Consider the following 72089-nt stretch of genomic DNA (forward strand, 5'->3'; position numbering starts at 1 on the left):
ATTAACTGTGTACAAAACTTTAAATTTTTAAAATATTAAGGCTTTTCTACCTCAGATTTAGATTACCTTAGCTGTATTTGGCAAAACTTTTAGGAATTTTTGGTCCTCAATGCTCTTCAACTTTGTACTTTATTTGGCCTTTTTAACTTTTTTTATTCGAGCGTCACTGATAAGTCTTTTGTAGACGAAACGCGCGTGTGGCGAAAATATAGAATTTCAATCCTGGTATCTATGATGAGTTTATTTATCTTAAGTTTTAGAAAAGACGTTTTGAAATTTGACAATATTTATATCTTGACAAACACGAATCATTTGTCGACAGACGGGGGTAAATTATGTAACTTTTTTCGAATATAAGTGCGTATGTAATGTACTCCAACGTTATCTTAAGTAAGTATCATGTACTCTATATTCATATCGAAGAAATTGAAATTTTTTATATTTCTTAGTTGCATAATAATAATGTCACATTTTTTACTTATGTCTTGTAACAATGTATATATATGTTACATGCATTTTCTAAATTTAGGCATTTTGTGAAATGACTGAATTTCAGGCAATTTATGAAGTACCTAAACTTATATGAAATGACATCCACTGAATTATTTACAATTTCCATAAGCATTGAACTAGACAATCATTTGTTATTTCGTAAATTGTTTGGATGCCATGTTCTGCTTCTCATTTGTCCTACTTTTTTTGGAAAATACATTTTACATTGTTTGGTCTTCGCACTTCAACCACATTTGGTGAAACCCGGACCATGACAAATTCAGCTCTGTCAATACGTTGTACGTTGTCTGATACAACACTTACTATTAAACAAAATATGTAATTTTGTAAACAGCACACACATGAACTTTTTTGTTGTGTGTTCCTATAAGATTCAAAGTATCAATAAAAGAGATTTTCGTGAATCTAAAAATAAAAAAAAAATAATGCAAAAATGCACATTTAAAGAACGAATCAATTGATACTTTAATGTGTTTCAACCACATTGGGAATGCTTGAATGCCATGGACCATGTTAAACTCAATTAACAATTTTAAACAAATCGTCAGGTTAACCGTAAGAAATGAATAAAAGAATGATAATACATAGGTGAAAGGAAATAGATCAAGTTCTATCTTTAACTCAGATATTCGACGCTTTAAGATTGATTTTTTATGTCTTTTTTATCATTTTTAAATGGCCTAAATCTGACTTCAAAAGTCTGACAATTCTGAGTATTGAGGACACGCACTTGTCTCTAACAAATATATAATGTCATGTAAACCGTTAATTAATAGAGTAAAATTGTTATTGCCCAAAGGTTACATAATGTCAAGGAATGAAACCAAAATAACAGGCAAATTCCCGTATGTCACATAATAAGAAAATCCCCTTGTTTGTCAATAATCAAAATTTATTTCATATTTAACAGGCTTGTCTGTCCCAAATCAGGAGCCTGTAATTTAGTGGTTGCCGTTTGTTGCTGTGTAAGATATTTGTTTTTCGTTCATTATTTTGTACATAAATTAGGCCGTTAGTTTTCTCGTTTGATTTGTTTTACATTTGTCATTTCGGGGCCTTTTATAGTTAACTGTGCGTTATGGGCTTTGCTCATTGTTGAAGGCCGTATGGTGACCTATAGTTGTTAATTTCTGTGTCATTTGGTCTCTTGTGGTGAGTTGTTTCATTGGCAATCATACCACATCTTCTTGTTTATATTGTCTCTTTTCCCTATAACACAAGTCTAAAAGTGTATAAGTTATATTTCCATTTCATTGAAAAAGTCAAAGTAAACTGACACGAGAAAACTACATAACATGTGTCACATATATACACCAACATTCTATGTTTTTATCAAGAAAATGGACCGTATATTTTTCAATCGTCACTAATGTTAAATAAATTGGCTATGCTAAGAAAAAATAAAGTAACACATTTTGAAATGTAAACATATTTAAACAATGTGTGTCAAGCTCCGATGAAAACATTGAATCATCTCTGTTCGATCTTCAGATGGACTCCATTTAGTGGTCTGGTGATGAAACCTTTTTGAAGAGGCATTGGTATCTGTAAATAAAAATAAAAATAAAGAGAGCACTGCAATTGTTTTCCTTTATTTATCAGTTTTTATTAATTTTACTGATTATTCAAAAAATTGTTATTGCCATTAGGTAGAATATAAGTATTCTAAACCCTATGGTTGTGTGAAGTTTAAAGATTCTTCCATCTCAGGCTACTCCGATTATCTATGAAACATTTGAACATTTTTGAAAGTTTACAAAATTAAAATTTTAAATGCTAAAATTTGATAAATATCATATAACTGGTATACAACTATAAACATATATTTACTTTCATCAATTTCTTTATAAATAAGAACTTGATGAGTATAAAATCATTAATGAGTGTGTAAAAGGAGATATTTAAAACTTTTGCAACAATATAAAGTACAAAACAGCTTTTGATCACTCCCGGTTTTTGGTGGGGCTCGTGTTGCTCAGTCTTTACTTTTCTATGTTATGTGTGGTATACTGTTGTTTGTCTTTTGGTAGTTTTTTCCATTGAATTGTTAGTTCTTTTTCGACTTAGGAATTTGATAGCCCTTTCATATCTTTCGCATCACTTTTAGGGGAAAGAATATAGAAATTTGGACTTAATGAAATATGGACTGAGATTTTAGGTCATCAGATGACTCGAAACCGTTTTTTCCCCTAAAAGATCAATTTGCTAAAATGTTTATTTTATTGTCCATGTGACTGTTAAATTTGAATATTAATCAGATGTCGTTGTATATTTTTCTTACTTAGTTATCTCAATGTTCTTCTATAATATTTACCTGAAAAAACCTCGTGGTTGTATATGATAATGTAAGTTTTAAGATTAAAATTAAATATAGAAAATATGAATCGGTTGGTGTCAATTGGCTCAGTAGTTTCAAAGTAGCAGATTTTTGTAAATGTTAACGGACACCAATGGACGACGACGACGAACGCCGGACGACAAGTTATGAGAAAAACTCACTTGGCCCTTTTGGCCAGATGAGCTAAAATAGAACAAGAAAAAACGGTTTTAGAACAGGCAAGGAATGACAACGATAACTGCATGTAAGTGTGCAAATCACAGACAAAGTCTTCATCTCACTTTAGGCGACCTTTTGATTTGGCATTCAAACTGTTTTGATTCGAACGCTCCTGCTGATTCTTGTTTAGACGCAAAGCTCGTCTGGCGTATCACTTTTGTAAACCTTATATCGTTTACCGACCTTGACATTTAACATTTTAACCTCATTACCAGATGTGACACCTGTACAATAGGTCGACCACTTGATTTTCTCGGGGTAGGCAGGTGGATTTTAAAAATGAATAAAAAATGCCTTGTTGGAACTTTGCACAAGACAGGATGAAAATGAATATTCTGCAACACAAAATGCAGGAAACAAATGTGTACAAAAGTGAAAATAAAAATAAGTATGTGTAGCAATAGATAAAAATAAATAATTTTTTTTTTTTTACTTTTAATTCCATAATTATTTGAAATGGACTTTGATTAATGTGTATTAGCCTCGTACCGATCTATGAGTTAAGCCAATTGCAACTGGTTTTTACAGTTTGTTCTTATTTTGTGCTGTAACACCACTATTCCAAGTAGGACTCACAAACGTATTTTACCCCGCCACATTCTTTAAGTGCCTCTCCCAAGTCAGGAGCGTGCAGTGCAATGGTTGTCGTTGGTTCATGTCTGTCATATTTGTTTTTTGTTATAAATTAGGCCGTTATTTTTCTCAATTAAATTGTATCACATTTTCATGTCAGAACATTTATAGCCGACTATACGTTGTGGGTTTTTCTAGTTTTCTCATTAGCAATCATCCCACATCTCCTTATGTGTATACTAATGTTTCCACCTACCTCTGTTTTGGAACAGACTACAAACTTAAACTTCTGCACCGTTGAAATGAGAGCATACTTGGTTTCAATCAAAGCAAGTCTCATACCGATACAAACACGTGGTCCAAGGCCAAAAGGAAGGAAACTGTACATAGGTCTTGTAGCCTTATTCTCATCTGTAAACCTAGGCAAATATGAATGCATATATATTGAAACGAGATAAATATCAAAAGATAGGTGTATCAGAATAAAAGAGTTGTTGCAAGAGTTCTTACGTGCAGAAAGCGTGACACTCTCCCTACACGAGGCATCGGATTTGACGTCCCTATTCTGTACACACGTGGCTACGTACTTCTACATCCAGCACAGCCAACTGAAACTTTGGCGAGGGTTTTTACACTCTCACCACACTGCAAGTTTAAGACGGCCCCTGGCACCGGCTTGAGCGGAATGCATGCACTATTTTTAAGATGAAATAAACCAATATAAAAATTCTTGTATTTTTTACCACAAATTGAATGAATTTTTAGATATTTTGATCACTCAACTAAACGGTTAACCACAAATAAAAAAAGACACGATCTTAATTTACGAACAAAACATTAAGTCCCATAAAAGCAGAATCTAGGTAGCATGCAAATTAAGCAATTATTGGTAATTTATAGACTAGCTAGGAATCCGCCTCTGCAGAAACTGAACCTATTCAATCGAAACTTGTTGCCAAAATATCGAATGAAATGACACTGTTGTCATTAAGTGCAACAATTATGACGCAGTGTATCTACAGTGATATCACGAGAAATCACGAGACCTGATTTGTCCAACACTGATACAGTTGAAGGATTTTCTGTTTTGCCTCAATTGCAATTTGGTTATTCATGGTCGTTAAACCTTTTTATTACATGAAGCTTACTGCTGTCTTTAATTGAAGATTGCATGTCAAATGAGTCTGTAATTGCATAGCAACCGAAGTACGCTTAATATGTCAGTTGACATGGGTTTACTTCTATATGGAGTTCATGTGACTTTTAATATTGTTTCACAGCATAGCAACCGAAGTACGGTTAATATGTCAGTTGACATGGGTTTATTTCTATATGGAGTTCATGTGACTTTTAATATTGTTTCACGTATGTTCGTATGTCTGTCTGTAAGTGTGTAAAATTGTAAAAGATTTTGGATATATGTGTAGCTTGTAATAAGCATATTACCTTTCTGGATCAAATTTTTCTGGATCAGGCCAGTATTTGGGATTCCTGTGCAGTGCAGATATTGGTATTGTTACATCGGTGTCCTTTGGTATAAACATACCATTGACTGTGATATCATTTTTGGCGCGTCTGTTAATCCTGTGTAAAATAAAATGTACTAATTAATATATATACATTGCATTTACATATCACAATAAAACGGACCAGTGACCACTTATGTTGAGAAAAATTTGACCTCTGACTCACTGCTTGACTAGAAAACGTTCAGGAAACATAGTTTTCCCATACATTGCAGTCAGGTTAGCAAATGTGGAGCCAATGTTTGGAATATAAATTTGTTAATAATAAATACTTAACACGTGTTTGTTTCATGTTGACCTCTTTTGACATAAGTAAAAGAATTGAACAAAACAACACAATAAATGACACCTTACTGGTTCTTTCCCAGCTATTCGTGCATATTTTAGGTAAATATTTGAAGATACTTGCTTAACTAGCATTTTGCTTAATATCATATAAGAGGGTCTAGAAAGGGGTCTCCCAAATCTTTATTCCTTAATTTTTTAATCCATTTATCAATACTCTTTATAAATCTAACACATTATTATGAGACTATTTTTTATAGTTAAGTACCTCACTTTTCACTATTCTCTATTGTTTTCGGCCTACTTTCTCTATTTTGTATTTTCTGGCCCATTTCACTGTGGTATTGGCCCATAATCCTCTAATATGTAAACCCCATCCAGACTTTCATATGAGTTTCATACTACTTCACAAACTTTAAATTTAAAAACGGTGTATTGTCTAATACAACCTAATACTTTGTGCCCGTTTCATTTTTGCATTAATGCAACGGATTTTCATGTATTAGGCGATCGAAACCCACAAAATAGAGACTTTTTTTGGTTAATTTTTTTTTCTTTTTACTTAAGTTTCGTATCGAAATCTGTTATATGATAAACCAATACAAATTTGAAGGTTGTCATTAAACAAAAAACCTCGTTACAAAATATTATATTTTTGAAAGGAAATTATGAATTAGAGTAAATATTTTCTTTGTGAACTTAGTCTTTGCCAGGTGTAAATCAATGATTAACGATCTTCTTCTAAATAAGGAGGTGCCAATTCATTTACAGATTTGAATACCAGCATAGCTTTCTAATATTTAATGAAAATAAAATTATAATTTTCGTGCGACCAAAGTGCTGTATTTTTCTTCATTAAGATCTCTCAAATCCATAAATTTGAATCATAGAGTTTTTCAAAAACGTGTATATTATTTCCTTTGCCTCGTTTTTCAAAAACGTGTATATTATTTCCTTTGCCTCAAAGGATCATATGACTTTACGTAACGTAAAGGCGCAAATTTTGAAGACTATGAACACACACTTCATTCTGTTATTGTAGGAGAAGAAGGTTTGTATTTAAAGTAACCCAGTTTGACAAGGTTTCGTAAAATCAGACAAGAATGATGTCTTAAACGCGGCATATTAGCCAGTTTGAGTTGAGTTTTTAACATGATTAGCTTTTTAATTGTGCTTCGATTTTTTTCTTGTAAAAAAGCACATTTGTTGTATAAATTTACCTTGGAATAATTGCATACAGACGCAGAACCTCATTTAGGAACATCTCTAGATACTGCATGTTGGGAAGAGAATCATAGGTAGGAGGTCTCTGGAAAAGAAAGATTCAGAAGTTACCAAGGGGACATTCTAAACTCTTTTAAGTGGAACAAACAGATAACGCCATGGGATAACATAAAACGACGAAATGACAAATAAGTCCACAAAATACCACATAGAAAACTGAAAACTAAGAAAAATACGTACCCCACAAAATAACAGGTACGATTGTAATGCTCCGGAAGGGTAAGCAGCTCCTGCTCTACGTTTGGCACCTGTCATGTTGCACATGGTAAGTACATATACTGTGATAAGTCCCATTCGAAATATATAAAGATGGAGTGGAACAATACAATGTTAGGGTGAATATACATTATAACTTTATTGATATTATTCCTCTATTATTAGTACGTTGTAATTCGAATTGCCGAATAAACACGAATCTTCAATAATTATTTGTTTTCCTCATACCCTTTGAAAATCAGTGACAGGAGAGTATAAAATTGAAAGAAATAACATAAAAAATAAAAAATAAGATCAGTGACATACAGGAACAAGAGAAAAAAAGTATGTTTGAATATGTCGAACAGCACTTGAAACATTTATGAGTGTTATGTTATCTTTTTTACAAACCTCCCTTTTGTACCCTATACACTAATACGGATTCAACTTTTTAGTAGTGCCTACTAATTTTCTATACTTAATGTATTCGGTGAAGAACCTTGTTTGAGGTTTTTGAGTTAAGGATGTGCCCTCTTCTTGAATATATTAAACTCCCTCTCTTGATTTTAATGTATACCAATTAGGGTGTACATTAGGGTCTTCGATCATTTTCACGTGTTGTATAAAGCGACTCGTTTTGACAGGTATCGGTTAAGGAAACATAGAGTGCACGAAGAAAGCCATCTTTAAACAGCAGTGTATTCAATCGGTAATACCAAAGACAAGATCTTGTACATATTGAATCAAATAGAGGCTTCGATAGTTAAAACCTGAAAGTGCTTGTTTTAGTTTTGTTGACTAACATTGCAATATGTTTTAAAGAAAGCAAGTAATATTTGATCTTTGTTTCTTGAAGCAGCTAAATTTTTTGCTAATACTCTACACTTTCTTTTTCGTAATAATTGCTTGCATTTCTCTCCACAGTATGTGACTGGCCAATTGTTTAATTATACAAAACTTTAATTTTACAAGAATGAAATGCTAATACCTTTTCTAATTCATTATCGATTTCAGTAAATAGTCTTTCTTGCATGTCTGGATGTAAGGCCAACCTATAGGCGGCAAACGATAGGGTGTTCTTTGTTGTATCATAACCGGCTCCAAAAAATACCATGGAATTCGTCAATATTTCATTTTCGTTCATTCCTACAACATTAAAAATGATATTGTTAAAGAATTTTCATTCGTAGCTACATGCACTATATTTTTTTTTGGTTTATGGAAAAGTTATTTGCTGACAAGATATTGATAAATTACCCTTCCGGAGCACCTAACATTACCCCCGGTTTTTTGTGGGGTTCGTATTGCTCAGGCTTTAGTTTTTTTTATGTTGTGTTTTGTTTACTGTTGTTTGTTTTTGGTCGTTTTATCGTCTTTTGTCATGGCGTTGTCAGTTTGTTTTTGCTTATGAGTTTGCATGTCCCTTTGGTATCTTTCGCCTTCCCTTACCAATTATATCAATTCAAATTTAATATAAAAGAAACTAGCAAACACGTAATCCATTAGAATTTGTACCAAGTGATAAAATTCTTATAAACAGTAGTATAAAAATGATGTGTTGAACCTTCTGAGGTCGGTCAATAAATCCATATGTATGAGGTTTAATGCATTTAAAATTCATCATATACATCATATAAATATTCCAAAGTTATCATCGATATCTTCAGTCTTAACGAAATAAAAATTGAGATATGAATTGTTCCATGACTTTTTTTAAAATGCAAAGGGCCTCAATGATTTCTCGATATTTAGACATTTAGTTTATATACAATTATAAGGAAATTTTTAATTTTTAGAGAGAAATGTTCGTTCCCTATTGATAGTTTTTCTTACTAACATCTTTTTTTTGTTTTAAAGTTTTTGTTGTACTTGTTGGAATCTAATACAAACAAGATCATACATCCCGTTTACGGTAAAGCTGTTCATAGAGCTCGTAAATTAATATACAATCAACTTGAAATTATCCATTAGTCCGTTGAATAAACGTTTTCTTAAAGGCTACCAGTCTTATACTGTAGTAAGATCTTAGAATATATGTTTTATTATTTTCAATTGTTTAATACTTTACTGAAAATGTATTGCTAAGCTAACTTATTAAGTAAAGACTTATGGTCCGCCTCAAGTCGATACTTATACTATGGCACTGCAAGAGGTTACGCTTTTATCAGACTGCTTATGACGTCTTTAAACTTAATCTGTTGGAAGTGTACTGATTTATATTTGTTCTGGGAAAGACGTCTTTGTTTACAATGTATTAGTTTAAATTAGGAGCATTAATCTAGCTTCCAGTAACTACAATAACTGTCAGCATTATTCGTCTTTTGTCCTTTAGTTAATTTTTTGTGCTTTGCGTCGAGCCGATGGGTCAATCCCTTTCTAGCCTACTTTAAAGTGTGTGTTGATACACCATTGTCCTACGATAGGATAAGGTTGAGCACTCATAAATATGTTTAACCATGCCACATCCTTTATGCGCATCTCCCGAGCCAAAAACCAGTAATTCAGTGATTGACGTCTGTAAAAATTGGTTTTCGTATAAAAGTCAATAGTTTCAATCATGTCGTTAGTTTTCTCTGTTGTTTTGTTTAACATTTTGTTTTTTCGAGATCTTTTACCTCTTAATATTTGGTATGGGTTTGTGCATTGTTGAAGATCGTACGATGACCATAAGGTGTTTACATCCTCCTCGTTTTGATCCCATAAACAATATTCTTATTTTTAGAACGTATGTACACGCAAACTTAAAAGCACTTTAAAGGCCAGAATACCTCTGTTTTTGAACTCAGCAAAGTCAAGTCCTCCCAACTCATCAATTTTCCCATTTTCTTTATGTTTTTCTTTTTCTTTATGAGAGTTCAACATCAATTGAATAAAATCTCTGAAATTATTCTAAAACAAAAAAGAGTATTACTCGTGGAACTTGACTCTTAAAGAAAACAATAAAATCATTTAGTCACAAAGCGCAGATAAATTAAGGAATCTCTAATATATCAAATATTTGTTGTCAGGTTTAAGGTAATTGAAAAACATACTAAAGTATTATAATTAAAATCTAAAGGAAGTTGTCTTCGCAATTTAAAGCCATTTGGGTAAACTAATACAACACAGGGTCGTACAAAAGACAAGCATCAAAACAAAAGCCAACTGTTATGTTTCTCATGCTAATTATGACAACAGATCTGTTATTACAACATAACTTTTTATTTATGACAACAGAACTGTTATTGTCATACAAGTGAGAGGTTTAGCTAGCTATAAAACCAGGTTTAATCCACCATTTTCTACATAAGATAATGCCTGTACCAAGTCAGGAATAATTATGACAGTTGTTTTCCATTTATTTGATGTGTTTGAGCTGTTGATTTTGCCATTTGATAAGGAACTTTCCGTTTTGAATTTTCGGTATTTTTGTTATTTTCCTTATTATTATTTTTAGATGAGGTATCGCATGTCATTCATGTAACTGTTCATTTCTATAACAAGACCAAGACCGGGTCTGGACCTGCGTCGCTGCATGCAGTTCATTGAGAAACATGTATACCAGAGCATAACTGATCATTCCCAGACCAAATATTAAAATCATTCACTTCAATAGGAGCCAAGAAAGGTTTGACGAAAATTTCCCTTGTACAATGACTGGTTTTAAAATTTCAAACTACCGGCAAACAAGAAGAAGATACACGGCAGATGTTAAAATTACTTACTCGCTACAACTGAACGTTATCAAGCTGCAGACAAATAATAAATCATTCCCTTTCATAAAAGCCAAGAAAACTTTGACGAAAGTTTCCTTTTGGACGGACGGACGGAATCGAATGGTTATTAAACCTGCTTCCGCCTTCAGCGATGCAGGTAAAATGTATATTATGATCCAGATAATGAATAATAATTCAAAATATATAAGAGCAAAGCAATTATCTGAAGAGCATGATTTGTAACTTCGTACTTACATTGGTGTTTGACTTTCTTTCTGCTATTAACTGCTGTACTATATTTCTGAAAAACTCCTCAGAACCCTCTCCGAACACTGGAGCCTTGAACAGGGTTCCCATCAGATTTTTCAAGAATGGAAAAATCACTAAAATATTAATGATTGTAACTATCATTTATGGGTTAAAGAAAAAAATATAAAATATCAATCAAGTTAACTCTATACTATATTGGATGATATCACTACATGATACAAATATCTGATTTTTCAAATATATTTTACAAAACAATAATGGCGAACATATATCATAATACACGTTTTTCAAAGAGAAAAAGTTAAAACTCTTGCGCATGACTTTTTACATGTAGTGCAAAATTTCAATGACAGATTTACTAGAACAATAGTATAAAGAAAAATCACTAACTAACTATCAGGAAATATGGTTTTACAACGTCATCCGTGAGTGTTTTCTTTGCATTCGTAACAAACTCGTTGTCTGGTTCTTTTTGAGAGTTCACTTGAAGACCAAAGGCAGTGCTTGCAATAACATCCAATGTAAAACCACCAAAGACTCTGAAAAAATTGCAATAAAATGTGTATATCTGACACTTGAACAGCACATCTTTAAATTAATGAATGAATTTAAATGAAAGAACATTTAAAAGCTAACAATAGAAAATGTGTATTTAATTTATTAGAATGTCCATGTGTTCGGTGTAAAGTTTTTGAAATTTTCTATATTGCTCGCTTAAAGGAGTATTATTCACCTTAATGTTGTATTTCATGTAAAAAATATGTTAAAAGTTTTGTAAACATAAGATTAGGTTGGTTGAGTTTACAAAAATTTTAAATTGTGCAATTTTTCTTTTTAAATTTAACGGCATAATCCTGACCTTTATAGATGGGTTTCACTTTTATTGTAATGTAATGTCAGTATTACAAATCTTATCTTGAATCAATCCTAATCCTATCTTATTTTTGAGAAATATTTTTACAAATTCAAATGTGACGTCACTTTGTGTGTTTTTTTAGAATTTCAAATGTGACGTCACTTTGTGCGTTGAAGCCTTTGCTAACTCGGCTGTGTATTTTTATGTGTTGGATTAAGTTGTTTTATGTAATGTATCCGTTTTTATTCTGTAGTTAGTCCCCACTTCGGTTTTATCATGTATATCTATTATATAGTCATTTTATAAAATTTACTGTTTGCAAAATTATAAATTATTCTAAATAATAAGGATGTTCTTGTCCCAGGCAGAAAACCCTGGCCGTGTTAGGCGCAACTTTTTGGAAGTTTTGGTCCTCGGTGCTCTTCAGCTTTGTACTTGTTTTGTCCTCTTATATTTGATGCGTTTCCCTCAGTTTTAGTTTGTAACCCGGATTTATTTTTATCTCTATCGATTTATGAGTTTCGAACAGCGGTATACTACTGTTGCCTTTATGTATTGATCTTATGCTCTGCTCTCTGTTACTGGTAACCAGAAGAAGAAAAAAAAAAACAATAAAATAAGGATGTTTCGACGACAGATATATCTAGAAAGGAAAAGAATAATATGATTTGAATTCTCATTTGGTATTTTTGATAAGAATAGCTACATGTATTCATCAACACAACTTACAGTTGGAAACAGTTCTAAACTCTCTTTAGCACTGACAAAATAGTAATATGTCATAGAACTGTTCTAAACTCTCTTAGCATTGCCAGAATAATCTATCATATAACTGTTCTAAAACAGTACAACTTTAAGAATCAGCTCTAGGGAATAAAACTGTTTAAAACTGTTATAAGGTAGAACTGTCAAATACTGTTGTAATGTAAAACAGCCAGGATCAGTTCTAGGGTAAACCGGTCCAAATTGATTCTACGGTAGAATTGTCAAAATTTGTTCTTCGGTAAAACAGTTCTAAATTCTCAATTCTAAATGACGTAAATAAGAGCAGGTCTTTAATTGTAATTACAGTAAGAACAGGGACAGTAAGTCGTATTTCAGATAATAGGATCAAATTGTAAAAATAATTACAGTCTTGTATTCCGTATTTGTTTTTCGTTTATTGTTTTAGCACAAATTAGGCTGCTACTTTTCTCTTTAGAATTATTACATATTTCGTCATGACGAAGCTTTTATAGCTTACTAAAAGGTAAGGATGTTGCTCATTGCTGAAGGTCTTACGTTGACCTACAGTGTTTACATCCTCGTCCTTTGATCTCTAGATGATATTTCTATCATTGCGAATCATACCACATTAAAAAAAAATGTATTTATCTATTGGTTTCATATTACTACGAAGGGAATAGTTATAGAACATACTTACTCTGTCATTTCTACACTTTCATTTTGTTCCATTTTACCATTGATATTATTTACGAGATCATCACAGCATCGCAGTATCATTGGAAGCATCTAGTAAATACAGAGCAAGGAATATTTACCTAGTAGGTTTGATGGAAGGGAATATTTACCTAGTAGGTTTGATGGAAGGGAATATTTACCTAGTAGGTTTGATGGAAGGGAATATTTACCTAGTAGGTTTGATGGAAGGGAATATTTAACTAGTAGGTTTGATGGAAGGGAATATTTACCTAGTAGGTTTGATGGAAGGGAATATTTAACTAGTAGGTTTGATGAAAGGGAATATTTACCTAGTAGGTTTGACTGAAGGGAATATTTACCTAGTAGGTTTGATTGAAGGGAATATTTAACTAGCAGGTTTGATGGAAGGGAATATTTACCTAGTAGGTTTGATGGGATGGTATAAATTAAACTTACAGAATTATAAATAGGTATTGTGTCATAAGTATTATTGTACAATCTATTTTAGTTTTGTGATCTGGAGATACAATTTCATTTAGCTTCCTATTAAAGTGCCGATCCAGGATTGTGTTTAAGGGGGCCAACCGGCAAGACAACGTTAAGAATGGAAGTCTAAGCAATAACCTTAAATGTGCATTTTGTAGCTTCATAAAAGGGACGGGTCCCCTACACCCTAAATCCGCCTCGGTTAGCTCCTTTTTATCTGTTTTATCTGTTGGAGAGACCAGTTTTATCATAACGCTTTACGGTATTGCAAAGTCTTCCTATCAAAATCACACACTTTCATTTGTAAATTATCTGCAGAAGCTTTAAGTATTAAATAATTATAAAAGAATGGTAAAAAAGTAAGATAACAAAAATACCGAACTCCAAGGAAAATTCAAAACGGAAAGTCCCTTACCAAATGGCAAAATTAAAAGCTCAAACACACCAAATGAATGGAAAACAACTGTGATATTCCTGACTTTGTACAGGCATTTCTTTGTGTAGAAAATGGTGAATTAAACCTGGTTTTATAGCTAGCTTAACCTCTCACTTGTATGACAGTCGCATAAAATTCCATTATATTGACAACAATGTGTGAACAAAACAAACAGACAAAATAGATAAAAATGTCAAAAATAGGGGTACAGCAGTCGACATTGTGTTATAATCTTAATCACTATAAAAACAAACAAATATCTCAACAAAGAAAAACAAAATGGCATATACACAAAGCACATAAGCAAAAATGAACGACAATAATACAACAAATGACGATACCACAATAACACAATGACGGGATGTGTAAGTACCGAGCCACGCTAAGAGGATATTACCAAAAGTTGACTAAACAGTAAAGTAAATAATTTACAAAGACAAATAAAAGAACACTTAACTAAGCGTCGAATTGGAAACTAAATCACATATCAGACTTGGACATATATAAAATTATACATACATTCTTTAGTTTGCCCGATGTAAAAGTAGGTGTCATAGTACTTCTAATAAACTTCCAGTGGTCATCTTCTGCTGCTGTTATCATACTGTCCAACAAATCATCCGTCTTTAAAATCAGCTGCAACATAAATATTACTTTAACCAATACAAAGTAAACAATTTAACACATCCAAGGCTTTACAGTGACTTGTGGGTGTTGAGCTTTAATTTTTAAAAAACAAGTAATTTTTAATTTGTTAATGTTTTCTCCAAAGCTTACATTACAGGTCCTACCTATCGTCATGTAAATTATTTACTACTTTTTCTAGACGTGAACATGTGCAAATGAACAATTGTAGTTTTAAATAACAAAACTCGCACCCCAAAGAAAATTAAAAGTAAACCCGTTTAACATATCGATTAACCATGTGGTAAACTGTCGTATCCAACCAAAGAATTTCTTAGACTAAACAAACTTTACAACTTACCACACGATTAGTAAATGTTTGATACTCTTTGATAAATATTTCTTTAATCAGATCTGTATCTGTAACTAATAGTACAGGAATAGTTCCGTTATATATTCTGCAAAATAAAGTCAAATGCACATGTACTGTTATATAAAATGATTGCTTGATTGTTGGTTGCTTAACGTCCATTGGCAAATATTTCATGCATGTTCAGGACGAAAAAAAATATAAAATGAATGAATACAAATATTGCTGAGTGTCTATTAATTGTAAAACAAGAATATATGTTCATAGAACACCTTGCCCCGCTCACACTAAATAAAAATCCATGTTCAGTTAACCGTAGAATCTAGGTCAAAACGATAATTTGGCATACATTTTTCGCAGTTTACTTCAGATGACCATGTATACTTGGTTTCGAATTGATGTGCCCACAAACTACATTAAACCAAAACTTTAACCTGATACGAGACGTACGGACGAACAGACGCAAAGACCGGAAAACATGATGCACCTCTACTATCGTGGGCAGGGCATACACATATATTAATTGTACATTTTTGTAAATAATAAACTGTTGACAGAGAGCTATGTCTCGCCTGCCCTCATAAAATTCAGAAAAAGACAATCTGACGGACAGCAACATTGCTTATAAAATTGAAAGTCGGTGGACCATGATCTTATGGGCAGGACAGGGCCTAGAAATGGTCAACAAACTGAGATGTGCTTATAGTAATGCAACTTCATACAAAATATCATTGATCTATCACAAGTAGATCCTATCAAACTAACTCAAGCAGAAAACTTAACATTGAAAATTGCTTTTTAATTCAAAGTCATTGGACCATGTCTTAGGGGCCAGGGCCTTAAAATAGTAGTCAAACTGACATGTACTTATATTAATGCGACTTCATACAAAATAGCATTGATCTATCACAAGTAGATCCTATCAAACTAACTAAAGCAGAACACTTAACATTGAAAATTGGTAGTTAATTCAAAGTTGCTGGACTATGACCTAGGGGGCAGGGCCTTGAAATAGTCGTCAAACCGAAATGTACTGATAGTAATTCAACTGTATATTAAATATTAATGATCTATCACAAGTAGTTCCTACCAAACTAGCTTATGCAGAAAACTAAACAATTGTTTACTCCACCGCCGCAGCCGCCGGAAAAGCAATCCCTATGTCTCGCTTTCCACGACTTTGGTCATCTTTATCCACATGTAAATTTAAAGTAAACAGAACTTTATATTCGTGTGTAAGTTCACCCGAATCCTTTATGCAAGCATATTAGCATTATACATGTATTAAAGTTTAAATATAAGCATGTGTAAATATAATGTTAAATATAATTCTATACTCATGTGTGAATAGCTTAACAGCTATTTCAATTACGGTTTTATCTTCTAACACTGGATAATACTCGTTTTTAAAACGTTATAATCTTTTTAAACGTACCCAACTACACTGCCATACTTTGGAACTAAGTCTTGGTCAGTTTTGGGTACTCCCTACAATACAGTACAATATAATTAATACAGATTTATTCTTTTGAAATTCATTAAAAGTATTTCACAAAATAGAATGCAGAAGAAATAATGATCATTCCCTCTAATAAATAACAAAATAGATATTTTATTGTGTGTCTTTTTATGTTGTAATGTTATACCACTGTTTCGGGTTAGGGTGAAGGTTGGCGCCAGTTAAAACGTTTAAACCCGCTGCATTTTTATGCACCTGTCCTAAGCCAGGAGCCTATTGTTCAGTGGTTGTAATTTGTTGGTGTAGTTCATAAGTGTTTCTCATTTCTCGTTTTATATATAGATTAGACCGTTGGTTTTCCTGTCTGAATTGTTTTACACTAGTCTTTTGGGGGGCCTTTATAGCTTGCTGTTCGGTGTGAGCCAAGGCTCCGTGTAGAAGGCCGTACTTTGACCTATAATTTTTTACTTCTTACACATTGTGACTTGGATTGATAGTTGTCTCAGTGACACTCATACCACATCTTCTTATTCATATGTTATGAATAATGATGTTATGATTAGTTGACACCATTTTACTGTTTTGGTTCCTGGACTTATTTCTACAGTCAGGTATAAGAACTCAATCATTATCTTATGTCGAATCACTCAATGTAATTTTATTGGTTAAATAAACAAACTAAATTAAATTCCGATCCTCACAAATAAAAATGACAATTAAGTACAATGGAGTCACTGATGATGTAAGAACCATAAGAATCATACATACATTTTGTAAGTGTATACAGTACATGATGTCATTTGGAAAAGGCAATCTAATTTATAATCAGCTAAAGATGATAATAAAACAAGAGTGCACACGCTGAAATATCTCGCTTAAAGTATACAAGAAACAGACCAAACCATGAAAACTTTATATTGACCAATGAAACATGAAAATGAGGTCAAGGTCAGATGAACCTGCCAGACAGACAGGTACACTTTGAAATCATTCCATGCATCAAATATAGTTGACCTATTGCTTATAGTATCTAAGAAATAAACTTAACTACGAAAACTTACCATTGACCGATGAACCTTGAAAATGAGACCAAGATCAAATAAAACCTGCCAGACTGACATGTATATTTCCATACACCAAATAAAGTTGACCTATTGTATACAGTTTTAGAAAAACAGACCAAAAAACAAAAAAACTTCACTTTAACCACTGAATCATGGAAATGAGGTCAAGGTCGGATGACACCTGCTAGTTCGACATGTACACCTTCATTCCATATACCAAATATAGTAGACATATCGCTTATAGTATCTGGGATATGGACTTGCCCACGAAAACTTAACCTTGTTCACTGAACCATGAAATGAGGTCAAGGTATGAGGACTTTGCAAGGTACACACATACCAAATAGACTTATCCTATTACTCATAATAAGAGAGAAATTAACATTACAAAAAATCTGAACTTTTTTTTTCAAGAAGTCACTTAACCATGAAATGAGGTCAAGGACAATGACCATATGACAGATGGAAACTTCATAACATAAGGCATCTATATACAAAGTATGAAGCATCCGGGTCTTCTATCTTCTGAAATATTAAGCTTTTAAGTAGTTAGTTAACGCCGCCGCCGTCGCCATCGCAGTAGGATCACTATCCTTAAGTTTCGCTTTCTGCGACAGAAGTCGCAAGCTCGATAAAAAGTTATTTGCGATTCCAAAAAAGTGGTATATTCAAACTCAGGATATTTAAACCTTGATGTATGTTTTTTGTCCATTGTAGAGTGTTCCAGTATATGGTCTAATTGTATTGTACATCAAAGGATACAAACATTTACGAACATAGATGATCACGCATACGTTTTTCATGCCGTTACATTAATCCCGTTTTCTGTCTTTTTACATAAACGACTGCAGCTTATCACTGTTTTATTCATAACTCAAAAACACGGCAGTTGCAATTAGTGGAGCATGAACTAATTACCTTTCCGAAGCAATCTACATTTTTTTAGAAGACTTAGTGTTTTGTATTATTAATCCTCATCTCGTTTTTTTTTCGTTTTGGTCAATGTGTTGTCTGTTTTTATTTGACTTACTGAGATCTGTGATTGCGTATTTTTTTCTGACCTTCTCATTTGAGTTTACCCAACACCTTTTTTTATCCGTAAAAGTATAGAGACTTCAGGCATTTGTTTTTGTATAGACCAATGAAAGTAGGTTCTTAATACTAACGGTATTGAAGACTTGATCACTTTGATAGGCCACTATTCTAAATACCACATGTTAAGATAGTCGGTAAGATAAATTCGTTACATAGTGTGCTAGTGACCTAAAACGATATACTGTGGATTCATTTATTTTCGTGGGTATCAATTTTCGTGGATTGCTGAAAAGTTGCATATTCGTGGATATTTGATTTCGTGGTTTTGCCAATCTCTGTATACAAAGCCTATTGAAAGTATGATATTCGTTGAACATTTGAATTCGTGGTTCGCCTGTACCCACGAAAACAACGAAAATTGGTATCCAACGAATAATAATGAATCCACAGTATATGGGGGTCAGTAAATTCCATAAGGACTGACACCATATATATCGTATTAGGTCACTAGCACACTATGTAACTAATAGTATCAGAAAAAAAGAAAAAAAGATGTCTATGACAGATCCAAAAAAGGAATCACACACACGTTACAACTCATATGCTGCTGTCCAAATATGAAGTCTTTTTGAACTGAAGTATTGTAGATGTGTTTAAAGAAAAATTTCATTTCATTTATCACGCTGAAAAAAAAAATATTATCGGCAAACAGAGAGTCGGAATCTTACCGAAAAGTCCATACACGTTATAACTCACTACTCTCAAGCTGCTGACCAAATAATGTTTATAAAGACTTTATGCTAAGAAATTGACGAGGAAAGTGTGACGAAATATTTACTGTGTTATACGAACGAACGGACAATGTCATTGCACTATCGCCCACTTAAAGAATGAGTGTGTAATATGATCTATAAATAGATATTACACAAGAATAATATGAAAAGAATTTTAAAAGCCCCAAAAAAGTTCACATATTACCTATGGATTTATTACATGTATATTACCTTTACTGCCAAGTCTTTAATGCTACCAAGGAAAGGGAACGGTGTTGGTCCTGGAACTCCTAGCCTTCTCCATAAAGTATGTTTCCATAATGTATATCTGGTGAAAAAAATGCAATCGAAATAAAATAGACTGTTTTACAATTATTTCCATTGTCGTATGAAGACTTGATACATTCTATAGGATTAAAGGAAACATGAAAAAAACAAGAGAAATTATTGTGATATGATGTTAGTACGAATTTTCTAAAATGAATTTTCCATAAATAGATACTCCTTGGTACTCGACCATTATATTATTCAATTCATATTGACATGTCAAACAAGAAACTATATGGTTTCTAGGTTGGGATCTCGACCATTTTCAAGATATTTAAATATTCTCAATAGCATTAATATTTCCAAATACCAGGGTTAGGATGACCAATGGGACTCGTCCTATATTTTATTTGATTTGATTAGTGTTGCAATGTAGAAAATTTTACAATCATTAAACTTACCATATTTTTTACGGTTTTTGTGTAATGTAAAAAATAATGTGCAAGGTCAAATGTCAAGGTCATAGGTGACCATTGACCTTGACATTCAGGTAGGTCATGTGATGCCATGATCATTACTGAAGGCCCCATGTCCACTTTCTGTTCTTAACTTATGAGCACGAAATACAAATTCCTCATATGGTTCCCTCCAAAATTATACCTCAAATTCCTCACTCGGCACATTTTTAGCTTAAGCATTAACAAAGACTGAAATGCTAATTTCAAATTGTTTAATCTGACATTTTATATTTCCACCTTTGTCCTATAATTCATTTAGATACAGAGTAAACAAATACTATAAAACACGTAGTTAGTCAAATATCACCACTTAAAATACTGGTCAGAATTCAAATGTCAAGAACTGATGTAATGTCATTTTAAATACATTAAATAATTGGTTAGATTTTCATTATTTGTGTCTGTAATCAACCACGGAATTCTCTGACCTAATGCTTTGTCCGATCGGTCTTCAGTCGAGATTAGGGATGAACACTCGGACTTCTGTTAAACTGAGTTTAACTGTGCGTATCGCTGTGTGTTTGTTTATTCCACATTGGCTAGAGGTATAGGGGAGGGTTGCTGTCTAAAGTCAGGAACCTCTAGTCTGTTTTTTTTTAAATTTTGGATCATTAATATATTTCGGTTTCGGAGTTTAGTGTGGCGTCCATTTCACTGAACAAGTATACATTGTTGTTAAGGAGCCAGATGAAGCCCGCCTCTGGGTGCGGAATTTTTCTTGCTACGTTGAAGAACCATTGGTGGCCTTGGGCCGTTTCCAGCTCTTTGGTCAGGTTGTGGTCATTTTAACACATTCACATTCTCCATTCTCAAGTCTATATTATTTGGCAATCAAAGTTATCACCAGTCGTAAGTTAACAATAAGCGTAAATATATATACTTATTTAAAAAAAAATATATATAATCTTTAATACGGCAAATTATCGATTATTTTAAACGTGAATACATGTATATCTGTTCTTACGTAATGAATTCGATCAATACACAATCCGAATGATAGAAAGGTTTAAAACTTGTCCTATTGTATTGTATTGTTAAATACTTTATTTGACCACAAAATGGTGTATCTGCTTTTTGTGTCGTTGGGTTAAGGATTCATTGACGTACATCCCACATATCCGTTGTAAAAAATCATTAATCAGAAGAATGATTTGGGAAATAAATATTTTGCATAACTGAACAAAAAATAACATTGTCCCAGACAGGCTGGAAATAAATAGTCTGCACAGCAAAAATGTAGGAAAACATATGTTCAAATAATTAGCAAAACCAATAAAGCCGGTTTAGGGAGCTACCATTTGATTTTTATTGGGGGGGGGGGGGGGGGGATAGGATGAAAATTTTTGTCCTGCCTATTTATTTTTCCCTCTATTCAGTCCTGCCTTTTTATTTTTCACTCTATTTGGTCCTGCCTTTTTTTTTTAGTTTATCCTGACTTTTTTTTTTACATAAATTGTCATCCTGCCTTTTTTTTGGCAAATAATCTCATCCTGCCTTTTTTTTACTCAAAACTCCTGTCCTGCCTATTTTTTTCACTTTCATCAAAGTTTATTTAATGCCTGGTGAAGTAAATATGGTGAAATGAAAAGGTTAAAAAATAGGTCGTGTAAATATACGTATGTCCTAGAGGTCACACTGTGTCATTTTTTATTATAAATTATTTTTAAACGTGAATACATGTATAATTGTTACAACATGGTACTTTCATTTCCCATTGCATGTCGAAATTCCTGTCCTGTCGGTTAAAATTTGTAATACTAAAAGTTTGCCTAAAATTCCCCTCAGGTGTAATACCATATTTATACTAGAATTCCCCTTCAGTTGTAATACCATATTTATGCTAACTAAATAGTGGTAACAATTCAAAGTGATCTAAAAATAAAAAAAAAAAAAAAAAAAAAACTAACGATTTGGCATTAAAGAATGAAAACGAAAAACTTACAAATAGAGTGTAAGAATGAACATTAAAATTGAGATTATCCATGAAGGTATATCTACCAGACCAAGAACTTCCATGTCTTCAACGTTATAAATAAATCTCTATTCGTCAACATTGACAAGTATTTAACAGATCGGGAACACTACCTAATATGGATATGTTCAAGACTCAATTGGTATTAGATACAATACAAAGGTAACAAAGAAACAGGCCGGTAACAAGCGTTGCCGGATAGTTTTTCTGCACGAGTAGTCAGGTCAAGGTCCGAGGCGATAGCCGAGGACCTTGACCTGACTACAAGTGCAGAAAAAACTATACGGCAGTTTGTTTCCGGCCTGTTTTTTGTTACCTTTGTTTTGTATCTGACTTGTACGACGTTTCAAGAAAGAAGTAGTACATTTTGCATTTAAAAGAGGTAGCAAAATTAAACAGATTAGAAACTTAAATGACCATATACAAGTTAATGTAAGTTACAGTTTAAACAAACTTTTTTTTTCACTTTCCTTCAGCCGAGAGTTTTTTTTCTCAAGAAATTCAAAAATCTAATAATTTTATAAAAAAGAACCATATCAAGTAAAAGATGAATGTCGTACACATTTGAGACTTTTTTTAAATGCAACTTCGCAAGTAAGTAATGTAGGAAAAAGATTTAAGAGGTAAGCAAGCTAACATTTGATTTTTATTTGGGGAAAAAACGGAAAGGGGGGGGGGTTAATCATTTAAAATAACAGGCTTGATCCTTTTTTGTTGAAAAAATGCAGGATGTGCCATTCCATTCCCCATTCCCCCTTAAAAAAATAATAAAAATCGTCCGTTTGCTCCCAAATATATGAATTCAATATATATGATTTCAATAACAGTATAAATGTATAAAAAGAACGAAGTTCTTATTTCATTAGTGAATGAAATGTTATGAAAAAATAGATTTTGGCTTGTTATTAGATATATATAGGCATATATTTTGGGTTTTTTTTTTTAATTTTCATGCTTGTAGGTCTCTAATAGTATTGATCAGGATTAAACACGTGTCACAATTATGATCCAATCGCAGCTTACCGTCCAAAATTGGTGACATAAGTTGAAAGATTTTCTTCAAGATTTGCTGCCTATTTGGACGTGTATTACACGGACACTTATTATTTATAGAATCAATCGTGCATTGGTGAGTTGATAGGGATTTTATCTTTTGATTAGATTTGATTTTTTTATATATATTTACTGTCTTTTATATTGAAATATAAACGTCGGTACCAGCTTTTCTTTACTTTCAGTATTGTCCAGAATACTATTCATGTCCATATATTGAAAGAATACATTTACGGACCGACCATTTAGCTTCAAAAGGGGTATGTTTTTTTTTTCTGAGTAAGAAAATTATTTACCTTTTCAACGCTATCACCAAATATTTATTTCGAAATTAGCACTTTAATATACTGTACTCGGAAAATCAGGAATCAGAACATTATTTTGTCATCTGCTTGACCACACTATATTTTTTCTCATAAAATTGGGGATCAGAATATTTTTTTTGTGGAAAAAACCATAACCCCCCCCCCCCCCTTTTGAAGTTAAATGGTCAATTCCGTAGTGTACTGATATGAATAGTAATATACCGGAATTGTTTGAAAAAAATACAGTTATTTGATGCCAACGTAAATATTTTAATAAAAAAGACAGGAAATATGTCGGTAAAACAAAAAGTTCAAATCTAATCGAAATTTAAAGTGCCCATGAACTCACTGATCATGCACGAGTGATTCTATTCATAAAAAGTGTCCGTGTAACAACTAAAAGGTGTCCGTGTATCATCTATAAAGTGTCCGTGTAACACCCGTTAATGTACTGTTTTTCTATAGCTCTGCTGGGGGCAAAGTCGTACAACACCCGTTAATGTACTGTTTTTCTATAGCTCTGCTGGGGGCAAAGTCGTACAAATTATGATACACAGGTAATTAGCACATACTTACAACTTCTCGTCCAATCAAATTGCTTATATTTGCCTTCTAATTTTCATAGTACATACTTTTCCCGTGTACTAAGTAACTACGCATGAATGACCACAAGGGTAAGATTTCATTGTATCGTAATCAAGATATTTAAAACAAAAATTGCCACTGGCTATTTTGAAATAAAATGCTGTGTTCCAAATTAAATTAAATAGTTTGTAATTAGTTTTCACGTTGACTTTTAAATATCCTGCTATTAAAATCTTTGGATCTAAAAAATGTTTTTGACAATTGCAAATTTTATCATTTAAGTATATGTAAGAGAATGATAATCCCTTTCTTCATGATTAAGTACGAGCGTTAGCGAGTACTTATCATGAAGTAAGGGATTATCATTCTCTTACAAACTTAGAATATTGTAAAGTGCTCAAGGCTCAAATGATCTCTTGATTGGTTGTATACAAGAATTAGTTTCATTGTCAGTGCAATGTTTATAATTGATGCATGACTTCCTTTTTCGGCATGTCATTTATGGATTAGTTTTAGTGATGTAAGGACTTTCTTGTCATTTGGGAAATATTTTAAAAAAAAATGCGTTATAGAAACATGTATTAGGTGACACAACAGTACAAAGAAAACGTAAGATTTGTATATGTTTTCTGATTGTGAGTATGAATGTAAATCATGTAATATTTTAGTGAGGAACTATTCTTTTTTTATTCACAGTTTAAATCAATTTATAATACATTTGAGTTACAACTAAATTTTATTTCACAGCCAATATTTTGTTCCGGCTTTTTACATCAAATACTACTTCATTATGTATGGGAAATGTTCAAATAAAATACCTTTAAAAGTTTTTAATATGTCCAAAACTTAAATTAAATTCCTGTTTTTTTTTTTATTTTATCAGAATATTAGAAATAACTATTCTTCGCAACCGCTGATTCAGTAATCAAAGTTTTGGAAAGCTAAAGATTTAGGTTATTTTTTATTTTAAAGTTTTTTTTTCTTTTTTTGCATTGGTTTGATGTTGTTTAATTTTTTAGTAATTTGAAATTATTAATATTTTCATAACATTCACGGTAACAATTTTACTGCAGATAACTTCAACTTATTTTGAGTTTTTTTGTTTGTTTCACGATTCAACTTTTTATAGTCAATTTCAATCACTGTGTGATAAATCCTTTCAATCTGATAAATGTGCTTCGGGGCAGTTGTAACTCATTTATAGAAACTCTTTGTTTTGAACTGTAAATATACCCAAATAATAGGATAATCCCTTACTAAGAACATGATTTACATCAATTCTTCACAATTAAGAGGCATTAAATCCTACAATTTCATTGGTCGAGAGCACTTTGCTATATTATAAATAAAGGGTAATACATATGGTTCTCTATACCTTGATTAGAGTACAACGATACCTTAAAATTATGATAATGTATCATCCATGCAATTACTTTGTATACAAAAAAGTGTGTACTATGAAACCTTGTGAAGGAAAATTAAAGCAACTTGGTGATAATTTTTTAAACTTTCTTAAGGAAGGTGATCTGTTTCGTCATGATTTTTTTTATTTATTGATTATTGGTTGCTTAATGTCCAGTGGCAAATATTTCATGCATGTTTAGGACAATGTCATGAATTGAAAAACTGTGATTATGTCTGAAGATAATGTGCCACCTATATATATATATATATAAACATATTCTGATAAATCTTTTAGTTTTTACTTTGACATAATAAAAAAAAAAAACACAAAACACAAAACCTATAATCTCTGATCTATTGGTAGTTACTTTAAAATGCCTATCTGCTAGACTATATCTACGGGGACAAACTATTTATATGTTTCAAATTTATTATAGCTTTAGTTTTACTGTGAAATTAAAAAATGTTTTCAAAACATGTAAAGCTTCCACTGCAATTTAATTATTGCCTGCTTTTGGTCAATTTATTTTGTCATCTTACCATATAAGAAGAACATGTATAGTAAAACACCGCTTTATATCAATATACATACTTACACCAGCAGCTACCATCTTTTCATTCTGGAGTGAAGGGCCTTTTGAAATCACATATTTTACAATGATACTAGTGAGTAGATTTACAAAACTTCGTTAATGAGCTGCGTTTTATAAACACCTGTGATACAAGTAGTCAGCCAAAATGAACTATCAATAGACCAATTAAAAGATTACTCGAGTTGTAAATATGTGCTAAATTGGATAGACTATGAAAAGGTATATACTATGAAATTAAGAGCTCGGGGCAAGCCCCTCGCTCTAAATTTCAAAGTATATACCTTTCCATAGACTAACCTAGATTTAGAAATCTTTAAATCACGTTTGTGTTTCGATACGATACTCGCAATTAAGATCTAAATTGTCAACCTCAGCGTCGAGTATATACCATTTCGTAGCACGTCTAATACCTGTTCAAATAAGTCTAGGTTAGTCTATGGAAAGGTATATACTATGAAATTTAGAGCGAGGGGCTTGCCCCAAGCTCTTAATTTCATAGTATATACCTTTCCATAGACTATCCAATTTAGCATATATTTACAACTCGAGTAATCTTTTAATTGGTCTATTGATAGTTTATTTTGGCTGACTACTTGTATCACAGGTGTTTGTAAAACGGAGCTCATTAACGAATTTTGTAAATCTACTCACTAGTATCATTGTAATATATGTGATTTCAAAAGGCCCTTGACTCCAGAATGAAAAGATGGTAGCTGCTGGTGTAAGTATGTATACTGATATAAAGCGGTGTTTTACTATACATGTTCTTCTTACAAGGTAAGATGACAAAATAAATTGACCAAAAGCAGGCAATAATTAAATTGCAGTGGAAGCTTTACATGTTTTGAAAACATTTTTTAATTTCACAGTAAAACTAAAGCTATAATAAATTTGAAACATTTAGATAGTTTGTCCCCAAAGATATAGTCTAGCAGATAGGCATTAAAAAGCAACTACAAATAGATCAGAGATTATAGGTTTTGTGTGTTTTTTTTTTTTTATTAGTTCAAAGTAAAAACTAAAAGATTTATCAGAATATGTTTATATATATATATATAGGTGGCACATTATCTTCAGACATCATCACAGTTTTTCAATTCATGACATCGTCCTGAACATGCATGAAATATTTGCCACTGGACATTAAGCAACCAATAATAAAAAAATCAATCAATTCATGATGAAATAGATCACTTTCTTTAAGAAAGTTTAAAAAATTATCACCAAGTTGCTTTAATTTTCCTTCACAAGGTTTCATAGTACACACTTTTCTGTGTACAAAGTAATTGCATGGATGATACATTATCATAATTTTAAGATATCGTTGTACTCTTATCAAGGTATAAAGAACCATATGTATTACCCTTTATTTAAATGATAAAATTTGCAATTGTCAAAAACATTTTTTAGATCCAAAGATTTTAATAGCAGGATATTTAAAAACAATGTGAAAACTAATTACAAACTATTTAATTTAATTTGGAACACAGCATTTTATTTCAAAATAGCCAGTGGCAATTTTTGTTTTAAATATCTTGATTACGACACAATGAAATCTTACCCTTGTGGTCATTCATGCGTAGTTACTTAGTACACAGGAAAAGTATGTACTATGAAAATTAGAAGGCAAATATAAGCAATTTGATTGGACGAGAAGTTGTAAGTATGTGCTAAGTATGGTAAAATAATAAGGTTAAAAAACAGGTCGTGTAAATATATGTGTGTCCTAGATCACAGACATTTTTATTGATTTCAGTTCATCCGTAACTGTACATGTCTACAAAGTGAGTCCTTGGAAGCTACACCGATTAGGTACATTACCAAATATTGATTTAGTATTACACCCCAGTTCTATTGTTATACTTCATAGTTTCTATTTCTGAAACATGTGTAAATTGAATAGATCTATTGTTACGAATAACAAATGATTTTGACCACAGGGTGTGACGAGCGGGGTTTCTGGAAACCCCTGCTTCTACATCCCGCAAACAAAGTCCATTGTTATTCGTAACAATAGAAATTGATTATTTTTTAATAGCATGAACATAAGAAATTACTAATAGTGTTCACTACAAATTGTTTCAAGATATTAAAAAAACACTTTTCATAGGCGGATCCAGGGGGGGGGGGGGGGGGGGGGGGGGAGAGGAATTTAGTTGATTATATAGGGAATCACTGAAGCATGACTGGAGCGCCCCCCCCCTTTAGGTCAGTCAGTGCCCCCCCCCCCCCCCCCCCCCCCCCTTACAAAAAGTTCTGGATCCGCCACTGTATTATAAGAAATTCCAATAGGGAAAAAAATTAAGCATCTATTTTGAATACAAAAATAGTCCTTTAAATACTCCATTGCTTGAAGGTAATTTTATTTTATCCCAGTCATATGTCTCTATTCTAAAGCATTGGTCTTTTAAAAAAATGGGGATTCTTACTCCCGGGACCCCCCCCCCCCCCCCCCCGGTTACCCATTGGCCGATCTGGGGGTGGGGGTTCCGCGGTTTGGACCCGACTTTTATTTAAAAGATCAATGCATTTGAATGGTTGGACCCCCCCCCCCCTTTCTCTTGAGTTGGAAACCCCCAGCTGGACCAGCCCCTGTTTGCCCCCAAAAAGGGAGTTCCTAAATATTAAATCTGTATCTTTGTATGTTGAGCGTGTTTGGTAGTCGGGTCACACATATCCGATTCCCTTAGTATGTCCGAATATGAATGTTTGTTTATTCTCGAGAAGAAGGGGGGGGGGGGGTATAAAACCGTAAGACATAAAATACAGTTATGATTACCTTTATTACACTGATACAGGTAAGTACTTTGGGTTATAATATTGCCTTTATCCTAGTAAGTCTCTTCTACCAAATCCAACGCTTGCCACAAAATGTCGTCCGTCTTATACCCGTCCATATTGACAACTGCATACAAGGAGCATGATGTATTTTTTTGTTTGTAATAAGAATACACGAACCGGTCAACTTTGATCCGCTGATCCATTTTAGCACATGGATTTAACGGGAATATGCAAAACAACTTGACATTTGTAAAATATACTTACTTGTCAAAGTTTGAACAAGATACCCTAAGAAAGGTTACTAGTGGGCCTTCATGTAATTAAAAAAAAAATCTTATAAATCATGGTTTGATATTGTCAATAAATATGCTATCGGTTTTTTTTTTTTCTTTCATTTAATAATCAATGTTTACAAATATAGGGTTTAGAATGGGGTGTAAGTTAGTTATACACCTCGGGATACGGCGTGTCTGGAAAAGAAACCCCTACGGCCTCCGGCCGACGGGGTTTCTTATCCAGACACACCTATCCCTCGGTGTATAACTATTACAGCGTACTGAAAATTAAACTTTAACTAAATTGTTGTCAATATAATGGAATTTTATGCGACTGTCATACAAGTGAGAGATTTAGACTAGGTTTAATCCACCATTTTCTACATAAAGAAATGCCTGTACCAAGTCAAGAATATGACAGTTGTTTTTCATTCGTCTTTCGATTTTGCCATTTGATAAGGGACTTTCCGATTTGAATTTTCGTTGGAGTCCGGTATTTTTGCTATTTTACTTTTTACTGGTCAAGTTAGGCCTCTTGTGTAAATGATGACCAAGGTTTTCTTGCGTGAAAATGTACTGTGATGTTGAATTTGTTTACGTTGAATCGGAGCAGTTAATTATCATTTCATCAATACTTTATATCTCCTTCGTGAGGTATATTTTAACGATTTTTATTTGCTAAAGTCGAGCAAATTCGCTGAAGGAAATTGTTTTGATAATTTGCTGGTAAAGATCAGTAATGGAAAAAATGTCCTGGCCTTATGCGAATATGCCCTAGTTCTTCTATTTACTATTAGAGGATTGATTAATGCAGCAAATGCTTATAATTCTTAGTCACCGTACGGCCTTCAACAATAAGCAAAACACATTCCGCCACGAAATGACAAATGTAAAACAGTTCAAACGAATAAACTAACGGCCTGATTTAAGTACAAAATAATGAACGAAAAACAAATAAGATACACAGCAACAAACGGCAACCACTAAATTACAGGCTCCTGACTTGGGACAGGCTCATACAGAATGTGGCGGGATCCATTTTGTACACTTTGGAGTGTGAATGAAATGGTAATGCGCGAAAATGTAATGCACCGAAAGCACCATATGCCTTTTCCTTGGGGATCATAAAAATACAAAATCATCCAGCAAATTAAGAAAATAATCAATCCTTTAATTCAGTTTGTCAAAAAATAGGAAGTGATATATTGTTCAGTATTCAAACGGAAAGTGTATTCATCTAAAATGGTGCGCTTTAAAAGAATAGTAATGTCTAAACATTGGAACGTGATATGACATTAGGGGAGTTTAGTAACATTACATTACATTGCATTATTGTGCTTTCAGTGCATTACATTTAAAAAAAGTCTATGCTTTGATGAGAATGATATATTTTCTGATACTAGTACACATATAACAAGTATTGTTTTGCACAAAATTTTTTTTTTTTTAAAAATTGGGTAATAAAATAGATGCGGCTTTGGTGTACTGGATCTTTGTTCTCTAGATTTCATTTTTATTAGAGGTGTTAGGAAAGTCAATACGATTTTGACCCTGATCACTACTGGCTATTGTGGGGACCATCTCAAAAAGCCCAGGTAATCATTTATTATAGTTATCTGTATGGGGTTGTTTCATAATGCGGAGATGATTTTTATACAATTAAATAATAACAAGTTACACCGAGGAGGATCCAGCAAAACAACACGATCATTATTAATATTATCATAAAATTGCCATGGTTCATAGTAGTGATCGAATAATTTTAAGATCGTTGTTCCCCCATTTCTTACTATGTTGTTGAACGATTACAAGGAAAATCTGCAAAGTGATATAAATAAATGAATAAAAAAAAACACTGCAATCAAATCACATCCGAATCCGATTTTTTACTCTACGTCAATCTTTGTTCAAAATGTTCGTTTATTTAAAATGTATTTAAGATATACCTTTCATAGGATTATACGGGATGTGTATTGCTCCATTTTTTTGTGTGTGTGCGTGTGGGGGAGGGAGGGGGCATACAGTGACCTAAAGTTGCAAACATTTGCGTCATTTTGTCTTTGGTAGATAGTTGTCTACTTTGGCAATCATACCACATCTCCTTAATTTATATCATATTCTAGATTAGAGAAATGTGTAGCTTAAAATTTCAATAAAAAAACATAGAAATTTTGTACTTGGCAATTAAAAAAAATAAAAGAATGTAAAAATGAAACAAAAGCTATTTCATTTTGCATTTGAATTTGATAATCTTTATCTTTTTATTTTATCTAGAAAGGTCACTCTGGCAATTTAATGTAATGCTGAAAAGGGACAATACCTAAAAAAAAAACGTTAAAATGTGTGAATTAGTTATTCTTATTCACATTTTAATTGACATTTTCTTTCTATCAACTTTTGTCAGTTAGTTTATCGGACAGAAGAGGATATCGAGTTAAGTTTTAAAAAATTACCACATTTGGGCATTATTCAAGCATGTTAAATTTACGTTTCGGTGAAGGGTCGAAAGTTTTTTTTTCTTGGTATCACGGCTTCCTCCACCAACAAAACAGAACACCACGATTAAATTGAGATATTGTTGAAAGTGGCGTTAAGTTTTTATATGGAGAAGTTAATTTTATTATCCTTGGGTCAGAAGGATATTTTGAAAATGGAATATTCGTTTTCACCTCTTGCAAAGCCTGCTAAATTATATGTCGGGCATTTTTTTTTTCGATTTGTTTCATTTTGTTCAACCTAATATTCACTATACTCTCTGCTTTCTAAATTGGACAGTATATAGTGATGGTTGGATGGGTCCATCCGTCCGTTCTTTCTTCCTTCTGTCCATGCTGTGCATTCAGAGACCAGATAGTAGTAGACAATACGAATCACATATGGCTCGTGGAAAGTGGTTTTCTTGAACATAAAAAACGATGCGCAGCAAAACAACCTTACATATTCTACTCATATTATTTAATGTATATATTTGTACTTGTGGCCGTAAAATCTGCCATTCCCGTTCTTGAACCTTACATATATTTTTTTAAAGTTTTGTTTTGCACTCCCAAATCAAACAAATACAAATGAATGTATGAAGATCTACGTAAGGCCAATGCACGTCTTAAAAAAATTGGTGTCGATGTAAACCGTTCGCTTCATATCAAACACACCACAAAGCTAAACTATACTACTCTGGGATACTTTTCAATGCAATTGCATTTTGAGAAAGTCCACACTTAAATCTTGTATCGGTATTGGTATTTAACATCAGCGCAGTATTTAAATCCCTTTCCTAACTCGTCAATTCAATTAAATAAATTCCGCGTGTAAACAACTCGTGACTTCCTAAGATTTAATCGGATTTCTTTGTGACAAGTATTGACCACCATAAGATTATTTTAGGGAAAGGGCGAAGTCGAAAACATACTAGTATTCAATTTTTATTTTACCATATTTATCTTCTGCTGCAGTTGAAGAACTGCAATTTTTGAACATGAATCTTTTTTTTTCTGTGTATTTTTTTTTTATTAAGCGAATACATGATTAAGAATGGGTAGCTGGGTTTTAATTTCATATACACTAAATATGGGTTTATCTAATCAATAAAACTTTCGTGGTAACCCCACTAGGCAAAGTTGACCTTTTTTATATTTATGATTTCAAGCGTTTATAGTTTTTGACTTCTTAGTCTTATCAATATTATCTTCGTTATCACACAAGCAGATCTAAAAGTTATCATGATTGTTCTACAAATCGTTTTGGCGTTTTTCTTTAGAAAAAGAAAACGGTCGTAGTTCCTCCATTATTACATAAATAACGATACTTCATAACCATTTGCTATATTCGACGACGTATTCTAAATTGTTTTGGCCACGACAAAATGCAATTATTTTTGTCAAAGTGTTATACGGATAAATCTGAAACAGAAAATTCAAAAGCCAAAAATAAGACAAAATTTTACTCTTATTTCTTTCTATTTTGTGTTATCGTCCTGAACATGTATGAAATATTTGCGACTGGACAAAAATTGAACTGTCAAAATGTCAGATTCTTTTCAGACCAATATTAAAGTAAAAAGTACAATTATTATTGAAGACTTTAAAAAATTTAGCGGAAGTCAAAAGTTTTTGGTGTGAAGTATCTAGCAAACAAAAAGATTCCGTCAACAAAAGCAGTCTTTATTCAATAGTTAAATGGACATATAAGACAGCAAAGCGTTTCCAATATGCGCGAAACTTAGCGAGATATCAGCAATTTTTGAATAAATATTTCTTGTTTCCCTAAAAAGGCTGTCAAACGTATTCAATATGTAAGTGAAATAGAAAAAGAAACCTAAAGAAAGCGGAAATCAACGTCACTTATATTTATGAATGTAATAATGCACTGGAAAGCCAGAACTATAATTTACAAAAAATTGAAAAGGCAGGAAATTGGAAATTTTGGAATTGAAACTAAAGCTGAAAAAGAAAAATACATGTACAATGTAGGAAAAGGGCACACAATGTAACACCATCAAGAGGGAATTGGACAGCTTAAGGTCAGAGTTAGATCTTTTTTTCAAGCTAGTGATGAAAATAATAACTGTAATGATTCCGTTAAAGAGGTTTTTGGATCTCGAAGTAATAAAAAAGGAAGATCATATAGTGGCGAAGTTAGAGAATTGAATTATTTCTTCTGTTGCAAAGGTGTTGGTCTCAACAATGTCAAGCCAGTCATAAGATCGGTTCTCTCACTTGTTGATATTGCAATATCTGAACTGCCGGGTAAATCCACCGTCGGTAAAATGTCATCTGAAGTTGGACTGGTTACGCAGCAGCACTTGTATAAAGTATTGACAACTCCTGACAATGTTACAATGGAGCCAAATGCCACTTCTTAAAAAGATCATCACTATTACGCAAGCCAATTAACAACGGGTGAACATACCTTTACAGTAGGTGTTGCTGAGGTAAAAGACGGAAAAGCTTCGACATATGTATCTTGTGTCTAACCAACATATGCAATCCTGCAACAGTATTAAATAATGTTTCAAATTATATGAGGGATAGGAGTGTAACAGAGCAACTAGTAAATAACATATTAAATGAAGCAACCAATAATACCAAAAACTATGCACCAGGAATCGAACCTGGCAGAACAAATCGGTGAGGTGTCGGAAATTATGGATTTTGCAGCTGAGCCAAAGGAATTCAACGTAGAGGGATTTTTTTTTATATCAATTTTGATTCAAGTGATGTAAGTTTTACTGTTGCCGATGGGTTGTTCCAACAGTGTTATAAAGACGATATTCCCAGAACTAACGTCAACCTTAACTACATGTATGAGGATATATCCTCACCCGAAAATTTAGACGAATTTACTGATCGGTACGAAGGAGCTAATAATGCCAATGAAAACAATCAGGTGGAAGCAGGAAAAACGGATGTAATAATGCCAGAACTAGATGATTCGGTATACGAGTCTGACGATGATTCATAAACTTCTATCCCTAGCCAGTCGTCCACCAATGGTGATGATTGTTGGTTGCTTAACGTCCAGTGGCAAACATTTCATGCATATTCAGGACGAGAACAAATTAACAATAAATGCAATAGGTAGGTTCTGTAATAAGGGCTTCCGGGATTAAGGTCGTAGAAATGTAGACTGCCACGGGAAATGAGGGTATATTGGATAGGGACAGAAATTTAGCCTTGCAACAGGTCACCTACGGACCCCTCAAAGAGTTGTTGCAAGGGTTCTTAACGTGCAAAGAGCGTGGCACTCTCTTTACACGTTTGATTGTTGGTTGCTTAACGTCCAGTGGCAAATATTTCATGCATATTAAGGACGAGAACAAATTAACAACTAGAGGCTCTCAAGAGCCTGTGTCGCTCACCTGTATTTACTAGTGATGCTTTGGAAATCGTGTAAAATAAGGTTAAAATCAAAATTAATAGTATTAGATATTAGATATTTTAATGATATCTAAGATAATAACAAAAAACTGCAAAATTTCTGTAAAATTAATAACTCAGGGGCAGCAACCCAACAACGGGTTGTCGGATTTGTCTGAAAATTTCAGGGCAGATAAATCTAAATCTGATGAACATTTTTGCCACCTGTCAGATATTTACACAATTACAAAAAATTACGAAAAATTGTTAAAAATAGACTATAAAGGGCAATAACTCCTAAAGGGGTCGACTGACAATTTTGGTCATGTTGCTTATTTGTAGATCTTACTTTGCTGAACATTATTGCTGTTTACAGTTTATCTCTATCTATAACAATATTCAAAATAATAACCAAAAACTGCAAAATTTCCTTAAAATTATCAATTCAGGGGCAGCAACCCAACAACAGGTTGTCAGATTTGTCTGAAATTTTGAGGGCAGATATATCTTGACCTGATAATCAGTTTTACCCTATGTCAGATTTACTCTAAATGCTTTGGTTTCAGAGATATAAGCCAAAATCTACATTTTACCCCCATGTTCTTTTTTTAGCCATGGCGGCCATCTTGGTTGGTTGGCGGGGTCATCGGAGATACCCAGTGTTTTCAGAGGAGAAGATTTGTGTAAAAAGCAAACGACGACGGACGATGGACGCCAAGTGATGAGAAAAGCTCACTTGGTCCTTCGGCTTGGCGAGGGTTTTACCGCCGGTCGGAGGAAGACCAATGGTGACCATACTTCTATTCCCCAGTCATCCTTGGGGGTCCATTGGTGATGAGTCAGATGCCAAGGACACTAATAATGAATATAGAAATAATTTCGGTATCATTTATCAAAACCGTCACTGAGGTAGGAGGCGTGAGACCAGTGCAGACGGAGCAGAAGATTTTTTTACTTTGTGCGAAGACCCATGTAGTAGTGACTGAGATGACTTTTCCGCTATGTGCAAGAACAAATTCATCAGCATTTCATCCACAAAAATAGAAGAATGGCTGTGCAAAAGCCAGATGTGGAAGAACTTGATTCACAAACATTTCAATTAGGGTTTTTTTTATAAATATTAGTTATGCTATTGTAACTGACACATATATTTCCTTTAACTTGTTAAGTAAATGAGTGAGGGTGAGCGATGCTTAACCTTGGAAGTTTAATGTGTGGGTGGTCTAATTACTGTTGATAATGTGCTTGTTAAGTATAAAAGGTTACCAAAGAAGATTGGTTTTTTTTTTTGTTATTCAGTTTTTTAATGGAGATTTTCCCGATTTTTTTGCGTTCCAATAACTTATATTATCTGATGTAACAAACCAGGGTTAGGAAACAACTAGATGATCTCCACAAAGTTAATAAACCTATTTTTGCCTTGCTAATCATTTGCGTGTTTTACGTGTCTATTAATTAATTAGAAGTAGGGGGTGTTAAGACTACAACTTGAAAATGATGGTAAATATCAGATTTTCTGATAAAGATAAAGTTGAAGTTAACTAAGTCAACGTCTGGTTATAATATTGTAGTACCTCTGGGTCAGGTCGATGGTACTCCAATGGCGGAGGAGCCAGATCCGGAAGACAGAGAGCCTCGTTCCGGATCTGGCAATTGATAACCTGAACCAAAAGAAACAAGCATCGTCGTCTACAGTGTATCCGAATAACTACGAATAACTGCCAAGGTAAGTTGTTGGAAGCTTACATTGGCGCTGCGAGCTATTTGAACACGCTGTACAGAGAAAGTATTGTTAACACAAATGCACACAACTTGAAACTCCTGACAAGATAAGTAAGGATGTGATTGCCACTCTTGGCCTGGTCTTGGTATATTTTAGAGTCCTTTAATGGAGAGATAAAGAAGTCCATACATGGTAGTTGAAATGCTTGCCTGCAAATATTTTGGTCCCGTCAGTGCCAGAAAAATTGGAGTTCAATGCCAAGGCCAACTAAGAGACTTCTACCAGTGTATGGCAAAAGGCAGTAACGCACGACAGGAAGAAGGAGAAGATGCTTACCAGTGTGTTGTCTTTACCCTGCCAAGATTCAACAAACATTTTATTTCTCCAATGATGTGTAGGAAGAATTGGTGCAACTCTGCGGTACATGAAAAACCAACAACTGGATGACGGTTAAAGATTTCAAGGAATGGATTGTTTTTGTTTTTAAAACAGTGCTTACGTGTTGTTAAAAAAACTACATATAGTTTCTATAATTATAGCTTAATTCGTATACAAGGCCAAGTATTTCTTTAAATCATTACTTTTTCTTGCAAGAGCCATCTGTCTGTAACAGACTAACAAGGTAGGTTCATATTAATAAGGATATTTTGCCTCCTAGCCAGTTTTAGTCATCGACTATGCAATTTGACTGATACGTTACGATTTTGGCTAGTTAGAACACGAAACTTTGGTTAATTCTTTGAATTGAATTATCTTCCACATCTGGTTTATCCCTTACCTAAATTCCATAATGTAGTCCATTCATTTTATAGAAACAGTTAAGTCAATTAATTTTGATGATAATGATGTTCTCTCACTAAAAGATTCAAAATTTGGTGACTATGTTGAACGCATCTATCCCATCGAACTAGAGATACAGGATACAACAGATACAATTAAGTCTGCCTCATATCTTGACTTACATCTAGAAATTGACAATGAGGGTCGGTTGAAAACAAAACTTTACGACAAAAGAGATGAGTTCAGCTTCCCAATTTTGAACTGAGATCACCCCCAGTTTTTGGTGGGGTTCGTATTGTTCAGTCTTTAGTTTTCTATGTTGTGTCTTGTGTACTATTATTTGTCTGGTTTTTTTCTTTTTTAGACATGGCGTTGTCAGTTTGTTTTTCGATCTGTGAGTTTTTGAATGTCCCTCTGGTATCTTTCATGAATTATTTTTTTACTATAATTCCAACAGTTATTTATTCTTTATCCTTCAATTGTTTCATAATTTTAGTATGTTTTGTTTGATTGATGTATTACAAAATACGTATACAACATTTATAAATGTAATAGTTTGATCTTAAGGTCCAATCAAAAGAATCTGATTGATTGTACCAATGAGAAGGGATATCCCTAAAGACGACCTGATTATAATGTTCTCCAAATAAACAGGGAATGATGATTTGATGTGATAACTCTAGAACAGTTGAAGTGACGACACCAAATATCATACTTTTAAAAAATACAATTCAGAGCTATAATCTCCAGAGTACCGAATATAAATAAAATGCAGATATTCCAAACAAACCTCATCAACAAACTCATTAACGAGGAAATGATTGGAACGTCTATCAAACACATCATCTTAAGGAAATGATGGTGAAACCTTTAATACGAATGACAAATAGTGTGTTATATGTATTTTACTTCTTTCCTCTTAAAATGAATAGCCATAAGCCAATAGCCGATATAATGAATTTAAAAGTTATAATAGGAAACCAGGAAAGACAGACTGGTGAAATACAGTATTCGAACAGTCATTCTACGGAATTTGAACCAATTCCAAAAAAATAAAACGAAAAAAATATTCCCCAAATTTATGCTATGCAGTATTTTTTCCTTCATATAAACACACAATGCGATAAGAAAACAACAAAAATACTCACAAATATTCTTTCATTTTTATATTTTGACTCATTTTACAAACATGTAAAAAATCTCGTTACGGAAGCTATTAGTAAGAAAGAACAGAAAAATATGATAACTGACAGACCTGTATTATACGTTTCTTCTTTCAAATGTAATTTTCATGCTTTTCATATAAAAAAAAATGTATAGGATCATGCATCAATTTGAAGTATAAGTTCAAAATTAATCTTGGAAGAACACTCCTTTTGTTTTAGACGCGTAACAGACAAACGACAGCCAATACTATACATATGTGTAAAGAATGTAGCCCAATTTTATTACAACTTCAAAGTATGCATATCATATTTCCAAAAAAACAAGTAAAACAATCGCAATTGACATGAACTTTGCCTTTATTAAGATGAATAATTGACCTACGGAATTGTGTTACGGAAGTTAATATGCAAATGAACAGTGAAGAATATCAGTGAAAACACAATAAACAATGATAGATTCACTCATCGAATGTTTTTTCAATCTCATCTAATTCCTTTACAACAAATTGAAATCTGATTCGTTTCGATTTTCCTACGGTTCGTGGTTCTTTCAATACAGTAAGAATCTTATTTTTTTTGTATCCATATCTGGTCTTTTGTTTGTGGCCACTTGAAGGCTTTACCATATTTTCCTGCCTTCTCTAGAAAGTTTATTTCTACGTCATTTTCTTCATCATCTATTGTCACTATTTGTCCAATGCACCAACTTCCGTCATACACAGCTGAAACCCAGCATGATTGTTCCAACTTTAGTTCTGGGTCTGAAATATATTCGGTTTCATCTACATGTACTTCCGGGTGTTCGCCAGAAACAGATGCTACTTCGTTTTCATTGATTGTTGAATTGTCATGCGGATTTCTATTGTTATCTTGTTGCCTATTATGTATGAAATGTTCTTCCCACCCATGTGTACTCGTTTTAACATCCGTTAGGCATTCGTCACAATAGCATGACATGTCTCTTGTCCATATATTGGATGTACTTGTTGGAACTACAGCATGCAATTTAAATGTTCCAGATATTGGTATGGGTTTTTCTCTGAGTTGCAATACCTCGTTGCAAGCATATACATCGGTCGGATTGTAATATAAATATTTTATCTTGCTTCCATTCTCTTCTGTTTGTTTCGACCAAGCATAAAAATCCTCCGCATTTTGGATCAAGCATTTGCCTTGTCTAATGGCCATATCGGCTCCTCGTTTAATACTAGCCCCTAAGCCATCGCAAGGGCCTTTGCCGTGTCCTGATTCAAGGTAATTCCACCGACCATTAACGCCAAAATCTTCCATATGATCCGTCAAAATTTTGAAAATTGTTTTGTTACGATACTGACTGATTGGTGAGTCCGTCAGATAATGGACTTTCTTTAGAGTCTGGCATTCTATCTTCAGCAAAGGCATGATTTTTGTCAAGATTGTATATACGACTGTAGCATTATGAGACAGAACATCAGAGACAGCTACAAAGCTTTGTAAACGTTGTCCATGATCCTTTGGAAAGTATACTACCATTGTATGTAGACTCACCATAGATTGATTCCAATACGAGGACTGAACTGCCTCAACCGATGTACACACAAAATTTTCCGCAAAGTCCATCCATAATACTATTTCATTTTCTGGCAAGTTTTCTCTTAATTTTCTCATTTCTGAATACTGAGTTTTTACTCTCTCAACATGACTTCGGAAATCCGTAGTTTGGTTTTCAATTATAGTCATGAATTCATCTTTTATTACTGTTTCTTCTATTTCTTTCCATCTTTGTTTGTTTCCATCTAAAACTTTTTTCCACTGAGTGAACTTTACCTCTTCAGGTAGCCCAGTCTCTAGTGTGTTTCTTAGTTTCTCATTTGTATCCTGGTTTTTTATAAAAGAGTCTGGACTCTTAGAAAAATTCAATCCTAATGATCTCATAGATTTTAATTTAAGTGCCATGTTTTAATGTCTAGATCAGAGACATGTTTTTCTGGATGCAAATTGGCCAGAAGAAAATAGTTTGGTCTTGAACGGTAAAACTTTGCTTGGGAAACTTTCAACTCTGGATTTTCTAAACGAAATTTATCGTGCAGATTGTGCATATAGTCAGACAAAATCCGCTTTTGGTACTCAATCTGGTCAATATATACAGCATCATTTTTCCTCTTTCCAACAAGTATTGAACTGTTGTCTTCTCGTTCTAAGAAATTCGTAATTTGCCCTTGCAGTTTCAGTTTTGCCGACTCTTTCTTTGTTGGTTCAGTTCTTTTTGTCGTTTTCTTTCTATCTATTCCAGTTTTTCTATTTATCTCAGACATATATCTATATTTTCTTGATGTAAAAAATGGTAGTTTCTTCATTATGCCCTTACTTAGAGTACTCACAGCTTCTTTCAAATCTCTAATTATACAGTTGGCAAATAAAAGTCTTTTTCGAAGTATTTTTCTTCCTGTTGGATTAAGTTTTAGTCTTTTTAGGAGAACATCTGTTTTTGATCGTGGAGTCATATTTGGTGAGTTTGGTGGTGTTGTCAAGGACTCTGTTTCAGGCGCAGTACTAGTTTCATTATCGGCATCTGAAGATTGATTTATTTTTTGTTTTGCTAGTCTTTCAATTCTTTTCTGTATACGTTTATTGCCGCGAACCAATTTGTAATTTTTACATTCTTATTCCTGTATTTTACGGTAGGCATTTCTAAGAGATCTCTTATAAGGTTTTCTCGTGTAGTGTCCTTTTCTTTCATATGATGGAAATTTGACTAAAAGAACATCTCTCTTCTGTAGACTTGTTGATTTTCTCGTTGATGTGCTAGGGCCTTCATCTGGCATATTTATTACGGACATTTTTGCAAGCCTTTTTCTTTCATAATGTTGTTTCACACGATCTCTTACTTCATTTCGTCTCTTCTTTTGGGCCTTTTTGCCTAAATTGGCAATAGGAATATATGATTCCCTTTTTCTTTTCCTTTCTGTATCTAAGAACTTGTTATTATCTTTTTCTTTCTGGCGCTCCCTCCATTGCTTTTGTCTCTCTGCATTTGAAAGTGGCATACCTGTGAAAGAAAGGGAAACAAAATTTAGTTTAGTTTTAGGTGAAAAGAACATTTGATTTCACTTTATATATAGTATTCATTTTATTTAACATACGTAGTGTGCATTTAACTTCCATAACGATGTGCTTTGAGGAGTAAAACAACACATGGATAATATACAGACACTAATTGGTTGTGTAATTTTCTCAGATATCATGTATATAGCTTTAGAAGCAAGTACTATAATAAGCATTATAACAAATGGTTTGTTACCTTCAGAATATATTTCAAACAAAAATTACCACGTATACAATGACTTAAGGCCTATGAGTCTGCATTTTGATAGTGGGAAAGACCAGTATTTTTTACATTAAACATCACAAGAAAGTTTTGGTGAAAAAAATTGACCAAAACGACAAAAGAAAACATTAATATGGTTGTCCTAGAATGATGCACTATTGTTTGTTTATTTCAAAATAACTGCCGTAACGGCCTGGTCAATATTTTCTGTGCTTGAAAATTTCCCATTTCACCGGTAGTTAGCAGACGAAATGTGGTTTATTGTTTAAGGTAGGTTTCAGCGTTTGATTTAAGGAAAACCTCCTTTTTAACCTCATCAATTATATTTTTTATTAACATTGCAAACATTAATCCAATACTTACTTAATTATTCAATTGCTCCATTCACTAAATTATACTGTATTCCAAAAAAAATGTTGTCTGCTTTCTGTTTCATCTGACCGGCGTAACGTTAAAATTAGGTCCCCGTACGTATAGTACAAACCCGGTTTCGTCAATCAATTCCGTAAATTCATGTTACGGAAGTTAAAAGTTACGGATGTTATATTTATAAAGAAAAGAACTTAATTTTATTTATTCATCAAAGGAAAATAAACCTACAATAAGGAAAATTAAAAATATGAACAGAGTCTTTATTGCCAATGTAAGAAAAAGTATAATCGAGGAAAGGTAACCGACAATAAAAGCCGTTACGGAAGTTACTGTCTTAAATGAGACAACCATGGAAGTAACTTTTGATCATGTTTTACAAAACGTCTCTTGTTTTGACACATTTGATACCTATTTCACCTGATAGTATGATGATTTTGAAAATATTCAGCTAAAAGTATGTACCTAAATTCCGATTGTTTAATAAAACAGAAGAAAAAAGATAAAAGTTACGGAAGTAAGCATATGTTTTGAGACAAAAGCAATTTATATTTTTTTCAATTTAAATATAGAACGACTTCAGCCAGAGTTGTTTTTAATGAATAATATGTTTATTTACATTTCAAAAAACGTTTAGTTTCATAGATGAGATCTTTGTAGCAGTCAGCAGGACATCCCGAAATAATAAACGGCAAAAAGCGACATGCGATTTTCGCAAATTAGCAAACTTTAGCAATTGTAAAAACACAAATCAGAATAAAATATATCATACATTTCCTTGCTAAAGCAAAGAAATAATACATATAATTTGATAAGTTGCATATCATCATAATCAATAACAACCTTTCTTTCTCTTTATGATTCAAAACGCAAACGACACAGGAAAAGGTCATTTGGTCAGTTTTTTGTATAACGAGTGCGAAGTGTTGTAAATATTAACCATGATATAAATAAAAAATCCGTCACTCAAGACAAACAAATGGGATGTAACCGTTGAGGCCTTACAAGTTCGCAAACGCATACAATGCATAGAACACTTGACATCAAAGAACTGCGAACGCGAGAAACGAAGTTACAGCAAGACATTAGATTCGTATTGGGATGACGACATTTTTAAACGGAGATCAGCCAAAATGACAAAAAAAAATCGAAGAAATTGCAATTATGGTAAACAAATATTAGGAAGATAACACCGTCTCAGTTTCTGGCATGAACAATCTGTCTGTGGTTGAGATACGAGATCAGCTAAAAATAAGGGTCTAAAATCGGATTGAGGAACAGGGATAAACTTTAAGCCCTCTTAAAGAGTATGAGATGGCCAGTTACTTCGTTGTAACTTTCTGCTTCCTCGTGTCAGAGGTAACTGTATGTTTTAGAAAGAGATGTTTTAAGTTCTTTCAAAGAGAAAAGTTTATTATAATTTTCACCATTTTTTTATTTAAAGTTAAGCTTAATTTTTTCTTTCTTTTCTTTAACCTTTTTAAAATCTTCTTTGTAGTTGTTAGAAGAAGATTTCGCAAACGTTTCACCAAGCTTGTTGGCAATATCTTTTTCAGATGTTAATAAAGAATTGCCGTCTTTCAAATGTTTAACAGTGGCTTTAGAATTTTTACCTTAAATTTTTCGTATCATATTCCAAACTTTTGTCATCGGAGTGCGAGATGTTATCTCCGAGACAAATTTTTTCCAAGATGTTCGTCGGGCTTGCCTGCAAGTCCGCCGTGCCTTAGCGCGAAAAATACGAAAGTTATTTAAATTGTCTTGTGTAGGATGTTGATTAAACCGTCTTTAAGATTTTTTACGGTCATCAATGGCTTGATCACAAGCGTCGTCATACCATGGTTTGCTAGGGTATTTTGGATTTGCCGAGGTCTTTGGAATTGTTCGGTCAGCAATAGACGTTAAAACAGTATTAAAGGTTAAAATTGGATCTTGTACAGCCTCAAACTTCTTTGATTGAAGTTCTGTTCGACAAACAGATTCAAACAAGGGCCAATCAGCCTTGTCTAATTTCCAACGAGGAATTCTCTGTTGAGCAGAAGTAAAAAGATGCTCAAGAATAATTGGAAAGTGATCACTTCCACAGAGATCATCATGGACACGCCATGAATAATCAAGAAGAAGAGACGGATCACAAGTAGTTATATCAATAGCAGAATAAGAACCGTTTCCGGGTGAAGATAAGTATTAGATCCATCATTAACAATATATAAACCCTCTTGAGAGACAAAGTCTTCAATGATTTTACCTTTGGCATTGTAAGACTTGCTTCCCCACAAGGGATTGTGAGCATTGAAGTCTTCCATAAGTATAAAAGGTGAAGGTAATTGATCAGTTAAGTCTTTTAGTTTAGCTTTATCTATATTTGAATAAGGTGGAATATATATAGAACATAATGTAATTGTTTTATCTAATGATAGACGAATAGCAACTGCCTGCAGATCTATAGTGAGTTGGACTGTACTATGAATGACGTTGTCCTTCACAAAAATGGTTGATCCACCTACAGCTCGTTCGTCTTCCTTAGAAAAGGTGCTGTAGATGTTGTATCCTTTTAAAGTTACTTTGTCACTTTCTTTTAAATGAGTTTCTTGAAGACAAAAAGCAACAGGAAAGAAAGACTGAACTAAAAGCGTTAACTCGAGAAGGTTTATTTTAAGACCTCGGCAATTCCATTGAATGATATTGGTCATGGTTTTTGAATAGAAGGACGAATGCTATTGAGTTTGCCAGCATTTTTACTTCGATCACACTGAGATTGTGATCTTTCGGGTGGCACAACACTTTCGCAATCCATTTCTGATTCGTCATCCAGTATCGTAAATCTATTTTGTGAGGAGAGTCCTTGATCTCTGTGACTAGACGGAGCTGATATTACTCCTCCTCGACCTTTACCCCGCGACCTCCTTTCAGAAGACTTCTGAGAGGACGCATTTGCTGGCGTTTTGGAGACGCCCTTCTGTTCTTGAGAACGCAGAGAAGGAGCTTTTGTAGGCTTCGTACGAGAAGCAGAAGATGAATTAGTAGACGCTTTATTAGACGCAGATGTAGTGTGACTATTTAAGATAATTGAATTATCGGGAAGATTCCAGACCGATTCAGTGCCCCAACTGTCTGATACCACCGCATCTGACTTACTTGATTTCTTTTTTTCTTTTTTAGAAGGTGATGACATTGAGCTCTGTAAGGAAGATTGAGTTGACTGAGTACTGGTTTTAGAAGGCTTTGATTTTCTTGGAATAATTAATCTATCGGAAGTTTCTAACTGAACAGGCAACATTGTAAAAGTTTCAGCATCAATTGGCCATGTCATGCGAGTTTGTATACTCTCATGACTGAATGAGCGGCCAACTTTGCTGGCGTACGATGGTTTGTTCGAAACTAGAGGATCACTCGAAACAGAAGCTATCTGTTTAGCTTCTGGGTAACTGATGTTTCTTTCTGTTTAAATTTAATAATATTTTTTTCTTTCAGGTAAACAGGGCAGTCCCTAGATGATGAAAAATGGGATTCACCACAGTTACGCATTTTGAAGATTCAGAGCTACAGGTTATTCCCTTGTGTCCTTCGCCAGAACACTTGAAACACCTCTGCGTACCACGACATTGTTTGGTGCCATGACCAAACTTTTGACAAGTGAAGCATCGAATTGGGTTAGGGATAAACATGTCAACTCTGATTCCAAAGCAACCTAAAGTAATAGAGGAAGGAGGAGTTGGAGTTCTAAAGGTCAGAAGATATGTATTTAATTTTATTACATTTCCATTCTTTTTCATTTGAAATCTTACAACACCAGTTACACCTTGGCTTGAAAGTTCCTCACATATTTCTTCCACGGTAAGGTCGTCAAGGTATTGACTTCTGTCTCGAATGATCCCCTTACAGCTGTTCAAACTGTTGTAAGGAGAGGCAGAAACAGGAAAGTTTGTAATTGTTGTCATTGTAAGCAAATTTGTTGATTGACTTTTGTTGGAACATTCAATCAACAAATTGCCTGATCTCATTTTTGAAACTTTTTTTACAGTACCAGCGACGCCTTGAATTTGTTTGTGAATCACAAATGGAGATATTTTGGAAATTGGTTTTTCATCTGTTCCTTTTATAACAATAAATCGGGGCCAACTATCATCTTCCTGACAGGGCGCAGAGTCATCACATTTTCTTTTTTTTGTTGAAGCTGATTGAGAAGTTTGGTTTTTGTTTGCCATATGAAAGGAGAAAGATTCACCATCCTTGTCATCCACCCACCTCGGAGTGCCAACAGGCGCGATGCTGTGTTTCCGTGGCGAACCGGGATCAAGTGCTAATGCTGAAAACGAGCTCCAAGTATAATGTAGCTGGTCCCCAAATATAGCACCCAAGATCCACTGCGGAAAGCACCAGATGTTCCAAGAATAGTATACTCAAGCAGAGCGTATCCATCAAGCGAAATAGAAAGCGTACCACTTGATTGACCCATGAGCCATCGCCTTCTTCAGTCATCCGAAATATAAATAGCTTAATTTAAATACAGGTGAATATAATGAAAATTGTTACAAGAAAGCTTATTGTTGAGGATTAACTGAAGGGCTCGACATGACCAGCCGATTGATCGGACCGGGTCCATCCGACCTCCCGTTTAGATGATATCAGAGCCAAAGCAGCTTATTGAACTATAGTCTCGTCCGTCCGGGTATTTTCTGACCGTAAGGAGTCTGACTACAGCCCTCATCCGCAAGGATCTCGTCAACCACCTGACACGGGTAGCAACCCACTGCCAACGGGTTGGAGAGCCTATTTTATTCAAAACATCGGGCAACTCGTACGATGTTCGGATCACTTTAGTCTGGTCTCTACCCTTCGACCTATCCAGCATGGGTAACCCTACCAGGAGACGAAGCTCCAGCTGGCATAGCTTTTGGGGTCACTGAGACACGCAAGCCCCCCGACCACGGCAAGGATAGCGATCCACCGGGGGGAATTTCACCTTTAAAATGATAATCCTATTAAAAAGTGGTGATAACCAGTTTGTATTAAGAAACCGGCCTTAATATTCATATATCCAAGAAATGTTTTAATATCCCATTAGTTTAATCTACATAGTGTCAAGATTGTTTGTGTTCAATGTTCATTTCATGGTCTCTATTTCTTAATCTTCTAAAAAGATGTTCAATCCTCTTGTTTCTGAATATTTGAAAAGAGATTTTCCATGAAGTGTCACTAAAAAAATTCCCACCTAACCACCACTTTTCTTTTCATAATTTTATCACATATTTATAAATAGCCATATTTGGAAAATGCTGTAAAATCCTTGCATCTCGACAATGAGCACATGGCCTACGTATTTTTCTATGCTTTTTCAATGCCTTTATTTAAATACTATCAATTAATAACAGTCTTTTAAAAAGCGTTATTTTCATTTTGAAATGGAAGAGAACATCCTGAAGTGAAAAGACTTCCCCTTCTACCAGATTTAATATTTTCAATGAAATACCTGAAAGTTTTAATAACATTTTCAAGAAAATAATACAGTTTATTATCAATATAAAAATAACACATTTACAAAAGGTCAATACTTGATATTTTTATAATTTAGTACATGTATACAATTTTAAATTGTCATCATAATGTGTATTAAATGTTCAGTTGATTTGACCACAATTTCTAAATCAAAAAGAATAATTATATATTTATTCTCACTTTCAATGAAAACTTGTGAAATTTGTTCTTTGTTTGACAATTTATAAATTGTATACCATAATTAACATCTGTGCTTGGGACTCACAGCTCAAACATAAAAATTAAACTCATTTTTTTTTTCATAACTGGATGCATAATTTAAAAACAGAAAATAATAATACTGTTTTAATATTGTAAGCAATTGTTAAACCACTAATCCAAATAATATTTTTGGGACAATCAAAATAAAATATACTTCTTAATTTCATATAAAATAAATGGAGAATGTGTCCCCATGGAAACAGATGATGCCCATGCTTTCATACAACATTATAAAGGGACATAAATCAAGATTAATAAAAATGACCCTATCCAAATTTGTAATTGATCTGAGTTTTGTGGTAATAAGTATTGTGTATAGGTTTCGTAATGTTGGGTTGGGGTAAACTTTAAGTTCAAGAATGTATACTTCAAATTCTGCAATTTTTCCATTTATAAAGGGGCACAACTCGAGAACAGTCTGAATGATGCCACCAAAATGCATACTTGATCTGTGTTTTATAGTAATAACCATTGTGTAGAAGTTTCATACCATTTGGCCGAGTCAAACACAATCTCAAGAACGTAAACCAGACCTTGAAGTCATAAAAATTTCGAGCATGATTTTTGTGCTCCGAGCACTGAGCAAAGTTTTATGACTTCAACACCACAATAAAACTTATTTACATTACATCTTATGAAAATCATTGTTTTTATTTAGTGCTTTGATTCAGCACCATTTTCCCTGGTTGACTTCCAGGATATAATTGGTAACTTCAAGAGTCCATGCACCCATTGTGGAGGTCAGCCACGTTTCCAGCATACCTATAAACACAAGAGTATGTGTTAGAGGAGAAATATCAAGAGTAAGTTTTTTTTTCAAATTAATTTTACATTTTGCAAATATTAGTATGTGGAGAATACATCATTATATTTTAACATATAACAGTTGCATATCATTTTAATTACTTTTTACTTGGAACTCTTACCATTAATGAGTTTCTTCAAATGTTAATGTATAAGCATGAAATAAATGTTTTTTATAGGTTGACATTTCACCAGCAAGTGTGGCGTCTTCAACAACAAGTATTTACATTAAATAAAGCAGTGAAGTACACATTTTGCAATTATTGCAATTGACCAGAACTTGAGAAGTTACATTTTAGTATAAAGGCACAACATCAAAAGATAAGATCAATGTAGGATAAAAAAAAAACCTTAAAAATCAAATAGTTTGGGGGGTAGGGATGAGTTGAAATTGCAGCAAGTTTTGTTTATCCAAAATCTTTTTTTACATACATGAGATGAGGGGGGTAATAGGGCCTTCATACGAACTCTGGGATCGGGTGTTTTTTAAGCTCAGAATTTTTGAATTAATCCTTTTGGGATCCGGGAATTCTTTTTTCGAATTTCGTGATTTAAATTTCTTCAAATTTGGGACCTCAGGAAGCATGGGATTTCAGGATGAGCATCCCTCCACCATATATCTATATTGGTCAATCAATTTTTCTCAAATTAAATTAAGAAAAGGGGGGGGGGGGTGTCGGTGAAAAAAACTGTGGTTTAAGTTTTTGATATCCTACATTGAACTTTTGATGTCGTCCCTAATGGTAACAAACATTTTGATTGTATCTAACTATTAGAATAGAAATAATTCATTAAAGCTTTAAATTTGCTATAAATACACTCATGGCCTGGCTTGAGTTGTTTTTTTTTTTTTTTTTTTTTAATTCCTCCGTAATGCTTATGATGTATTTTAAACATGATGGCCTGGGACATGTGCAAATTAAGAACAAACCTTAGCTTCTATGTTTTTTTTTAAAAAAAACAATGGAAGTGGTGCCAAAGAGCAGATTTTTTTTGGAACTATACTTTTATTGGTTGCAATTGAATACTAACCTTTACATATTTTTTTTTATATTTGAAATCTTTTTCTGATTAATTATTATATAAATCATACAAGATAAACATGCATATAAAACTTACATTGTTTATTTATTGTAAAAAAGATTCCATTAGAGCTTGAGTCCTCAAATGAAGCTGACAATCCATATAGGGGTCTACGCTTCACCAATCCCATCATGAGACCCCGCTCTCTCAAGGTGAAGCTGTGGAGGCAAAAAGCCAACATGACAACTGGCTTTGGTGACAAGATCCTGGTAAAAAATCTGAAGGTTGCGGAGTTTAGGGGGTCCATCTTAGTCAACAACATGTCTGATACCAACATAATGGTGAGCTGGATTTTGTTTCAAGATCTTCATTCCTATGAAATATAAAAAAAAACATAAACAAAGTGTTATCTTTTTTAAATAACCATAAATTTCACTTATCAATTAAATATATTCTAAAAAACAAATAAATATTAACTGATGTTTGAAATGATAAATATGTCAAAAATACTACTTTGGATTGTACCACATGTTTAAAAATCCAGTCTATTAATATATATAAAGCTAAAATTTAGTAGCATTTGGACTAATTATATACAATGTATACTGGATCTCTGTTTTAATTATAAAGTTAACTATTAAAAAAAAAACCAAACACTGAAGATAAAGACAGAAAAAAATATTTTCCATTCAATTTGCAATTTTACAATTATATGAAAGTTTGTTTATCTGTTGATACTTATATAAACCACATACCATTGTTATTTGTCAATCCAATTTAAATTCAATTATATTGCAGAATGACACAGAGTTTGAGGAGACAGTGGAGGGCCTCATAATTGGCGCTTCTTTCATAACGTAATTAATACATTAAACATTAAGCCAAACCCTTTCATGTCTTTTAAGACTGAAACAGAAAATAAGAGATGGTAAAATGAACTTGGAAGCACATATTTTAAAATGTACTTGACATCTAGGCAGTAAAGCTATGATAATTACATGTAATCTATTATTTACCTTAAATACAACGGAGGTCTCCTTTTTGTATCTTTTTATATCAAAAACAATGTAGATTAATGACATATCCATGAAGTTAGCTCTCAAAGAGACATTAACCAACATCCAACCATCTCCTAAAAAATGTATAAATGCCTTACTGGCAAGAGCTAAAGTAAAAGAAAAAAAAATTGAAAACATGCAAGAAGTCTTTACTTTTTTTCAGTGAAGAACTCTCAATATATATTGAGGACGAGGGAATATTCATGGTTTCACAAGTTTCATGAGGAACATCTTTCCTATAAACCAATTTCAAGAAGGGACTACAATAAGATGCAAGGTGAACAACGGAGAACTGACCTACATTGTAAGTTTACTTTTTACGGGTTAAATTAATTGGTTTAATTGTTCATTATGCTGTCTGAGAAGGGACTTTGAATCTGAAACCATGTATATATATATATGGAGAGTGTAATACCAGGCTTTGTGCACATTAAAACCCTTGCTTGATAGAGATGTTCTGTCAGAGAGGGGACTTTGAATCGGAGATCTACTTTGAGGAACATGTCATGCTGCTGTATAAACTTGGTCTTGTCTTGAATTTTCATGAAATAATTCAGGCAACATTGAATCCATGCTATAGTCCAAATCCGGTAGGCAACTAAATGTGAATCTGATTCATTTGCCATGACAGGTGGTTCCAAAATATTGTATCGACCACTTTTCCAACTCATTTAACTTATTGGGAAGTCAATCTGATGTTCATCTGTTGAAAGTGTCATCGTCACTTTAAATTCAAGAATCAAACTTCTCTGAGAGCTCTGTAGGTGGTGTGGCAATGCATTTATTCAAGAATCAAACTGCTCTAAGGGTTCTGTAGGTGGTGTCGCAATGTGAATTCAAGAATCAAACTGCTCTGAGAGCTCTGTAGGTGGTGTGGCAATGCATTTATTCAAGAATCAAACTGCTCTAAGGGTTCTGTAGGTGGTGTTGCATTGCAAATTCAAGAATCAAACTGCTCTGAGGGTTCTGTAGGTGGTGTTGCATTGCAAATTCAAGAATCAAACTGCTCTGAGGGCTCTGTAGGTGGTTTGAGTCAGATGGGACTGTATGGAGAGTACAATACCAGGCTTCCTGCACATTAAAATCCTCGCAAAATTGAGATGTCCAGTAAGAGACAGGCTAAAGTCTTTTTTTATGAAGAGTAAAATACCATTCTTTCTGCACATTAAGACCCTGGCTAAATTGAGATGGCCAGTCAGAGAGGGATCTTTTAAACTGAGGCCTTACTTGTGTATGGAGTGTATAACACCAGGCTATCTGCACATTAAAATCCTTGCTAAATTGAGACGCTCATTCGGAAGGAAATTTAAATCTGAGGCCTTGTGTATGGAGAGTAAAATACCATTCTTTTGAAAATCAAAACCCTTGCTAAATTAAGATGTCCAGTCAGAAATGGGACTTTTTGATTCTGAGGCCATGTGTATGGCGAGTATAATACCTAAAGCTTTCTGCACATTTAAACTTTACTAAATTGACATGTGCTGTCTGAGAAGGGACTTTGAATCTGAAGCCTTGTATATATATGGAGAGTAAAATACCAGGCTTTGTGCACATTAAAACCCTTGCTAAATTGAGATGTCCAGTCAGAGAGGGTAATTTGAATCTGAGGCCTTATGTATGGAGAGTACAATACCTTAGGCTTTCTCCACATTTAAACTATACTAAATTGACATGTGCTGTCTGAGAAGGGACTTTGAATCTGAAGCCTTGTATATATATGGAGAGTATAATACCAGGCTTTGTGCACATTTAATCCCTTGCTTAATAGAGATGTGCTGTCAGAGAGGGGACTTTGAATCGGAGATCTACTTTTAGGAACCTGTCATGCTGCTGTATAAACTTGGTCTTAATGTGAATCTGATCCATTTGCCATGACAGGTGGTTCCAAAATATTGTATTCACCACTTTTTCCAACTCATTTAACTTATTGGGAAGTCAATCTTATGTTCATCTGTTGAAAGTGCCATCATCACTTTAAATTCAAGAATCAAACTTCTCTGAGAGTTCTATAGAAGAGGGACGAAAGATACCAGAGGGACAGTCAAACTCATAGATCGAAAACAAACTGACAACGCCATGGTCAAAAATAAAAAGACAAACAGACAAATAATAGTACAGATGACACAACATAGAAAACCAAAGACTAAGCAACACGAACCCCACCAAAAACTGGTGGTGATCTCAGCTGCTCCGGAAGGGTAAGAAGATCCTGCTCCACATGTGGCACCCGTCGTGTTGCTTATATTATAACAAATCCGGTAAATAGTCTAATTCTGTAAGTCACATTCATGAAAAGGGAGGGTATTGTAGTTACGACATAAGGAACATATCCGATATCATCTGTGAAACGGTTATTCCATAACGGTCAACCAACTCGAGATGGCGTCCGTAAAATTTACGAAGGGATGACTTCAACTTCACCATTTGGAACTCTTGGTTTAATAGCTTCCTTGTGAGCAGCAATCCTCTATCAAGGAAATCATGATAGGAAACACAAGTCCGGGAATATCTTATCAATTGGGAGATATATACTCCGTATGCAGGCGCTGCTGGAATGTTATATGTGGTGTTGCAATGTGAATTCAAGAATCAAACTGCTCCGAGGGCTCTGTAGGTGGTGTGGCAATGCATTAATTCAAGAATCAAACTGCTCTGAGGGCTCTGTAGGTGGATTTAGTCGGATGGGACTGTATTGAAAGTACCATACCAGGCTTCCTGTACATTAAAATTCTCGCTACATTGAGATGTCCAGTAAGAGACAGATTGAAGCCTTCTTTATGAAGAGTAACATACCATTCTTTCTGCACATTAAGACCCTGGCTAAATTGAGATGTCTAGTTAGAGAGGGGACTTTGAAACTGAGGCCTTAATTGTGTATGGAGAGTATAACACAAGACTAAATGCACATTAAAATCCTTGCTAAATTGAGACGCCCATTCAGAAGGGAATTTAAATCCAAGGCCTTGTGTATGGAGAGTAAAATACCATTCTTTCTGCAAATTAAAACCCTTGCTAAATTATGATGTCCAATCAGAAAGGGGACTTTTTGATTCTGAGGCCTTGTGTATGGAGAGTATTATTAATACCTCAGGCTTTCTGCACATTTAAACTTTACTAAATTGAGATTTATGTCTGAGAATGGACTTTGAATCTGAAGCCTTGTATATATATATATATGGAGAGTATAATACCAGGCTTTGTGCACATTAAACCCCTTCCTAAATTGAGATGCCCAGTCAGAGAGGGAAATTTGAATCTGAGGCCTTGTGTATGGAGAGTACAATACCTTAGGCTTTTTGCACATTTAAACTTGACTAAATTGAGATGTGCTGTCTGAGAAGGGACTTTGAATCTGAGATCTACTTTGCAGAACCTGCCATGCTGCTGTATAAACTCGGTGTTGTCTTGAATATTTAAGAAATAATTCAGGCTACATTGAATCCATGCCATAGTACAAATCCTGAAGGCAACTTAAATGTGAATCTGATCCGTTTGCTATGACTAAAAGCTTTTTGAAAAAACAATTTTATAAATATTTTTATGGTTACTTCTTTAATAAGAACACCCTGAAAATAAAGGGTTATTCACCTCGACTAACTACCAGCATACACTACCTTAAATTGCTTCAATAGTACCCCTCAAGGGTGACTGGGGAATGGAAATATGTTCACTTGGTCTTCTGACTGGCAGTTACACCCTGTCGAAGGGGTAGGGTGCATGAGCAGGATGAACAAGAATGGGGACGTTACATCTGATGCCTCTTGCAATATACTTTGAAATCAGGACATTAAGGAAGTAGAAAATCAGCACTGCAAAATTTTGGTTTCTGAACTTATGTTTAATGAAGTTCATATGAATGTTTATAAAAGGGGAATTGTGTCAATCCTAGAGAATCAGATAATCCCTCAAGGGATTTGGGTACTAGAGAAGTTTTTCTGTTGACCGCCAACACAAATCGGAAAAATTCTACTTGGATCAGTTAGCAGCATAAATACTGCAAATGCTCACCACCCTCAACAGGACTGCCAAGAATATGGGAACGACTAGAAGACCGGTACGGATATCCAGAAATTATAAAGATGAACAAACGTTGCTTGTTAATTCAAATTTTTAAATTGAAATATCTTGGAAAGATTAAATCCAACCATTGAAGACATGATGAGCAAATTTGTGGCTAAACACCAAATGGACTGGGAACAATATTTACCGTACCTTAAGATGGCCTATATGTCGTCATCTGATCATACAACCTTAGAAACAACATGTGTCATGATGATGGACAGAGAAGTAACTCCCTGCATGAACCACAGAGGGTCCTTGTGATTAAATACGTTTTTATTTTGTAGTATGAGTGATTTACTTAAAACTGACTATATCTACTCTTACCAATGTAATTACCGTGGGAAGCGATTTCCATTTAGGGAAAGTCTCCCAAGGCATATAAATAGGTCCCAGTCAGGAGTTTATAAAGTGTTATTGGTGTCAATATTCGAAAGCCAAGTGTGACGGTTACAGGAACGGGCAGCACGAGAAATGCCATGGCAGGTATACAAATCTGATAACAGGAAGAACTAGTTACGTGTGTGAGAGGTAAAAATATAAAAAATATACCCCAGAGATCAGACACTGAATATCCCAAATGAAACAAAACAACAATCGACTGAATTTCTGGATGGCAGCATGCCAGATTTTTCTGACCTGTTGGGTGTGCAGCCCCGCTCTCCATCACCAATGAGACAGTTGTTAAATAAGGAACAACTTACTGAAGAAGTCATTCCATCGGATCAACTTTTCGCACCTTCGATATCTTTCTAACCCGCACACATGATTGATTGATTGTTGGTTGCTTAACGTCTAGTGGCAATTTTTTCATGCATATTCAGGACGAGAACAAGTTAACAATAAATACAATAAGTAGGTTCTGTAATATGGAATTAAGGTCGGAGAAATTTAGACTGCCACGGGAAATGAGGGTATATTGGATAGGGACAGAAATTTAGACTTGCAACAGGTCACCTACGGACCCCTCAAAGAGTTGTTGCAAGGGTTCTTAACGTCCAAAGAGCGTGGAACTCTCTTTACACGAGGCATCGGATTTAACGTCCCCATTCTGACCGGACGTGGCTGCAAATTTGTACATCCCCCACAGCCAAACGGACGCAAGGGTTTTACTGCCCGTCGGAGGAAGACCAATGGTGACCATACTTCTATTCCCCAGTCAAGCTTGGGTGTCTAACCCGCACAAACTAGTTGCAAAATATCTAACTCCCTTGAAATATATTCACCGACTTTGTTGTTTTAATTGTTAAAATGTTTTTCTAACCCGCACACACGAGTTGCAAAACATTTTAACAATTAAATCAACAAAGCCGGTGAATATATTTCAAGGGAGTCAGATATTTTTGTCAAGCATTCAGATTAAAGTTATTGACCAGTAATGTCAAGGCAGTTTGATAAACAACCAAAATATGTTATATACTGGGAAGGTACAATTAGTTACATCACAAAGTGTCCATTTTATCAAGCATTGCATACTAAAACTTCAAGTACATATCGCGTGAGTATAGCGATTCCATCTTCATTCACATGATGTCGAAGTCAGCTTCAACTTCAAGACCAATATCTGATGAAGATGAAATTCCTCGTAAAATGCACAAATCAAATAGTTACCATCTAAGATTTGATGGGTCTGACACTGAAGAAGGCGATCTACTGACACTCAGTGGGGCAAACAGAACTAGCACTCCAAATTCTAAGATAAGAATCGCTGTGTTCTGACGAGGCTATGGGAGATATTTCGTCTGTGATGGAGGTAAGGAGTAGTAGTGATTACGTAAATAATAATTTATTATACATTTTGTTGTACTAGTTCTTAAAAAACAATAGTTAAATTTCATATTCTTGTCAAACTTTCAATACATGAACATTTATATATTTTGCACTGACCTAATCGTATTCGTATCCCTAAATAGTCACAGCAGATAAATGCATGCAATACACGTACTGCAGATACATACAATGTCTGACATGTCAAGTAATGTTCTATATAAGAGTATTGTTTGTCGTTCCAAAAAGCACTATTTTGAACTTTCAATAGCATTTGTTTTGTAGTTGCAGAGAGTTGTTATTACAGGAACAATTACCGGGATTCGCAGTACAATCACACCAAATGCAAGTGAGATGGGAGCTGTTCATGATAGACTCAAGGAACAGTCTTAATGTAAAAAATGCTTATTGATACCAGCTGAACCTTTTTCTCTACAATCTCTCGCCATCTCAATTGCCAAAGTTTAAATTTTGCAACTTCTTGTTTAATCTGCTTATTCGAGGCCAATTTTGGGAAGGGGCGGGCCTGGGTCTCCGAATTGAGCTGCATACATGGGTAATGCATTGACTTTTTGCAATTCCCACTCCTACATATCTTTTTTAAAAGTCTGGATCCGCATCTGATTCGTACGCTTTTCATGAAATAGTAATAAATGGTACAACGTACTTCAGATACAGAAACATTCATTTAGTATCGGGTCATATAAATATATGTACTGTGATAGTTGCGTATATTTAGCTGAAAACAATTCTTATAGAATTATACTAAATCGAAAACACTTTTTGTTGCAGAGAGTGCTTTTTGAGCTAAAGATCCTCACAAAAAAAGTAACATGAAACTGTAAAGAAAACAGATATAAAAATTAATCAGTTTTCAAATCCCCAAAGTTTAGATACAGAGTATTAAAACCTAAAGCAGAACGTGAAAAGTTGCCTGATAATAGTACTGAAATATTTTACAACAATATAAATGATTATTATAGAAAATATTACATCTTCATGTAAGGCCCCCCTTCATTCAAAAACCTCTATTTTCATTCACAGGCTCATTTAAATTTGATTTTTGAATAATTGTAATAAATCTGATATATCAAATGAGTGTTCTTTTGCTTTTAATACATGATATATTAAATATTAGGGCATTTAAAAAGTATTTTTTTGCAATTTTTGAATTTTTAAAGACCCTAATGTTGATAGTTGAAATTCTTCATTTTTAATGTTAAAATCTACACAGTTATGTCCTTTGATTTTCGTTGTCTACAAATATAGTCCCTAGTGTGGACACTGTGTTACTTGCTTTTTTTTATACCCCTTCCAAATTTATTTCTTCATGTTTTATGTCTCAAATAGAAAGTAGGGGGATGAAATTACACTGTAAAAAAATTGGGTCATGAATTTTAAAGTAAAGTTGTGATTTGGTCCAGCTAAAAAAGGTTAACAATTAGTATTTCGGAAGCTGTCAAAAGAATTCAAGACCCCCTTAACATAAAATTGTTCATCTGTCCATATTTCGAGTTAGAGCTGATGAAGTTTTCTATAATCTTGATATAATTTGTCCCAAAAGTATTACACCACATTGTAAAAATATTCATGATATTGTTGAGAAAGCGCAGGTGGGATTTTTTAATTTTCATTTATTGTCTAAAAGAAATGCACTATGAAATAACTGTGTTCTCGGGTTATGCTTGAATGCTTTTTCCTACATTGTACCTAAATAAAAGTGGTTGTAATTGTGATTTTCTTGGAATATAATTTTAGAGTACTTACACAATACATATAAACTAAAGAAACAAGTCCATTCTTAATATATATATATATATATATATATATATATATTGTAGATGATTTTCAGCTAGCAGCTGGCTAGAAAAATGAAGCAGTCTACAAATTATAAATGTGCACTTATGATTTGTAGGAAATATAGATGTCAATCGCTTGGTAGTTGCAAGTTATGAAATAGTGGATGAATTCATAATTTTGTGTATGTTATTCATTGTTTTTGGAAAAATGAATAGCTCAAACAACATTGTACAGTAGTACTACCATGAAGTGGTGTTGGGATTAAACTGGACAAGAAGAAAATATTGCATTGAATAAATAGCACACTAATAATTTGTTCGAAAGACCATACAACTGGATAGCTGTTAATACCTTGGATAATTATTCATTTGAAATAACAATTTGGAATTATATGAATTCAAAGTCTCAGTGCATATATTTGTAGTGCATCATACATGTATCTGAATTTGATGAGTGCCTTGGATAAATATTCGTTTGAAATAGCAATTTGGAATGACAAGATTTTATAGATTCAGTGAATATTGATATTATAGTACATGGTCACCAAACTGGCATTTTATTCTGGTCAAGCATGTTAACAATACTTCAAAGTATCATTTTATTAATATGACCATTGATCACAGCTGCTTTTGCTATTAAACAAAATTAAGACAACAATAATCATTCAATTACATGTACATGTTATTATATTCATGGTATTGTAGTCTTGTATAATATAAAATAGATGTGATATGATTGCAAGTGAGATAACTATCAACCAGAGACCAAATGAGATAGATGTTACATGTAGCAACTTAATGTCGTCACTGTACAGTCTCCAAGGATGAGTAAAACTGATACTGCATATATATAGCAAGCTATTAAAGGACAGACATAAAAAAAACATAAAACAATTCAAAACTGAAACCCAACAGCCTAGTTTATGTACAATATGTATGAAAAACAAATATGATGTTGCAACGAACAACAACCGCTGAAAATTTGCCTACCAAATTTAAGTAAGGGTGATTGTAAGTTAGATTCGTATTCTAGACTTAAAATTAGTATTTGCTACTCCTCAGTATAAATGGCAAAGCACATAGCATTCAGGAAAAGAGTTGGATGTCTTTCAGCAAACTCTTTCTTTTTGTGGTAGCATGCTTAAAATCTATAGTTAAACCTAGATCGGTCTACTACAAATTAAAGCAGGTTTCTTACATACATGTATAAAAATGGTGTCCTTAATATGCATAGTGTTTTCCATTGATGTAAAGCCACCATCATTCATTGGAACAGAGAAAAAAACATGTGAATACCTGTGTTAATAGAGGTCACCAGCTGGGGTCGAAGTCACATTTTAAAAAAAAGTTCAGTAAAGGCTATGATTCAATACCAGTAATTCATAGATGGTAATAGTATGTCCCATTATTTGACTGGATTTAAGAAGTCCAAAACTTTCTTGTAGTCTGGATTGGAGGTCCTTGAACATGTTAATTTCTGTATTCTTTAAATTTGTAGACCATTTTTGATCATCTTTGAAAAAAGTGTTAATTCAGTTGAATTCTTTTGAAAATCATTTTACTATTAAATTTTATTATACCCCTGCTTTAAAAAAAAGTAAGGGGAATACTGTTATTTCCTCTGTCCGTCCCATGAATATTTTTCGTCGCATCTTTTTCAGGAACTACACTACAAGGATTTCTGAAATTTGGTTTCATGGTTTATATAAGTCAGTTATATCATTGTATATCTTGTGATGCGTTTTTAAGATTCATCACTCAACAACTTCCTGTTTACCCTCAAGTATTTGGGCGGGGGTATCATCAGTGAACAGTAGCTCACAGTTTCACTTGTTATGCCCCTGTGGTAGCGGAGGGGGCATTAAGTTTAACCCTTGTCCGTCTGTACGTACGTCCCAAAATTGGTTTCCGTTCTCTAACTTTAGTTTGCCTCAACCAAATGTTATGAAACGTATACACAATGCTTATTACCACAAAACACAGATCAAGTTTGAATTTTGGTGGCGTCACTTTTACTGTTCTAGAGTTATGTTCCTTTACAAATGAAAAAATTGCTGAATTTTTCGTTTCCGTTCTCTCACTTTTGCTTGCCTCAACCAAATGTTATGAAACTTGTACACAATGCTTATTACCACAAAACTCAGATCAAGTACAAATTTGGGTAGCGTCACTTTTACAGTTCTTGAGTTCTATCCCTTTATAATGTTATATGCAAGCGGGGACATCATCTGTGTCCCATGGACACATTCCCCATTTATTTAATTAATTATACAAGTATATGATTTCTTTATTCTGTACATCATTCATTTCTGTAATCAGATTTTTTTGCCATTATTTTAGATTGATTTAACCCCATCCAGACCTACATTACTGTGGATTCTTATATTTTAGCAAATTCTACTTAGGGAAAATTGTATTCTTGTGGATATTTAATTACATTTAATTGGGTTTGCCAAAGTCTAAATACAATTCTTTAGAAAATGTGTACTTCGTTGAACTTTTAATTTTGTGCTTTATCTATTACAACGAAATCCAATATTTGGTATCCCAAACACTAATGAATCCAAAGTAGCAGACATCCACCCATCAACCAAGAATTAACAAATGTCTTAAGGTCAACATATACTATAAAAAAAATTTTTTTTGAAATTTTAACTAGAGAATAAAAAAAAAAAATAAGATGTGGTATAGTAGTTGCCAATGAGACAAAGACCCACCAGAGACTAGATGACCTAGAAGATAAACAGGTCACCGTACGGCCTACAGCAATGAGTAAAACCAAGAATGTATATATAAATCCTTGGCAAAACCCAAACAGCATATTTTCTCCAAAGAAAATTTGGTCACAAAGATTGAACCGTTTTCAACTGACTTTACCGGTCCATGTAACCACGTTCCTCCTTGCTCTTTACCGACGACGAACACCTAAAAATACAATTGCATGTACCACCAAACGTTTTTGGTGTTATTTAAGCAGGTATGCATATATTTCTAATCATATACACTTATAACTACAACAAACACATTTTCGGGAGACGGATTTATAAAAGTGTTTCTAAACTTGTTTCCGAATCCCATATTTGAATTGCATGTACCATTGTACTACTTAATTGTTATTATTTTTCATTAATAAATACTGTTTAAACTAAACACATTTAATTTGCCGCAAACTTTATATTTACTACAGTTATGCCGTCGACTGGTTAAGTTCTTCGGACATCGGATGTCAAAAGCAAAACTAACGAAATCAGGATTTAAGTTATTTTTGGTAAATAATTTGTGAAAGGGAACCCCCACGGGCTACGATTACCGGCAAAGAGTAACAATAAGAAATAGTTATTGTTACTTCCGAGACTAGTTGCCGAAATGTTTTTAAGGACAGGGACCTGATTTCACACAGAAATTGCAGGAAACAATAATATCGTTTAAATACAAATATATGATTTTGATTTTGACACCATTCATAAAATATCACATTTTTTTTTCTGGTTCAATAATCACAATTTACAAAAATACCGTTACAGATCCAAACTGCCCCTTTTAAATTTGATTTTACAACTTTACAAGAGAAGAAAGGCGAATGATACCAAATGGACAGTCAAACTCATAAGTCGAAAATAAACCGACAACGTCATGATTAAAAAGGAAAAAGACAAACAACAGCACACAAAACTAACCTAGAAAACCAAAGACTGAGCAACACGAATTCAAACCCCACCAAAAACTTTGAGTGATCTCAGGTGCTCCAAAAGGGTAAGCAAATCCTGCTCCACATGTCATAAAATCGGCATAACAAGCAGGGGCTTAGCTGCCTTTAGGTACTTTAGGCACGTGCCTAAACATAATTTTTTCACAAATATTTTTTTTGTATTAAAACAGCTAATGACAACGTTATCTGTAGATACACGTGAAGTCGTCTGTAATTTGTACACTAGTCCATCATCCTTATTGAATGGAGTATTGGGTAGAATTGTATGTACATTAAATTCCACCTTGAATAGAAACTACAACTAAAACTTTCGTTCATATCATTTCACTTCTACCAACAAATACTCGAATGAGCCTCAACATGCTCAAAACAAAGACATTTTATTCTTAGATACATGATTTTTTTATTAGTTGTTGTTGGCTTTCAACTAGCTTTTTTCCACTTGGTCTTCATCCGATCTACAATAAAACCCTTGTCAAAGTGGAGCGTCCGCTTGGCTGTGCGGGATGTATAAATACGCTGTCTTGTCTGGTCAGAAAGGGGACGTAAACTCCGATGCCTAGTGTAGAGAGAATGCCAGGCTTTTTGCACGGTAAGAACACTTGCAACAACTCTTTGAGGGGTCCGTAGGTGGTCTGCTGAAAGACAAAATTTCTGTCCCTATCCAATAAACCCTCATTTAACTATCTCCGCTACGCGTCGCTAGGTAAACTCAATTTGCGACAGTAAAATCTACGTTTTTCGAAGGCCAAGCTTAAAATACAATACAGTTAACTCCTAATTTTCTAATGTCATTTTCAAATTTTCAAACCTTCATCCTGGACGACCCCTATTACAGGACCTAGTGGCTACCTGTTGTATTTATTGTAAATTTGTTTTGTCCTGAACATGCATAACTATTTGCCACTGGACGTCAAGTTGGCAATCAATCAATCAACTGGCTTTCGGTAACTTCGAGTACTCTCAGATCTACGTATAATGACCATAATTATTCCTAAGGCTAAAAACAGATAGGGATTCTACAGTAGAGCATATCAGAAAATATGAATTTCTTGAATTTTGTCACGATAGTATGAACCAAATTGAACTTCTGCATTGGGAATCAACTGTGTGTGAGTGTATGTGTCTGTGTGGCCGGGGTGAAAGTTTAAGAATCAAAAGATGGATGGTCGATGTCTAGCCCAAAGGATAGTATTATTATATATAGTAGTCTCTGTGTTTACGTGCCTATTCTTTTAATGAAGGGTCGTCTATATGTACTATCAATTAACGTATATATCAACTATCGTCAACCAGAAAGAATAGATATGAAAATACTAAATAGGATGTACAACTTAATTAAAGGGCTACGCTGATCTACTCTGGGCAATGCATATTGTAAATAAACATATATTTTTGTTAGATTTCCGATCGTTCTGCGCTAATTCACCAGATGTTATTGTAAAATTATTTATAATTCTTCGAATTTTCTTCAAGTATATTATCATGATAAAATAACCAGTAAATTTAATACTTTCTGTACACAAAATTTTGCAACTATAATGCTGAAAACCGTTTCTTGTCGTGGGGCCTCGGCCCCTTTAGCGGCCCCCAGACCCCCTGCCGCAATTTGTGCCTACAGCTGATTGGATATCTAGCTACGCCGCTGACAAGTTATATCTCTGATTTTTTTTATCGTACCAGGCTATCAATAAATGATTTTTTTTTTGTCGCGATTTTTTTTTCTATAAGCTTAAAATTAAAATGAATGACAAATGCTTTCAATCTGACTAGTTATTTTTCTTTCTCCCCGATCAATTTTTTTTTCAAGATTTCAAGATTCAAGATTCTTTATTTCTCAAACACCATATAGTTACAATGGTACAAAGAAGTTCATCAAAAGTTATAACATAACATAAACACATATGACAAGATGAGATGCAAAAAAAAAAAATAAAATAAAATAAACAGTAGTGGCGAAGAGTGGTGATTAACCAGGAAGACTTACTTGAAAAGTTATAACCCTGATAAATTTGCACAGCTTTTTTAACTTTTTTTTGTATTTTAACTGGTTATTTAACGTCCAGTGGCAAATATTTCATGCATATAGGTAGGTTCTGTAATAGGGGCGTCCGGGATTAAGGTCGGAGAAATTTAGACTGCCACGGGAAATGAGGGTATATTGGATAGGGACAGAAATTTAGACTTGCAACAGGTCACCTACGGACCCCTCAAAGAGTTGTTGCAAGGGTTCTAAACATGAAAAGAGCGTGGCACTGTCTTTACACGAGGCATCGGATTTAACGTCCCCATTCTGACCGGACGTGGCTGCAAATTTGTACATCCCGCACAGCCAAACGGACGCCCCACTTTAGCAAGGGTTTTACTGCCGGTCGGAGGAAGACCAATGGTGACCATACTTCTATTCCCCAGTCACCCTTGAGGGTTGATCAAATGTAAGACCGACCGAAGGGAGGTCTTTCTTTGGGCAATCCTGACACCTTGAGGTGTGTTCTACGACAAGAAAAACCTTAAAATATGCATTATCTGACTTATATACCGTCAAAAAAATATTGTTTTTATAAAGATTTGCAAAATTTAGCATCCTATTTTACCGACCACACTAAAGTGGAATATTTCTTTCTAATGCGTTCAGGTTTTAATACGCCATATGGCTCATTTAGAATGTGAAATAAAACTCACTAATTAATCTAGATATAAACTTTAGAAATTATTATCCATACACAATAAAAAATATTACTGTAACTGCATGAAGTAAGATACAAATGAATCTGATAACGGTGTATGAAAAATACAAGACACTTTGTAAGTAATTTATTGTACCAACTTAGTTTATAGAAAGGGGAGGTGCTATGTTTTTTTTTGTCTATTTGTAATGACATTTTATCGCGGACAAGTGATTATTTTTTCAACAATTTTAATTGAATCGAATGAAATATTCAGAACGATTTTCTTTTGAGGTACATGAATGTTATTCAATAGAATATAAGAACATTTTATCAGTTAATCATTTGATAGAGTAAAGGATATACATAAATGTAAAAAAGTTAAGAACTGACACGAAGGGAGCACGAAATCTTGATACATGTACATGTTACACGAAAACGAATATCAATACATGTAGGTGACAGTATGATTTCCTCTTCAGTGTGTATCGACCTGAACATGTATGAAATATTTGCCACTAGACGTTAAGTAACCATCAATCAATCAACCTATTTAGTGTGAATCAATAAGGTTTTCAAAATCTGACACACGAATATGTTAAATCTGGCTTTATTTTATAGTGTTATGATTGATTGATTGTTGGTTGCTTAACGTCCAGTGTATAGTGTTATGAAAGTTTTACTATGATATTATTACGTGAGTATTTCTGTATTGGCCTTGTTATTGGTCCGAGGCTTGCTGTATTGGCCTGAGGCGAAGCCGAAGGCCAATACAGCTGGCAGAGGACCAATAACAAGGCCAATACAGAAATACACGTAATAGTATCTTTATTAATTAACTACAGTGTTACAATATTTTTTTTATTTCATTTCACAAGAGATAAACATTTTTAACTTGAAGTGGAACTATCCAAATCTCAGTTTCTTTTTATAAGATGCTCTATCTAATGATATGGTGTCGTTTCCAGGTGTCTTCAGCATTTTCTCATCTGATGAATTTTTCGACCCTTTCCAGTCACTACAAAGTGTTACAATTTAAATTTAGACACAACACATAAATAGTAATTGGAAAGGTACTGATTGCATGTGTTATGCAAAAACAAACTGAAAAAATAATGTAGGAGTTGAAAATGATACAACTATCCATAAGCCAACTGACCAAAGAACGAAGATTTGTACAATTACAGGTCACCATTCCAGAATGCATATGCCTGGTTCGGGTTTAAAAATAAATGACAGTTTACAAAACATGAGAAGCGAAAGTAAACAGTAAATCGATTTGTACCATCGTGAAATTATGAGGTCGACAAGAAAAGAACTTTGTGATAATCTACTCGTTTCCCAAACCTGAAATAATTCCATCGTCTACTTTCAAAATGCTTTTTAAATGAATGTGACCGTCTTAAGCCTGAAATATATGCCATACTGAACGTTTCAGCATGTTTATGGTGAGTAAATGAAAACTGCGTCTTCCAAACAACTGTTTACTTCCAGTTTGTGTTTATCGTGACTTTCGATCTAAAAACTAGAGACGTTCCGCAATCCTGTATTGGCCGGATCAGAACTCGGCCAATACAGAAAAAAAATCTATATTGGCCGAGTTATTCTGTATTGGCCGAGTTGACACCTTTATATTGCATAGGCAGTTTTCATCATATTAAGTCCAAAAACAGTGTAGTTAATTAATAAATTAAAATTCATCTCGCATATATAATGTCTCTGTATTGTAGCGATAAATAAACAAAACTTCACATTATTTGTTTCTAAAATTAAAATTCGGACAATGACGATTTTTTTTACACCTATCATAGATTGAACTTAAAAAAATAAATCCCCAAATCGGCAACAGAAACTATCAGACGAATATAATTTTGAAGTGAATTATAGTTTGCATTTTTATCAAGGAAAATAATGACTTCACACAGGTCATTATTTTATGCCTGGGAGCATATTTCATTGAAAAATGATATCGTCCGGGTTTATTCTTCGAAAGAATGACCTATCGTTCTGAAAAAAAAAACTCCATATAGGTATATAAATAATAATAAAATATTTCAGACTGTCTGGTGGAAGAGTAAATGTTGAAGTTTGGTTTAACGTAAACAGAAACATTAGTTCATCAATATTATCATTTATTATACATAACCGCTGGTAGTGACATTTTATTCAAAATATAAATAAGGAGATGTTGTATGATGCCAATAAGACAAATTTCAATCAGAGTTTCAATGACAAATATATCAGCAATTATATGCCTTCAACCAATACATACATGTACAGACCGAATAGTCTGTCTCTTGTGTGTTTATACTTGTCATTTCATATTTAATTTGTTCACCGACCAGAGAAGAAACGACATTCTGCATACGGCACGCATATTTGACTTATATTATCGATCGGTCGCAGTCACCTGGACAATGGAAATTTGTTGGATGATATTATACACATAAGCAATAATATACAGTTGTGATGATTATATAATATACATAAATGTATACATAATAATTGAATTTGGTATTTGTCATTATTTGCCGGGCATAAACGAATTTATCCCTTTATCAAACTGCTACTTTCCGGGTGCTTTTTTGTACGGCATGGACATTATAATTGAATACTCGTTTAGTAAAGTAATTTAACAAATTTTGGGCTTTATTTTGGTCAAAATTTAATTTTATACAAAATTATAAATATTAGACTCTTTTATTTCAATTATCGTGAATATCTAAAATACACAATACATGGTATTTGTTGCTAAGGTTTACGTATTTACTCACGGATTTGACAACTATTTTTTTACATTTTATTTGAAAATCGTCGTTTTTTAGCGACTCATTATGCAGCAACGAATGGAGACTTAAGGAGCCTTTTATGTGTTTTATGCTGTATAAACAATATTTTTAACTGTTATAAATTTCGATATTTTTTTTACTTGCTAACTAACGAAGTATTAATAAAAGCTTGTGTCTAGTATTTTTACAGATCTCGAATAAAAAATACCTGTCATTACGGAACATAATCTTTATAGATACAATTTACCAAAAAGAGGTAAAAAATACATTACAGTTTTTATGTAAAAGTTATTTTCGATCATCAATATTTCTTTCCATTTGAAAACTTGCTATATTTTTATGATTGCACTAGAGTATATTTGATATTTAAACATGAACAAATATACATTGCAAATTGAATGATATTCAATGAATTTCAATCTCATAAAACTACATGTCATAGTTACAGTTAAAATTGATTTTTAAAATAACAAAGTCTAATTGTCAAGTCCGATTTAATCAATTGAGTATACATTTTTTAAAGGTTTAAAGTTGTAGAATTTTACCGAAAGCCGTTAAAGCTAGGTAAATTTCTACGCAATTCCGAAAACACATTTCATTTTAGTTGTAATATATGCTCATTTAACCCTCACATATATTTTATTTTGGACAATTGAACAAAGCAAACAAATTTTCACGGAAGGACATGAATATAATTGAGAAATCATGGTATTACAAACAAGCCCGAATAAAGGGAGACAAACCTTATGAATCTGCTCAAACAATTTTATGTCAAAATTAATAGATTTACCTGGTACTGGATGCTACTGAAAATTCCCAATCAACTATTTTATCGATGAACTGACGTGTACTAAAATGTACTTAACAGTACTGGATTTAACGCTACGCGTTTTTTTCTTAATTACCTAAACCAGTACTGACTGGTACTTAATCGATCGCGATAGTTAGTGTACTGAACATGTACTGAACAACTGAAAAAGATCTTGACATTTTTCCTTGCGGTAAATTCAGGCATTTAAGAGTTGTTCAGTTTAAAATGACCGTTTCAGTAGTAAAACCCGTTAATAGTGTTAGTCGCTCATTTGAGTGTTTTGACACTGTCAATCATGGTAAAAATACTTCACGACTTATATTATCATAATATCTTTTTCAGATTAATTATTATATCAGTATCAAATTGTATCATTTTTTTTAATACAGGATATTCTTCATCCAAACAGTTTAAACATGCTACACAAAATTGTGAGGAGTGTGTTCAAACTGTTTGGATTACCATATCAGGATGTAAAATTGATGAAACCAAGTAAAATGGCTATTAACCACCATCCAACCCCCAATCTTGTTCTAGTTTTGAAATAAAATATATGGTCGTCATGAATAAAATAAGTTTGAAAGAAGATGAGTGGCAAATGTATATATATTGAATAAAACGAAACCAATTTGTTCCTGTTCATTTGAAATAAAAAGCATCAATTGGGGAGAAAAACATAACAAAAGATAATTACCATGTTTTCCTGCGCATATATGTTAAAATAAAAATAAAATATTGCGTAAAATAAAACTTATTTACATTACATCTAATGGAAATTATTGTTTTTATTTAGTGCTTTGATTCAGCACCATTTCCATTTGGAAACTACCAGGACATAATAGATAACTTCATGAGTCCGCCGATAGTAGAGGCGAGTAATGTCTGTACTGTACCTATTGGCACCAGGATATCTGTAAGAGGAGAAATATCAAGAGTAATAGATAACTTCATGAGTCCACCGATAGTAGAGGCGAGTAATTTCTGTACAGTACCTATTAGCACCATGATATCTGTAAGAGGAAAAATATTAAGAGTAAGTTTTTTGTCAAACCAATTCAACATATTGCAATGAATATTAGTATGTGGAGAATTCATTATTATTTTTTAACAGATACCAGTCACATATCAATTTAATTACTTTCTTGTTGGAACTGTTATCAATAATGAATTTCTTCAAATGTTAATGTATAAACATGAAAAAATGCATTTTTTTATTGGTTGACATTTTACCAGCAAGTGTGGTGTCTTCAAGGACTAATATATACATAAAATAAAACAATTAAGTACACATTTTGCAATTATTGCGATTGACCAGAAGTAACGTTATAGTAACGGTAAAAAAAGCGCAAAATGTGCACTTAACCCTTTTATTTCATGTATTTACTTGTTGATTGTATTTGACTATTAGAATAGAAATAATTCATGAAAACTGTTAATTTGTTGTAAATACACACATGGCCAGGGCTGCGATGTTTCTTATTTTTATTCCTCCCTAATGTTCATGATGAATTTCGAATATCATGGCCCAGGCCATGTGTAAATTAGCAACAAATCTTAGCTTCTATGATTTTTTTCTTAAATGCACAATGGAAGTGGTGCCCAAGAGCAGAAATTTTCTGTAACTACCCTTTTATTGGTTGCAATTGAATACTAAACTTGCAGTCATCCTTTACATATTTTTTTATATTTGAAATCTTTTTCAGATTAATTATTATATAAATCGTACATATAAAACATACATATAAAACTTACATTGTTTATTTATCATAAAATAGATTCCACTAGAGGTTGAACCATCATCACAAGTAGATAACACGTACAGGGCACTCAGAATCTCCAATAGAATCCTGAGACCCCGCTCCCTTAAAGTAAAACTTTGGCGGGAGAGGGCCACTATGACAACTAACAAGGTTGTCAAAAACCTTGAAGTTGCAGAATATCGGGGATCGATATTTCTAAATTCAATGTCTGATACCAACATAATGGTGAGCTGGATTTTGTTTTAAGATCTCCACTCCTATAAAATGTATAAAAGTAAAAAATAAAACTGTTATCTTTTTCAAATGACCCAAAATTTCACTTACCAATTATATATATTCTAAAAACAACACTAAAAACAAATAAATATTAACTGATGTTTGAAATGATAAATATGAACAAAAAATACTACTTTGCATTTTTAAACATGTCGTACAACCTGCATCGAATAATACACATACTAAAACACATTTTAAGCTAAAATTTAGTAGTATTTTGACCAATTATATATGATGGATCCCTGCTTTTATTTATATAGTTAAATATTAAACTAAACCAAACACTGAAGATAAAGACAGAAAAAATGTTTTCCATTCAATTACAATTTTGCAATTATATGAAAGTTTGTACGTACTAAATCACAAATATCTGTGGAGACTTATAACCACATGTCGGTGTTATTGCTCAATCCAACATAAATTCAATTATATTGCAGAATGACACAGAATTTGAAGAAACTGTGGAGGGATTGATCATTGAGGCTTCTTTCTCAAGGTAATTAATACGTTAAACATTAAGCCAAACCCTTTCTTGTGTTTTCAGACTGATACAGAAAAAAAGCGTTGGTAAAATGCATTTGGAAACAAATATTTTAAAATGTACTGGACATCTAGGCAGTAAAATTATGATAATTACATGTAATCTATTTTTATCTTAAATACAATGGAGGTCTCCTTTTTGTATCTTTAATATCAAATACAATGTAGATTAATGAGATATCCACAATGTTAGGTCTCAAAGAGACATTACCCAACATACATCTATCTCTTAAAAAGTTTATAAATGCCTTACTGAAAAGAGCTCAAGGAAAAAAAAAAACAAACATTGAAAACATGTTGTAAGAAGTCTTTACCTTTTTTCAGTGAAAAACAATCCATATACATAGAAGACGAGGGAATGTTTACCGTTTCCCAAGAGATTCTAAGAAGACTTTTTCCATTGAACTTTATAGAGTGGACCGTCATAAAATGCAGAGTCAATAATGGGGAAGTGACATATATTGTTAGTTTACTTTTTATGTCATTTACTGTCTCAAGTTCTAATCATGGAGTTGAAGCCAAATTGGTTTGCTCGTCAAGTCGGTCACATTTAGGTTGCATTATCCACATTTTAGTTCCTTAAATTTTTCAAAATAATTTGTTTAATTTAAATTCATATTAGAGAAGACAATTTAAATTCATATTAGAGAAGACAAAGTCTTTTAACTTTTCAAAGACATTAGGTCAGATATTTGCATCGCCTCGATAAATAGAAAACGAGACCATAGGTGTGGTGTATCCACCAGCATTGTCAACAATTAACATGTATCCGTTTGTGATAAGGTCAGTGGAAAAGGAACAACTATTGGTAGGTCATTGACGTTTGGTGTGTAGTTGTTTAAGTATTGGAAACGTTCATTTCATGCAGTGAATGTTCTCCCCCCGATTGTTA

The 72089-nt window shown here is 33.5% G+C and overlaps 1 protein-coding gene across 1 annotated transcript; it reads right to left on the bottom strand.

The window, feature by feature from the left end:
• Positions 1-1736: 1736 nt before the first annotated feature.
• Positions 1737-22298, bottom strand: LOC127720458 (cytochrome P450 3A4-like). The gene is made up of 14 exons (XM_052227043.1): positions 22151-22298; positions 19655-19751; positions 16528-16580; positions 15084-15180; positions 14618-14734; positions 13178-13266; positions 11289-11437; positions 10884-11011; positions 9702-9822; positions 7922-8079; positions 6675-6763; positions 5090-5227; positions 3900-4062; positions 1737-2058 (listed from the first exon to the last, which is right to left on the bottom strand). The coding sequence occupies exons 1-14, from the start codon at positions 22222-22224 to the stop codon at positions 1984-1986; spliced, it is 1548 nt and encodes a 515-aa protein (XP_052083003.1). The 5' UTR covers positions 22225-22298; the 3' UTR covers positions 1737-1983.
• Between the last annotated feature and the right edge of the window lie 49791 nt (positions 22299-72089).

This window comes from Mytilus californianus, unplaced genomic scaffold, assembly GCF_021869535.1.
Source record: "Mytilus californianus isolate M0D057914Y unplaced genomic scaffold, xbMytCali1.0.p SCAF_11, whole genome shotgun sequence".
NCBI classification, from domain to species: Eukaryota; Metazoa; Mollusca; class Bivalvia; order Mytilida; family Mytilidae; genus Mytilus; species Mytilus californianus.

What these genes read in the sequence shown, in the direction of transcription:
- LOC127720458 (XM_052227043.1), bottom strand. Translation starts at nt 22,224, where the DNA reads ATGGAAGTTCTTGGTCTGGTAGATATACCTTCATGGATAATCTCAATT. An exon ending in TTAAAGACTTGGCAGTAAAG is followed by an intron (nt 16,581 to 19,654) that starts GTAATATACATG and finishes ACTGTATTGTAG; the next exon opens with GGAGTACCCAAAACTGACCA. An exon ending in TAGTCTGTTCCAAAACAGAG is followed by an intron (nt 2,059 to 3,899) that starts GTAGGTGGAAAC and finishes TTTTATTTACAG; the next exon opens with ATACCAATGCCTCTTCAAAA.